We start from the raw sequence: 72,089 nt of genomic DNA, 5'->3' as shown, positions 1-72,089 counted from the left end.
AGGAGCCTGGAGACCAATAACCAGAGGCTGGAGAGCAAAATCTGTGAGCAATTGGAGTAGAAGGGACCCCAGGTCAGAGACTGGGGGCATTACTTCAAGACCACAGAGGACCTGAGGGCTCAGATCTTTGCAAATACTGTGGACAATGCCCACATCGTTCTGCAGATTGACAATGCCCATCTTGCTGCTGATGACTTTAGAGTCAAGTATGAGACAGAGCTGGCCATGCTCCAATCTGTAGAGAGCGACCTCCATGGGCTCTGCAAGGTCATTGATGACACGAATGTCACTCGGCTGCAGCTGGAGACAGATCAAGGCTCTCAAGGAGGAGCTGCTCTTCATGAAGAAGAACCACAAAGAGGAAATAAAAGGCCTACAAGCCCAGATTACCAGCTCTGGGTTGACCATGGAGGTAGATGCCCCCAAATCTCAGGACCTCAACTAGATCATGGCAGACATCCAGGCCCAATATGACGAGCTGGCTCAGAAGAACCGAGATGAGCTGGACAAGTACTGGTCTCAGCAGATTAAGGAGAGCACCACAGTGGTCACCACACAGTCCACCGAGGTTGGAGCTGCTGAGATGATGCTCACAGAGCTGAGACATACAGTCCAGTCATTGGAGATCAACCTGGATTCCATAAGAAATCTGAAGGCTAGCTTGGAGAACAGCCTGAGGGAGATGGAGGCCCCCTACACCCTTTAGATGGAGCAGCTCAATGGGATCCTGCTGCACCTGAAGTCGGAGCTGGTACAGACCCAGGCAGAGGGACAGCGCCAGGCCCAGGAGTAGGAGGCCCTGCTGAACATCAAGGTCAAGCTGGAGGCTGAGATCTCCACCTACTGCCGCCTGCTGGAAGATGGCTAGGACTTCAATATTGGTGATGCCCTGGACAGCAGCAGCTTCATGTAAACCATCCAAAAGACCACCACCCACCAAATAGTGGATGGCAAAGTGGTGTCTGAGACCAATGACACCAAGTTCTGAGACATAAAGACAGCAGAAGCAGGGGACTTTTGGGGAGAAGGAGGCCAATAAAAAGTTCAGAGATCAAAAAAAAACTAACTTAGAATCAATTAGTTTATGTAACAAAAATAACTTGCTGGGATTTTGATTGGGATTGCACTGAATCTACCAGTCAAGTGGTAAAGAACTGACATTTTGAAAATATTGAGTTGTCCTGTCTATAAACATTGAATAACTTTTTATTTTTCTAGTCTTTTGATTCCTTTTTATCAAAGTTTTGTCATTTTCCTCATATAAACCTTCTACATACTTTGTTAGATCTGTATCTAAATATTTCAATTTGGGGCTGCTAATGCAAATGGTAATGTGTTTTCGTTTTAAATTCCACTCATTCATAGGTTGCTGGCATATATGAAAGTGATTGACTTTTGTATACTAACCTTGTATCCTGCATGCTTGCTATAAAATTATTATAAAGTTTCAGTTATTCTGTTGATTCTTTCATATTTTCTATATAGGCAATTATATCATCTGCAGAAAAAGACAGTTTTATTTCTTCCATCCTAATCTATATACCTTTTATTTCCAAACTGCTATTTTTAAGGTTTATTACAACACCAACGTGTTATGAATACATCCTAATAAAGGATTACTTGTAGTTCACAAATAAAACCAAAAAAGTCTGTAAAATACTGAAATTTTACATAAGTCAAAAATAATAGGTGAAGATAAATATTGTATGATTCCATGTATATGAGATACTGAGGGTAGTCAACTTCATAGAGACAGAAAGTAGAACGGTGGATTCCAGGAACTGAAGGAAGGGAGAATGGGGAGTTGTTTAATAGGTACAGAGTACTCTGTCTTAGAAGATGAGAAAGTTCCGGAGATGGATCGTGGTGATGGTTACACAACATTGTAAATGTACCTAATGTCACTGAACCGTACACTTAAAAATAGTTAAATGACAAATTTTACATTATTTCTATTTTGCAATAATTTTTAAAAAAAGATTGGTAATTGATTTTGTTGCTGGCAGGATTTAAAGCCCTTGCTCCACCCTACAGACAAAACAAGATTGCAGGATTGTGTTGCTGGTATTTTGTGTTTGTTTGTTTTTTCCCTATAGAATTCACCTGTTCTCAACATGTTCAGCATTCACTCAAAAATCCCAATGGTTTCTAATAAAGATTCAGCTACTAAAAGATATAAAGTTTAATGATACAAAACAGCAGCAACACAAATTGACGATTAACCCAGATCCCATCCATGCAGAGTCGCTCCAAACTATCTGTTCTCTTTTCCTTTCTTTCTTCCTGTTGGGTAACTGCTGTTGTGAAGTTGCCACCCATACGTGATGTTTTCATACTTTCAGAGGAACCCAGAACATGTGTATAAATAGTCACGCATAATATTAACAGAAGGTGTATAGGCTTTTTTGTGTGTTTCCCTTTTTCTCTGTTTCTTTTTCTTTTTTCAAACGCTTAACCCAGTGCCCAGAGGACTGGCCATTTGTTGTCTAGATACCCTACTCTACCACAGTTTTCCCAGTGTGATGCCATCTTCCTCCTCCACCTTGAGGCTTGCTCTCATCATCACTCCCCTCTCATCCATCATCTCTCTCGTTAATTCCTCTCTGCCTTTGCCTGCTTACGGAATCCACAAGCACAAGTCTCCCACTGGCACTCTGAGATACAAAATTCCACAAACCGTATTTCCACGTGAAATCCAACACTCTAGAACTATGAATTTCTGCCCTTGTACCATGCATTACACACATGTACTCAGTATCATTTAGTTGTATTTTATCAAGTGTTGGAGAGCTTGAAACTCCCCAACACTTGATAGGCAATCTTGGGTAAGAAACTTGATGTCTCAGATTTGGTTTCCCACCTCCCCTAGGTAAGGATTAAGTACAAGTCGTTCTTTGAGAAGTGATCCTAAGAAAACTCAGTGGAGTGGGGAGTTGGGGAGAGACGGGAAAGGGTAGAAAGTTAAGATGGGAGGTATCATTGAGCTCTTTACCACTGGGAGCAATCAGGACTCAACTCACAGGGAAATTCTGGAAACAACTGCAGACTACACCCCAGAGAGATTCTCTTCACAGCAGCTAGGAAACTAGGACATTTATCTACCAGCTCCCAGCTGCCGTTGGTTGAAGGCTGCTTCCTGGACACTGCGTTTCCAGCACCTCTGGCCTGCCCTGAACTCAGGTCCACCATCATCCTGCAGCCAGAACAGTAATGCCCTCAGGCAGAGGTGTTCTCCCTAAGCAGCTATTGATTAGCCTGTGGAACTGATAATGGAGGGGATTTAGCCCCGCCACTGACAGTGTCTGCTGCACTTACCCTTTCTGAGCTCCCACATCTTCATTGGCAGAGTGCATGTGAGCGTTTATGGGGTTTTCACTTCACTGGGTTTGTTGCATGAATTAAATTGAATAATGTATGTAAACATGTAAACACAGTATCTCCATCAGAATTTCCAGAAGCAGACAACAAAAATCCACTCTAGCTAATGAAAACAGATGGGGATTCGGTAAAGGGTAAGGCAGACCTTAAGGAAGCCCAGGAAGGAGCAGACAAACAGTAATAAATGTTATATGACTGGAGGGACTCCCCAGGCTCCCTCCCTTTGCCCATGTATCTGTTCCTCCACTGAAGGCTGCAGCTCCCATCAGAAAGTCCCTCTTCCTAACACTGGTTTCTCTCTCAGAGATTGGGAGTCCCCCTGTTCTGCTGCGGGCAGTAGCAGCTCCCCACTGCTGCTGGCCACTAGGGTACTGCACCTCAGTGACTTCCCCACACCCCGCCCATCTCAATACCTCTTCATTAGAGTCTCCTCCATGACTCCCCACACCCCGCCCACAACTCTCTATATCTCTTCAGTAGACCCTCCTCCATGACTTTCCACACCCTGCCCACAGCTCTCTATGCCTCTTAATTACACTCTCCTCCATGAATCCCCACACCCCGCCCACAGCTCTCTACACCTCCTCATTACACTCTTCTCTATGACTTCCTGCACCCTGCCCACAGCTCTCTATACCTCCTCATTACACTCCCCTCCTTGACTTCCTGCACCCTGCCCACAGCTCTCTATACCTCTTCATTACACTCTTCTCCATGACTCCCCACACCCCACCCACAGCTCTCCATACCCCTTCATTAAACCCTCCTTCATGACTTGCTTCCCTGTAGTGTCTGTTTCCAGGCCAGAAATTATGGCTAATACTGCCACACCAGGCCACGCTCTTTAATTATGATCTACTCTGGCTGTGTTTCTCGCAAAGAAAATGTGGAATGGGTCTCAGGACAAGTTAAATTTTGGCATATGGGAGATGGGGGTGGAAGAAGAACCTGAGCCCCTTTTCTGGTTGAAAGGATGCTGAGAATCAAGGAAGTTCCTGCTTGCCTCAGGGTTAATGTGAGGGGACTTCCCAGGCATGGGACAGCCCTGAGAGGAGCAGACGACTGAGCAGCAGGAAGTGCCCATGGACCACACACCCTGACCTTTGACTCTTCCTGTGACTAAGGCTGCTGTGGCTTCTGGCAGCAGGAGACTATAGGGAACTTCAGAGTGTCTCCAGCACCTCCCTGTCACCCTCCTTGTTGCATTACAGAGGATACAGCTGAAAAGGCAGGCCACCTGCATCTTCTTTTCTGTAGAAATTGATGTGATGAGAATCACATGTCCTATAAACCTAGCATGAGCCATGCACTCATTAAAGAGCAAATGCACAGCTACAACTTTGTGGCTATGCAGGAGAATTCCGGTGCACATCGGCTCTGCTAAGAACCAACTGCATGACTGTGGAGCCACCTGCCATCCCGGTGGCTGCCCTGTGAGGGAACTAATACCCACCTCACCACCACCAGGCAACCCTTGGCCCATGGCCAAGGGACCAGTGGATGAATAGTCTCCTCCTGCCTGTCTCCAGTGGGAGGTTCTCTCCAGTTTTTGGTGGGTCCCTGGGGATCTGAGCCCAGCTTCCTACAGTGTGTGAGATCATAAGGCTTCCTTACATGGGCTCCTGGCCTCTTCCCCTCCTCTTTCCAGTCCTCCATCTCTCCAGAGCCCTAGCATCACTTTCCAGAATACTCCCAGGGTCTGCTTCAAGGGGACTGGAGCTAAGATGGTGCCCATTAGAAGTGTACTGAGTTTAACTGGGAGATTTGGGAGTCTAGAGGTAAGTGAGTGCCAGCTCCCTGCTCTGAGGATGCGCACAATTTGGACAGATGGGGCCTGGAGACAGCCATCAACTTCCTCATCTGCTGAGCACTGAGCACAAACCCAGAGCAAACTAAGAGATCACCACCCATGAAGCCTCCCTTGCCTTGGCATTGCATCCTTTTGTTTCTCCCCAAGGTGTGGCTGGCAGGAAGTAAGTCTGTGGGAGCATCGTCTCACACTCAGCCTGGAGATGCCCCACAGCCTTTTCACTCTCACAGCAGCTTCATGGCAGGAGAATCAGGAACTTGCTGTGATGGCCAGGGCTTGAGGCTGTGCTGTGGGTACAAGAACAGTTTCTACTGTAAATGTGAGCAGCCTGGCTTCTGCATCTCAGACTTCAATTGAGTTGAGAGAAAAGATCAAGCCACACCTTGAGCTTTACAACCACAGACCAGCTGAATCCTCCCAGAACTGGGAGGTTAGAAGTAGTATTCTGGTACAAGTGTTGATGTTGCCCTGGGAATATTTTGGGGAATGAATTTCTCTCCAGGAACAAAGGATGGACAAGGGGACAGGAAACAAAGGCCTGCTTACCGTGAAGGTGGAGAGTAGAAAGGTGATTCGTTAAATGGACTGACATGGCTAGGATTTACCCCAGTGGCTACAGTCTTGGCCTTGTATTGATTCAGATCTAAAATGTTCTGGGTTTTCACATTTGCCCAACTACATGGCCTCTCCAAAGACTCCCTGAGCTGGTTTTAAGCTGGTTGGCCAGTACATCTGAGGCCTTCTTAGATAATCATCATGCCTCTCCCTAGAAGTGGTGCCACTGAGCCTTGTTCCTGGAGCCACATACTCTCAGCCCCCTGCTGCCAGAGTGCACAATTATGTTTGGACTTGGACTCACTTCATGCTGACAGTGTCTCAATGCGCCAGGCTCTGTGCACAGGTGAGCTCAAAATTGTGACAAACTTATCCTAAGGTAACTCTCAATTGCTTGGGGCCAGGAGTTAGTAGGTAAATGCTCCTGCCTCCCATCAGATTCTGGCGACTTTCTGCATTACTCTTGGGAGATCCCAGTGAAATCAAGCCCCAGTGGCTCACAGTGGTGATCATGAAAAGACATTCTCCCTCCACCCCTGCTTCCTGGAATCACGCTCTATATAAACCTCTGCACACAGCTCCATGCTCCCATCAGCTTCTGGGAAACTTCAATCTAAGGCACTGAGTTAATGCTACTGCATGCCCTAATCAATGGTTCTTGGTGAAATCAGGGGGTGAAAACGCCTCTCCAGGGGGTGTTTTGGAAATTTCTAGATGTGTTTTTGGTTGTAAAGTGATTGGGGTGATACTGGCTTTAGAGAGTGAATCACACGGAATGTCACATGCACTTCAATGCACAAGGTGCTCCCATGTCAACAAACATGCCCGCCTGCTCCACACACTTTTGAGGTGCCCACTGCATGTTTTTGTAGGTAAAAAATTAATGATAATTATTTCACCTAAGAATCTAAATCTGACTCCCTAAGAAAAACAAAGTGTTTGTCATGGTTTTGATTGGCACTGAATTTTCTAGGATATCCAGTTTTGTGCAGTGAGAGGAGAAGGTATTGTTTCCTTTCAGGGAATGAACAACAGGTTTTCAGTGTTTTGGAAAAAGCACACCATATTGTGTATGTGTTCATTCTGGTAGTATCAGTAAGAAGGTTGTCTTCTAACTATCAGGAAACCCAGACTCAGGATTCAGTCAGCGCCCAATGACATCTGCCTTCTATGTATGTGTATAACATATATACACATACACACACACACACACACACATACAGGTATAACATAGATATAATTTTAATATAGTTTTATTTTGATGGTACATTATGAAGTTCTATATGTATATGATTTTGTAAGCAACTTCAAATATTTTGCAGAAGGGAGATTGATAAAACTGAATGAATGAATGAATGAGTGTGTGAATGGGAAGTTACAAAACAACCAAGAAATCACATAAAATCTTCAAAATCTGTACAATTTCCTTATTCAGTTAGTGACGCTGATGTTCTTAAAATAGTCTGTCTCTTTAATTCCTTTTTGTTTTCCCAAAATGGAAATATATAATTAAAATTTATTTTTAGTTACATAAATAATACAAGCATGAGGCCGGGCACAGTGGCTCACGCCTATAATCCCAGTGCTTTGGGAGGCCGAGGCTGGTGGATCACCTAAGGTCAAAACGTTGTGACCAGCCTGGCCAATATGGTGAAACCCCATCTCTACTAAAAAAAACAAAAATTAGTCGGCCGTGGTGGCACATGGCTGTAATCCTGGCTACTCAGGAGTCTGAGGCAGGAGAACCGCTTGAACCCAAGAGACGGAGGTTGCAGTGAGCCGAGATTGTGCCAGTGCACTCCAGTCTGGGGGACAAGAGTGAAATTCCATCTCAAAATAATAATAATAATAATAATAATAATAATAATAATAATAATACAAGCATGCATTCTCCCTGCAAATATTTAAACATTTGCCACAGCTAAATTCCCCACTGAAAACAAACCTAATCCCAATCCTCTTCCTTTAACCCAAACAAGCCTTCCCTTCCAGAACTTTTCTCTGTGCTTACCTACACCTATACCTGCATCTGTATCTATTTCTACATAAAAAGTGTTTCCAAACAATATATACAGCATTAAAAATAAACATTTTTGCAAGATGCTTATATACATTGCTATGTTTGAATGTTTGCCTTCTCCAAAACTCATGTTGAAATTAAATTGCTGTTATCATAGTATTAGAGATGTGACCTTTAAGAGATGATTAGGTCATGAAGGCACTGCCCTTATCGATGGGATTAATGCTATTATTAAAGGGCAAGTTTTGACTCCTTTTGCCATTTGCCAAGTGAAGACAAAGACTTCCTCCCCACTGCAGAACTCAGCGTTCAAGGTGCCATCTTGGAATCCAAATGGCCAAACCAACCAGCACCTTTATGTTGGACTGCCCAGCCTCCAGAACTGTGAGCCAATAAATTTCTGGGTATAAGTTACCTAGTTGGTGGTATTCTGTTATAGCAGCACAAACAAAGACATACATGTGAAATGCACATACACACACATGAACAGGATATATTCTTACTGAAGAATATATTATGCTGTGTGTCTCAGTCTTCCTCTGTCACTATATCTAAATCCTCTCCACTCATTTTAACTGCTTCTTAGTAGGGTAGAGTATAACTAGCCCACAACTGATTCAGCTCTTCTATAGTTGAGCATTGAGTGTTCCTAGCTTCACTGTAACTGCTGCAGGGAATGCCCTAGAGCACACCCCAATCCTAATACGATGCTTGGTTTGATGATCTCCTTCACATGAACACAGGCTCCTTGATTTTAGGGACCTGCATGTTGTGAGTCCACAGTTCTAAGCCCAGCACATGGGCCGTGGGAGTATTCGGTAAAGATTGTGGGATAAAACAATGAAGAGCAATGAAATAAAGGAATGGTCATTAAACTAATTCAGGTAAGCAATAAAAAGGTGTGAATGCTGTTTTCTTATTTACATAGTCCCTGGAACAGGAAAAAGAGTAAGATAAAAGATACAAGAAAAGATGGTAAACTTATGAGTATAGCTCTAACACATCATAGAGGAAAAATTACCAAATAGCCCCACCAGCTGGATTGCCAAATGAATTTAGTGATGACACAGATGTTTTAAAAATCAAATTTAAAATGACCCGGTGCAATGACTCATGACTGTAATCCCAGGATTTTGGAAGGCTGAGGCGGGCGGATCACCTGAGGTCAGGAATTCAAGACCAGCCTGGCCAACATGGTGAAACCCCATCTCTACTAAAAATACAAAAATTAGCTGGGTGTGGTGGTTGGCACCTGTAATCCCAGCTACTACGGAGGCTGAGACAGGAGAATCGCTTGAACCCAGGAGGCAGAGGTTGCAGTTAGCAGAGATCGAGCCACTGCACTCCAGCTTGGGCAACAAAGAGTGAAACTCCATCTCAAAAAATAATCATATTTTAAAAAAGATAGTGGCTCATCCATTTTATCCAGTATTGTTTACCCACTTATCTTTGTTGATGTGAAGTCCCAGGCAGGTATCACTGTCTTTCGAGAGGCCAATACTGGTTCCAGATCTACTGGGACTGACCCTCACCTCCTGCCCTGATATGTCTCTGGGAGGGGCCGCCAGGCTGACTGGACAGAGGTGTGGGCTCTGAGAACTGGACTTGACCTCTGCCACAGGGAAGTCAGGCAGGTGAGAGGGGCTTCTCCAAAACAAAATCCTCCATAAAGAAGGCATCTGCATCATTTTAGCTGCTGCCCAACCTACATACTGAGCACTCAATGGAGTCTCCTATTCACCAAGCATCTTTTTTTATTTTATTTCATTTTTTATTTTGAGACAGAGTCTCTCTATGTTGCCCAGGCTGGAGTGCAGTGGCATGATCTTGCCTTACTGCAACCTCCACCTCCCAGGTTCAAGTGATTTTTCCTGCCTCAGCCTCCCAAGTAGCTGGGATTACAGGCATTCACCACCACCCCCAGCTAATTTTTGTATTTTTAGTAGAGACGGGGTTTCACCATGTTGGCCAGGATGGTCTCAATCTCCTGACCTCATGATCCACCCACCTCAGCCTCCCAAAGTGCTGGGATTACAGGCTTGAGCCACCGCACCTGGTCTGAGCACCTTCTTTGAGGCAAACATTTATAGCTGGGCAGCTGGGATTCAGCCTGCAATGATTCAGCTCATGAGCACAGCACAAACGGAAGCTGATCTGCAGACACATTAAACATCTTGCCTTCATTACTCTAAGTGAAGTAACTCTGGAATGGAAAATCAAATACCACATGTTCTCACCACAAGTGGGAGCTAAGCTTTGAGTACACAGAAGTATACAGTGGTGTAACGGACTTTGAAGACTCAGAAGAGAAAAGGTGGGAGGGAGTGAGGGATAAATACTATATATTGGGTACAATATATACTACTCGGGTGATGGGTGCCTCATCACCCTCAGACTTCCTCACTATACAATTCATCCATGTAAGCAAAAACCACTTGTACCCCCAAAGCTATTGAAATAAAGAAAGATTTAAACAAAAAAATCCTGCCATGGCCCAGTAAAGAGCCTATCTGATCCCAAAGCCCATGCTCTGCTGGCATCTGTGTTCTGCTTCAGCAGATCTCAGCAAGGCAGCCCTGGACCCAGCACACCAGCCATGACCCCAAAGGAAAGGCTGCTTCCTCATGGTCCAAGGATTGTTGGATGGGACACATTGCTGTGGAGTCTCTTTGTGTTCACATGACTTTTCTTTCGGGTCCTGAACACTTTCTCCTTTCTTATCTCACTTCTGTTCTTTCCATACCCTTCAATCTGCTCTGAAAGCTCTGAAGCACCCACCCCAGCGTGGGGGACTGGAGCAGGCTGGCTGAGCAGGTGCTCTGTAAGCTCCATGGCCAAGCCCCTGGCAGCCCTTCTCTGCTGGTGGGCCACCAATTGGTGACGTCTGTACTCAGCTGCTGGGGGGACTGAGTTTTGCAACTGGCACTGCCCTGGGATGGCTGTGGCTGCAATGGCATGGTGGCTGGACTGTCCCCATCAGAAGCCATCCCAGCAGTGCCTCACCCCCTGCATGGATGTCCCTGGGAGTGGGCCTCTCTACTAGCTCTGAGCTCCTCTTCCTTCCCCTTGGGACAGCCTCACTTTTCCTTCAGGAAAGGCAAGGCCCTTGGGCAGGAAGTCCCACACCCAGTGGAACAAGCCCTTCAGGGAGCCCTTGACCCTGCTGTCAGCCTCAAAAGGAGACAGGGATGGATTGCAGCAGGAACATGTGGTAATGGGCCATGTCAGCCCAAGAAGACATAAGCTTAAGGAAATGATCACTTGACATTTTATATGCAAAAATGTCATTATTAAAGAGAATCATGAGGACTTCCATAAATATTTAAAACCCACTGGATAAAATATGACTATTTTTATGTCATGTATTTTTGTGAGCCTTATCATAGTGTAGAAAGAATAGAATATTCTATGAAGAGTTTTACATAGAACTCATAACCTTCTTTCTCCAAAATTTTACTCTTTTTATTTGCTTTCTATTATTATACATTAGTATAATGTCTTTCCAATAATCATCGTTTTCCATCATTCATATAAGTCACAAAGTCATTTGTGTTTCATTACTTTTATGCTCATCTTGTTCCCAAGAAATGGATTTCTTTTGGAAGATAACAAAAGATCCATTGCATAATCCCATTCTTTCTAAATCCTTGAAAGAGACCAACACTTTTATCATTTTCATTGTGCTTAGGCTCTATTCTTTCATCTTTAAACTGTCCACGTCTAATCTATTCTATTCTAAACCTCTGTGGATAATTTGTTCTTCACATGCCATTTTAGGAGGGAAAAAAAACTGTTATATAAAAACACTTAAGAAACAGATGACTTAAAAAAAATGAGCAAAGGAAACTGAATAGATACTTCACAGAGGAAGATACCCAAATACATGTGAAAAGATGTTCCACCTCATCAGCCATCAGGAAAATGGAAAGTGAAGCCATGATGAGCTATTGTTACTGTCAAAGATAAACAGCCCGACACTAGGTAAAGGGGTAAGGACCGATTTTAGTAATAGCTAGTGAAATAGGGAAAAGAGTCCTGCATGAAGGGAACTCAACTTCCATTTGTACGCAGGTAAACTGGCATTTTAAAGGGAGAATGAAGAAGTAGGAAGTGGGCAGGCCGTACAGAAAAGTTAAAATTCACGAAACGTCAGCCTGTGTAAACGAGACCAGGCTGACAATCCTCATTGTTAGGGTCTCATCCTCCTGAGACTGGGGCTGGAAGACAGAAGCCCTATCCTCAGGTATTGGCTGAAACAAACTGTAAATTATTTTAACAGCCTTAAGTTTTCCCAGGCAGGCAATTTAAATGAGGGCTAGCATCCTCTTGGGGATGTGGTCTTGTGCTGTTAGAAACTCTGTTTGTGCTTGTTCAAGGATTTATTGACCAAAATTGAGGTCTATTAAAAGGAGAACTCCCATTCTGTAGGTTGCCTGTTCACTCTGATGGTAGTTTCTTTTGCTGCGCAGAAGCTCTTTAGTTTAATTAGATCCCATTTGTCAATTTTGGCTTTTGTTGCCATTGCTTCATGTCTTAGACATGAAGTCCTTGCCCATGCCTATGTCCTGAATGGTATTGCCTAGGTTTTCTTCTAGGGTTTTTATGGTTTTAGGTTTAACATTTAAGTCTTTAATCCATCTTGAATTAACTTTTGTATAAGGCATAAGGAAGGGATCCAGTTTCAGCTTTCTACATATGGCTAGCCAGTTTCCCCAATATCATTAGGAGATATACCTAATGTAAATGACGAGTTAATGGGTGCAGCACACCAACATGGCACATGTATACATATGTAACAAACCTGCACGTTGTGCACATGTACCCTAGAACTTAAAATATAATTAAAAATTTTAAAAAAAGGAGAACTCAGAGGAGCCTACCTTAAATTTAATCAAGGGGATAATCTTTTTACTCTATATCAAAATGGGCTTAAAAAAAAAGATAACATAGTGTTCATAAGGATGTGTGATGAGTGGAATTCATACACTTTGGAAAATTACTTGGGGACATTTCCAAAAGCTAAAGTGTACCTACCCTGAGGTCGAAACATTTCATAGGGGAGTGCTATGTTACCAGAAAACGTGGGCAGAAATGTTCATAACAGCATTATTAGTACTAGCCAAAGCATAGAAGAAATCCATATCAATACAGACAGCAAAATAAATCCACATTCACCAATGAAGTACTACAAAAAAAAAAAAATGACAACTGCAACATTTGCAAAATCATGGCAGAGTCTACAGGCAGGAATCTGAGCAAAAGAAATCAGACAGGAAAGATCACACACTGTATGTAAGATTCTATGAATTTTAAGAACAGGCTAGAGGTGGACTACTTCACAGCCAGAAAAAAAGAACAAGATCATGATCTTTGCAGCAACAAGAATGGAGCTGGAGGTCATTATCCTAAGTGAACTAACACAGGAAGAGAAAACCAAATACCACATGTTGTCACTTATAAGTGGGAGCTAAACATTGAGTACACATGGACACAAAGAAGGAAACGATAGACACCTGGGACCCCTTGAGGGTGGAGGGTGGGAGGAGAGTGAGGATTGAAAAACTACCTGCTGAGTACCATGCTTATCTGCCGGGTGACAACATAAGCTGTACACCAAAACCCCAAGACATGTAATTTACCTATACGACAAACCTGCACATGTACCCCTGAAACTAACATTAAAGTTTTTTTTTTTTTTTTTTTTTTGTTGTTGTTTTTTTAAAAAAGAACAGGCTAAAGGGTTTGTGTTGGGGGAAGCCAGAACACAGATTCCCTCTAGGGGGTGGGTGATGACTGGAAGGAGCCAGAGGAGTGGGGAGTTGGGAATGTCCACATCTTGATCTGAGCAGTGCAACGTGACTCTAGATAGGAGTATTAAACATTCATGAAGCTACACAATTAAATCATTGGACAGTATGACAGGCATTTTAAGCCTCAGTTGTTGTTGTTGTTGTTGTTATTTTTTTAAAAAGGAGAGAGAGAGAAACTTAGGGCATATCAGTTAAATATAACATGCAGAACTTGTTTGGATTCTGTTTGTACAAAATCCCGTTAAAAAGCATTCATGAAACAATGAGGAAATGGCAAGTCTCAATTGAAACTTACTATATAACATGAAGTGATGATATTTTTGTATGCTCATGGTATCACAGTATGCATTTATATTCCCTGATCTGTTAGAATACATGCTGAAGGATGCAATTATATGATACTTGGCTTTGCCTCAAAATAGTCCAGTGGGGCCTTGCAGGAGGGCTGGATGTTACAGAGGACACGGGTCAGGAGTACCTTAGCAACGAGTGCATGGAAGTTGATGCATGCATTTGCAGGAAATTTTCCATAATAAAATAATTTCTTTTAAATCTGTCTTTGGGGAAGGCCATAAGAGAAAAAATTATCTAAAATAAAAATTTTATTTTAAAACAAAGTCTGGTTTTGCTTTATCATGTAGTGAGGTGTACTGCAGGAGATCTGAAACAATGTCAGGGCGCCCCACCCCACCCTGCTTTTCCCTCCTTCCCAGCACGTGGGATCACCCCACAGGGCCAGACATAGCAGAGTCTGAGGCCTCTTCCTGGCAGGAGGACTCCCTGAGGCAGGCAGGAAGCGTCTCTACCCAAGGCTCCGGGGAGCTAAGCCTTCCTCTGAGGGACCGCCCTGGGATTGTTTTACATTTACCTTAGCTCAGCCCAGTCTCCACCCTGGCTTCCCTTGTCCTTGAAAAGGCGACAGAGGAATATTCTTAGCTCACTAGCCCTGTGCATATCCCAGGCTTCCGGAGCATCTCTGCAACTGGGGCCTCTGTGCTATGCTTTTTCCAGATGAATATGTTTGCAAGGCTTCTGCTTGAACCAGGAAGCTGCAGGCCCTAGTGGGAGCTGTGCCCATAGACCACACTTCCCCCACTGCAACTCTGCTCCAAGAGCAAGTTTGAGAAACAAGATTCCCCATGCATGTAACCATATTGAGAGCTCTGAGAAGACCTAGAGTAAAGCAGAATAAAACAAAGAAAGCATTGACAGAGGAGCACCAGGGAGCATCCCTCAAGTCCTCCTCCAAATGTACTCTTGGGGAAACCTGCCCAGAAGTGTGGCCCTTGGAGCAGTTGTTCTGAACCAGGATCCACTCTGGGTTCTGGAAATCATGAGCTTTCTAAAGTCACATTTCGTGCCTTCTTTATGAAGCAAGGGTCCTTGCATCATGAGGCTCACAAAGGGATCCCGGACCCTGAAAGAAGCCAAAACAACTGCACTTGGTGGGTTTTTCTAAGGGACAGTCTAATGTGTTCTTGATGAGTGTTAAATTTGAATGCATAATATCATCTCTTCATACATTTATCTTTCAGTGTTGTCTCTCACTTTAAAGATCTTACCTCACAAATTATAAGACAGACAAAATTCCCATTTTAAATCCAGGCACAAAGGAATCTTGAAAAGCAAGTGGCTAAATCGAGAACACATAGAGAGAGAGAGGGTGGTCTACCCTTCACGCGCATGTGGCCAACCTGGAGGAGCTTGCAATTTTAAAGATTCACATTCAGCAGATCATTCCACTTGGCTCTCTCATCTACTCAGGATTCTGCAGAAGGTTGAACGAACTGTCCTTGTTCCACTGTGCATCTCAGGGGAAGGTCAGCTAGCAACTCCAGATTACACGGGTGCAGTGTCTACTGCGTAACCCAAGCAAGCATGTCATCATTGAAACGAAGAACCAAGTCTTAAAAATTAATGCCCCGAGGTTCAGACTGAGGGCTCTATTCTGGTCTGATCTGAGACCAAAGGGAAGGCCTTGGTATCTTATAAAAAGAAGCTTAGTCTTTATATACATACATTGTTTTTCATCGTGGCCTCACATTTGTATTATTTTATTTTATATATTTGATTTTATTCATTTATATTATTTACAGCTCATTTACAACTCATTTTATTGGTATTTTTCTTTCTGTTTAGCACACTTTCTAGTACACAAAATTGTAGCATGCATAATAATAAAATATTTGGTTTTCTTATTAAATAATAACGCATGCCATGGTAAAACACTGGAAACTAAGAATCACCATCATTCCAACATCTCAGAGGTAACTATGGTTTACACAGACAGAGCTTTGAAGAAGCAGCTCTTCTGCCCTTTCTGGAGTCTTAAGTCCTGTGTCGCTTCTTCCCCATATTAGAGAGAGAGATCTACACTATACATCTCAACTTGTCTGAAGTGCCTGTGAGTTTAATACATAGCTGTAGAGCGTAAATGTTCAGTTCTCCAGACTTGAGCAAAATATACTGGGAAATTGTCCTTTTACAATACATTACCAGGAAATATCCCTATAACAGCTGCGGAAGGGTGTGTAACCATGGCTATTCTACACTTCAGCGCTGCATCCACCCAGTTCTGAGTCACTGAATTCCCTCCTTATCAGCCTCCTGACCTTCAGAATTCTGCTCCTGACCCCATCTGCACCCTCCCCTCCTCAACCAATGCTGACTTCACCCAGTCCTGTAAATCCGCCAGCTTCTGACCGAATTGCATTTGAGGACAAGGAAAAGGGACAGAGTCTGGATTTCAAATGTAGATAATGAAACTTTAGCTGAACTGATCAAGGAAAAAGGAGACAACTCTTATTTCTAATATCAGGAGTGGAAAAGGAAGAAACAGTGTAGATTTTGGAGACATCAAAAGAATGGTCAGAGTACATTATGGTCAGCTTGATGCCAATAAATTGCACAGCTTAGATGATATGGACAAATTCCTTGAAAAAATATAACTTAAGAAATGTATAAAAAAGGAAAAAATACTTGGAATATGAATCATCCCACTCAAGGTTCCAGAGCTTAGAAATAAGTCCAACAGCTTCAGGGGAAAATATGAGGAGAGTGAAGAGTGGCTCTAGATGGAAAGGAGCAAGTGTCTCAAAACTGTGTTTGGTGTAGTTTCCAGAATCAACAAAGCAGAGGCCGTTGAGTGTGTTACATATTTTAGATTTGGGGAGGGTATGTCTTCGATTAGATCAAATTGGGGAATGTAATGTTTGACCTTCATGACTCCCACCTGTGAAGACTGAACATCGTCTGTTTTGTTAAGTGAAACTCAGCTGGAGGAGAGTGCAGAATGAGGAAGAGAAGCAAGCAGTCAGAGGCCACAGTGATGATGTGGTGGGGTGGAAGCCAGGAACCACACAGTGCCCGCTGAAGGACCCACCTGCACATGGCCTCCAGCCAAGGCAAGTGGAGTAGTCACAGCCTTCCTTCCTTCCACAGAGCAAAAACTACAAAAGCTACTTATATCTTCTAAGTTCCGCATAATCATTTGCCTAAAGTATTTGCAGTTATTCAGGTATTGAATAGTTTCTACAGGAGTTTCTTATAAACTCCAACTTCTACTTATTCCCTTTTATTCCTCTCATTTCTTCAGTCTGTTTCTGTGTATCTGGATTCTGGTGTTACTACCATTGGAGATCATCTTTATTTCAAGGATCTTCATACTTTCATTGCCTTTCCTCTTCTCTTACCCAGGCCCTGTGAACCTTGGGGAGTGTACGATACCTGCTTTTGTGGTAACAACCTTGACAACCTATGTAAAGAAAGAGTTTGGGCTACGATCATTGACATATAGTTTGGTAGAATGTACAAATGCCTTTTTGTTTCTATTTTATAGACTAAATATGGAAATAAGTGAGGCTAATTTAATTTGTAAAGGCCTCATAGTGGATCAAGAGTTTCACTTTTGGACTGAAATGACATTTTAAGAATTTGCTGGGTAATGAAATATCTTTCAACTTCTCCTTCATATACATTTAGTTTCCAAACCTGGGATTTATTTTCGTTCTTCTAATTCCTTTGCATAGGAGAGTTTAATAAGATTTGACATTCCAAAGTTCTGCCACAGAACTTTGTTTTGTCCTCCACATTGCTTTGCACAAGATTTTTCTCTAGAGAAAAGGACATAACTATGAGAATGAATTAGTATTTTGGGCAGTAATAAGTATGGAGAGAGAATTTTTAGGGGAGCCTCTATATCCACAAGTGAGGTAATCATATAACTTATTACTCTAATTGTGGTATTTTAAAATTATATTTTGAAGCAACTTTAAACTTGCAGAAAAGCTGTAAGTACTTCTACAAGTTATAAAAATTTACAAGTACAGAACTTTTTTTTTCCTTGAAGCCATTTAAGAGTAAGTTGCTAAGGCAATGTCCCATCACTTCTGATTATGATAATATATATTTCCTACAAACAAGGTCATTCTCCTACATAACCAAAATAGAACCATCATAATCAGGAAATTAACACTGATGCATTACCCCATCTAGTCCTGAGATTTCATTCAGGTTTTATCAATTACTTCAGTAATTTTTTTGTAGAAGAATGATGCAGCTCAGAATCACAGGTTGCATTTATTCAACATGTGTTTTTAATTGCCTACAATCTGGAAGAGTCCCTTGGTCTCCCCTTGACTTTCATGGCTCCAACATTTTGAAGAGTACAGACTATAGCATGTCCCTTAATTTTATTAGTCTAATGTTCTCTCATGATTAAATGCAGGATATGCATCTCCAGCAGGAATATCACATACACGATGCTGTGTTCTTCTTATTCCATCCTATCAAGTTGTACATGCTTTCGACTTGTCCTGTGGCTGGTGAGTTAGGTTTTGTCGTCAAATTCAGGTGATGTCTGAATTGTAAAGCTGATGTCTCCACTGTAAAGCTACCTTTTTCCCCTTTGTAATAAATATGTATACTAAGGGGTGTATTTTTTGACTATGTAAATATTCTTTATTTTTTCAAGCGTGTTTGGCCCCACCTTATAGCTTATAGTTTTAATTGTGTAGAAATTAGAGGGAAAGGAAGAAAAGAGAAACACGGAAAGAAGAAACCTAACCGGGACAAATATTTAAAGGCATAGATTGAGACTGTGTTGGGAAAATAAACAAATGGTCATTGTGGCAGGTAGCCTCTAAAATGGCACTTGCTGATGTCTGCCTCCTGATATTCTCATCCCTAGGTAATTTCCTTCCCGTGAGTGGGTGTTGGATCTAGTCACTTCCTTTGAATGAACAGAATATGGCAGAAGTGGTAGGGCATCACTTTCTAGTGTAGGTTGTAAAAAGGCTGTGGCTTTCATTCCTCTTGAAAACTGGCACAAGACAAGGATGCCCTCTCTCAACACTCCTATTCAACATAGTATTGGAAGTTCTGGTTAGGGCAATCAGGCAACAGAAAGAAATAAAGTGTATTCAAATAGGAAGAGATGAAGCCAAATTGTGTTTGTTTGCAAATGACATCATCCAATATCTAGAAAACCCCATTGTCTCAGCCCAAAAGCTTCTTAAGTTGATAAGCAACGTCAGCAAACTCTAAGGATACAAAATCAATGTGCAAAAGTCACAAGCATGCCTATACACCAACAACACGCAAGCAGACAGCCACATCATGAATGAACTCCCATTCACAATTGCTACCAAGAGAATAAAATGCCTAGGAATACAGCTAACAAGGGAAGTGAAGGACTTCTTCAAGGAGAACCAAATCATTGCTCACAGAAATCAGAGAAAATATGAAAGAATAGAAAAATATTCCATGCTCATGGATAGGAAGAATCAATATCATAAAAATGGCCATACTCCCCAAGGAAATGTATAAATTCAATGCTATTCCCATCAAACTACCATTAACATTCTTCACAGAATTAGAAGAAACTATTTTAAAATTCCTATGGAATCAAAGAAGAGCTTGTATAGACAAGACAATCCTAAGCAAAAAGAACAAAGCTGGAGGCATCACACTACCAGATTTCAAACTATACTACAAAGCTACAGTAACCAAAACAACATTGTACTGGTACAAAAACTGACACATAAACCAATGGAGCAGAATAGAAAACTCATAAATAAAACTACACATCTACAACAATCTGATCTTTGACAGACCTGACAAAAATAAGCAATGGAGAAAGAATTCCCTATTTAATAAATGGTGCTGGGAAAACTGGCTAAACATATGCAGAAAATTGAACTTGGACCTTTTCATTACACCTTATACAAAAATTAACTCAAGATGAAATAACAACCTAAATGTAAAACCCAAAACTGTAAAAACCCTAGAAGAAAACTTAGGCAATACCATTCAGAACATAGGCACGGGCAAAGATTTCATGACAAAATTGCCAAACACAATCGCAACAAAAGCAAAAATTGACAAATGGAACTAATCAAGCTAAAGAGCCTCTGCAAGCAAAAGAAACTATCATCAGAGTGAACAGGCAATCTACAGAGTGGGAGAAAGTTTTGCAATCTATCCATCTGACAAAGGTCTAATATTCAGAATCTACAAGGAGCTTAAACAAGTTTACAAGAAAAAAACAGACCAGTCCATCAAAAGGTGGGCAAAGGTTATGAACAGACACTTCTCAAAAGAAGACATTCATGCAACCAACAAACGTATTTTAAAAAAGCTCAATATCATTGCTCATTAAAGAAATGCAAATCAAAACCACAGTAAGATACCATCTCATGCCAGTCAGAATGGCAATTGTTAAAAAGTCAAGAAACAACAGATGGCAGCAAAGTTGTGTAGAAATAGGAACACTTTTACACTGTTGGTGGGCATGTAAATTAGTTCAACCATTGTGAAAAAACGGTCTGGTGATTCCTCAAAGATCTAGAACCAGAAACACCAATTGCTCCAAGAATCCTATTTCCGAATATATACCCAAAGGAATATAAATCATTCTGTTACAAAGATACATGCACACGTATGTTCATTGCAGCACTATTCACAATAACAAAACATGGAATCAACCCAAATTCCCAGTCAATTATAGACTGAATAAAGTCAATGATAGACTGGAATCAACCCAAATACTCAGTCAATGATAGACTGGATACAGAAAATGTAATACATATACACCATGGAATACTACGCAGCCATAAAAAGGAACAAGATCATGTCTTTTGCTGAGACATGAATGGAGCTGGAAGACATTATCCTCAGCAAGCTAATACAGGAAGAGTAAACCATACACCACATATTCTCACTTTTAAGTGGGAGCTGAACAACAAGAACCCATGGACACAGGGAGGGGAACAACACACACTGGAGCCTGTAGTGGGGTGGGGTTGGGGGAGAGAGAGCATTAGGAAAAGTGGCTAATGAATACTAGGCTTAATACCTAGGTGATGGGTTGATAGGTGCAGTAAACCACCATAATACACATTTACCTATGTAACAAACCTGCACATCCTCCACATGCACCCGGGAACTTAAAGATAATTTTTTTAAAAAATGACTGTGGCTTCTGTCTTGATTGATCTCTCTCTCTCTCTCTCTCCCTCCCCCCGCCCCCTCTCCTCCCTCTCTTGGATTGCTCACCCCAGGGCAGCAGGTAGTAAGTCAGCCCTTTACAGGGAGCCTACATGGCAAGGAGCCGAGCCTGCCAACAGCCACATGAGTGAGCTTCACCCACTCCCAACTCATCAGACCTTCAGATGACACTGCAGCCCTGGCCCACAATTTGAAGCTTCATGAGAGCCCTTGAATCAGACACACCCAGCTAAGCCACAAATGGATTCCTGGCCCACAAAGATAATAAATATTTGTTGTATTAATCACCTAAATTTTGGAGTAATTTGTTATACAACATAGATAGCAAATATAGTCATCTTATCTAGAAGTCACTTCTCATTATTATTCAAAGAAGTGAGGGTCAGGGTTAGTGGGCTTCATTTCTTGCCTACAGCATTTCCACCAGACCCTGCCCCAAATACCATGAATGGGCCCTGGGGGTCAGAGATCTAAAGAACACCTCCTACAAGCTGTGTGACCACATTTAACCTTGTTCAACCTCTAAACCTGTTTTTCATCTTTAAAGTGGTATCTGGTCCATTGATCTAAACCTTTTTCCTCACCTTTGAAATAGGATCTAGCCCATTAATCCCTGAGGATGATTAAAGGAGATAGAGTGCATGAAAGTCCTAACAGTCTCTGGCACATGGTGGACATTCAGTAAACATTCCCTCTCATCCCCATATCAAGCACAATAACAGCCACTCGCAGAGCAAATTAGCTTCCAACAAATGGCTGATCACAGTTCAAAGTGCATTGCAACCATTTTGGAAAAGATGCAATCCTATATTCTGTTTCTTTGTGCTATCTCTGAGGAACAACTAGAGAGAAGGCATGGAGTCTACTCATACCCTAATGTCTAAAGACCTGCTTCACAGAGGTATCTCTGTTGCTAATCAGGTGGCCATAGGCAAGCCAGCCTCTCTGCGCTGTGACTTTCTCCACTTAAAACAATGCTGACTCCCACTTCCCAGTCCAGCATGTAAGGAGCTTGGAAGCTGTCGCTCTGTCCTCACAACAAGTGAGAAGCTGAACAAACTACAAAATCAATAACTTTTTATAGACTCTTCAGAAAAGTAAGGTCACAAGGTAAACCGCTGCCTTTAAAAGTGTAAAGATGGTGGTACAGCGAATCACAACTTAGCATGGAAGAAACCCAAAGCAGACACCTCTGTGGGAACCCATGCTGTGGTAGGAAGACCTGACCCATAACTGACAAATTGCTGGAGGTTCAGCGTGGCCAAGCCAGCAAGATGAAAACAGGCTGGGAGAGTGCAGTTACAGGGAAACCTCAACACTTTTGTGAGTTTTACCTCCAGGAGCCCAGCATGCTTCACAACAAAGATGGGAGAAAAATTTCTTCATGCTTCTGGCAGGAGGAGGGAAATAGAAACCATTATGAAATATGCCAGAGCACTCTGCTCTTTTTAACAAGATCTGCCCTCAGGAGAAACTATTTAGCGAGAACCTAACCTAAGGTTAAGTTTTACCAGACTCTACCCTGCCCGGGAGTAGCAAAATTCCCAACTCCAGCAGCTCTACCCTTCCACATAGAAGAGAAGTACACAATTCCTGACTTGTCTATCCATCCTGTCCCACCTAAGAAGTGGGGAGACGGAAAAGCACTTACAAAGTTTACAACCCAGAGTCACAGACTCTCTGAAAGACTGAAAACTAATCACAGGACTATAAAACATTTCCCCTTCCCCCACACCTTACCACCACATCATTAAAGGCCTGTTTAAAGGCATCCCTTTTACCCAATACATCATATTCAAGTATCTAGAAGAAAATACAAGGAATATTAAAAGGCAAAAAACAAACAGAGTTTGAAGGCACTGAGTAAACATCAAAACCAGAGTCAGATATGGCAGAAATGTTGAAATTGTAAGACCAGCGATTTTCCTAAAACTATGATTAGTATGCTAAGGGCCCTAAATGACAAAATAAGCAATATACAAGAGCAGAGGATAATGTGAGTAGAGATGGAAATTCTGAGAAAGAATCGAGAAGAAACTATAAATACCAAAAACACTGTAACAGAAATAACAAATGCCTTTGATAAGCTCATTAGTAGACTGGGCATGGCTGAGGAAAGAAACTCTAAGCTTGAGAATATGTCTATAAAAACTTCCAATACTGAAAAGCAAAGAGAAAAAGACTGAAAAAATAAAACAGAATATCCAAGAACTATGGAACAGCTACAAAAGAGGTTATATATGGGTAATGCGAATACCAGAAGGAGAAGAAGAAGAAGGAGCAGCTGTGGTTTGAGTGTGTCTCCCTAATTTCAGATGTTGAAAATTCAATCACCAAATTCACATGTTGATTAGAGGTGGGACATTTGGGAGGATTAGATTAGGTCATCAGGTCCCCATGACAGGAGTGGTGGTTTTATAGGAAGAGAAGAAAGACCTAGGCTTACACACATGCTTTTGCCCTTTCACCATAAAATGATCTTCACCATGTTATGACTCAGCAAGGAGGCCCTCCTCAGATGCTGACACCTTCATGTCGGACTTCCCAGGCTCCAGAACTGTAAGAAATACATTTCTTTTCTTTATAAATAGCCCAATCTGTGGCGTTTTGTTATAGCAACAACAACAAAAAAAATTAAGGCTGGACGTGGTGGCTCACGCCTATAATCCCAGCACTTTGGGAGGCCAAGGCGGGCAGATCACAAGATCAGGAGATTGAGACCATCCTGGCTAACACAGTGAAACCCAGTCTCTACTAAAAATACAAAAAAAAAAAATTAGCTGGGCCTGGTGGCAAGTGCCTGTAGTCCCAGCTAATCAGGAGGCTGAGGCAGGAGAATGGAGTGAACCCAGGAAGCAGAGCTTGCAGTGAGCCAAGATTGCGCCACTGCACTCCAGCCTGCGTGACAGAGCGAGACTCTGCCTCAAAAAAAAAAAAAAATAGACAAAAACAGAAGATACATTTGAAGCAATAATAACAGAATTTCATCAATTTTTTGTCAGACAACAAACCACAGATCCACAAAGCTCAAAGAATACCAACCAGCATAAATGCCAGAAAAATGACTCCTGGGCATATCATATTCAAAGTGCAGAAAATAAAAAATAAAGAAAAACATCTCAAAAGAAGTCAGAGGAAAAAAACACCTGATCTACAGAGGAGCAAAAATAATCACATCTGACTTCTCAAACCATCCAAGCAAGAAGAAAATAGAATGAAATGTTTAAAATATTGAGGAACAATAACCCCCACCAATCTAAATTTCCTGTAGTCTGTGAAACTATTATCCAATATTTAAGGTGAAATAAAGGTGTTCTTGGACAAACAAAAAATGAGATAATTTGTTGCCAGTAGAATTGCTTTGCAAAAAATATTTACAGAAGTTCTTCAGAGAAGGAAAATGATACTGGCCAGAAACCAGAATCTAGCTCTTGATGAGGTTATAGATGATTCAAACTACTCAAATTCCAGCTGTGTCCCCAGGGGTTCTGATCAACCATTGTGGGGAACACCTGGAAAGATGCCCTGGGTCCAGAAACATGGTCCAGGGAAAATCAGGAGGAGGCCAGCAACCCACTGCTGACAATTGTGCTGGTTACCAGGCATTAGCTAGTGGCCATTTTTATTGGACACTGGGATGGTTAAGGTGAGACGATGTTGGGAAGGTAAGGGGAACAGGTTCTGGAGCACAGTCCGACCCTCTTCCAGTGGCAGCCTTGGCCTGAGGCAGCTCCAGCCATCTATATCCATTAACCCTATGGCAAGTGGGACAGACTGCAATCTCCCTCTTCCCTCCTTTGCCCTCCTACTCCATAGCCCGGAAAACTCCATTCTGGCTGGGTGGACCCTATTATTCTTTTATCAGTATTCTTTCTTTCTGACTTTTGCAAATATATACTCTTCTGCCTGGGTTTTAAAAATGTAAAGTGTATCATAACTTCACCCTGGACCCCAATATATTTCTATCAGTAAACTTCTGCCTCGCACCCACATCCTTGGCCTAAGGAAGTTCCATGGGCCACTCCTAGCAGTCATGCTCCCAGACAAGCCATGATGCCATGAGATTGTATCCTGGGCCTAAGAAACAGCCATATAGGCCGCTTTCTGCAGACATGTCCCCAGGCCAACTGTGCCATTGTGCAGTCGTGTTTCAGGCCTGAAAAACAGCCCTGTGGGCCCCCAGGCCAGACAAGCTGCTTTGCAACCATATACTGGAGCTGAGAAAAAGCCCCACAGGCCACCACTAGCAGAAACATACTCAGGTCAGCCAAGAAGCCATGAGATTGTTTCCTGGACCTGAGAAACATCCCTGTGGGCTGCCTCTGGAAAACAGACCCCAGGTCAGCTGAGTAACCACATGGCCATGGTCCCAGCCAGAGTAACAGCTCCATGTCCCAACCCTAGTGAGCCAGACCCCAAGTTGGCTGACCCAATGTGTGCACGCACATGCTTCACCTGAGAAATAGCCCTGCAAGTCCACTCCTGGCAAAGCTGTGCTTCCACCACCACAAACTGTCTCAGCCTGGGCCACTAAGAAACTTCAAACATCACTAGTGTGGATTACAGCTAAAGAAACTACCTGGAGACTACACCACTGCATCCACCTAGAGCCAAAGCCGACATGTCCACCAAACTGACAATCCAAGACCCACTCATATGAATAAATTTTTCCCTAAGAAATCTACTCCATAAAATTAGAAGAAGCAACTTTTCCATCTGTTATATATAAATCAATGTAGGAACACATCAACCATGAAAAAGCAAGGAAACATAACATTTCCAAAGGAAAACAATAATTCTCAAGTAACAGACCTGAATCATAAAGAAAAAGAATTCAAAATAATAATGTTTTTAAAACTCAGTGAGGTACAAGGAAATACAGACAGAAAATTTAACTATATCAGGAAAACAAGTCATGATTTGAAAGAGAATTTCAACAAAAAGATATATATTATTTTTTAAAAAAAGAACTAAATGGAAATCCTACAGCTACAGAGTTCAATGAATGAAAAGGAGATACAATTGAGAGGTGAAACAACAAACTAAACCAAGCAGAAGAAATAATTTCTGAACTTGAAGACAGATCTTTTGAAATAACACAGGCAAAGAAAAATAAAAGATTAAAAAGTATGAAGAAAGTCTACAATGTTTCTAGGACCCATTAAGTAAACAAATATTTGTATTATGGATACTCCAGAAGGAAAAGAGAAGGGAAAAGGTATAGAAAACATATTTAATAAAATAATAGCTGAAAACTTCCCAAGTCATGGACTAGAGATGAACATGCATGTTTGGGAAGCTCAAAGAACCTCAAATAGATTCAACTTACACAGGTCATCTCTGAAGCATAGTATAATCAAATTATCAAGATTCAAAGACAAAGAAAGAATTCTAGAAGTAGTAAGAGAAAAGCATCAGGTCACATATAAAGAAATTTCACAGTAGACTAACAGCAAATGTATTGGCAGAAATCATACAAACAAGAGAGGAATGGGATAATGTATTCCAAGTACTAAAAAATAAAATAAAATAAAAAGCTGACAGTAAAAAAAAAATTATACTAAACAAAGCTACCCTTCAGAAATGGAGAAATTAAATATTTCACAGACAAGCAAAAACAAAGGGAATTCAACACCACTAGACTGGCCTTACAAGAAATGCTCAAGAGAGTCTTACATGTGGAAGTGAAGAGACAATAACCACCATCAGAAAACACAGAAAACTATAAAACTCACTGGTAGAGCTGATACACAAAGAAGGAAGAGAAGGAAATCAAACCTTATCACTATGGAGAACCACCCAACTACAAAAATAAACAATAAGAGTGAAAGTAAGGAACAAAGGATATACAAAACAAGCAGAAAACAATCAATAAAATGACAGGAGTAAGTCCTCACTTATCAATAATAACCTTGAATGTGAACAGGATAAATTCGCCCATATAAAAGATGTAGACAAACTGAATGAATAAAAAACCAAGACCCAATATGCTACCTACAAGAAACTCATCTTATCTGTAAAGATACATGTAGCCTGAAAGTAAAGGGATAAAAATGTATCTAAGAAATATATCCCTTTTGGTTTTTTGGACAAAACCAAAAGCAAGGAGTAGCTATGCTTGTATCAGATAAAACAGACTTCAAGTCACAAGCTGTCAAAAAAGACAAAGAAAGACATTATGTAATAACAAAGGGATCAATTCATCCAGAGACTATAACAATTATAAATATGTATATAAATATACATGCACCTAATATGCACCTAATAATACCCAGATATATAAAGCAAATATTATTAGATCTAAAGGAGAAGCTACCATAATTGTTGGGGACTTGAACACCCCAATCTCAGCATTGTGCAGACCTTCTAGACAGTAAATTAACAATGACAATTAAAACAACAACAACAACATTGGATTTAAACTGCACTATAGACCAAGTGGACCTAACAGATATTTATAGAACATTTCACCCAACAGCTGGAGAATACACATTCTTTTCATCAGTGCATGGAAAATTCTTTAGGATTGACCACATGTTAGAATACAAAACAAGTTTGAAAAAAAATTTATAAATCAAAATTATATCAAGTACCTTATTGACTACAATGAAATAAAATAAAACTAGACATCAATAGCAAGAATATTCAAAATAATGTAAATATATGGAAATTAAACAGCATTCTCCTAAAAGGCCAATGGGTGAAGGAAGAAATCAATAATGATAGTTAAAAATTCCTTGAAACAAACGAAAATAGAAGCACAACATAGCAAAACCTATAGGTCATGGCAAAAGCAGTATTAAGTGGCAAGTTTATAGCAATAAATGCCTACATCAAAAAATTAGAAAGATTTCACATAAACAGCCTCATGATGCGCCTCATGAAATCAGAAAAGCAAGAACAAACCAAACACCAAATTAATAGGAGAGAAATAATAAAGATCAAGGCCAGGCATGGTGGCTCATGCCAGTAATCCCAGCATTTTGGGAGGCCAGGAAGGGAGGATCATTTGGGGTCAGGAGTTCAATGTCAGCCTTGTCAACATAGTGAGACCATGTCTCTACAAAAAACTTAAAATAAAATTAGCCAGGAGTGGTGATTCATGCCTCTAGTCTTAGCTACTTGGGAGGCTGAGGTGGGAGGATGTTTTGAGCCTAAGTTCAAGACTGCAGTGAACTATGATAGTACAACTGTACTCCAGCCTGTGACAGAGTGAAGCTCTGTCAAAAAAAAAAAAAGCAAAAATAAATGAAATTAAAACAAAAAAATGCAAAAGATAAATGAAACAAAAAATAGATTTTTCTGAAATGATAAAATTGGCAAACCATTAGCTAGACTAAGAAAAAAAAGGGAACATACTCAAATACATGAAATCAAAAATGGAAAAGGATACATCATAAAGGATACCACAGAAATAAAAAGGAGCCTTAAAAACTACTATAAACAACTATATGCCAATACATTCAAAAACTTAGAGGAAATGGATAAGTTTCTGGACACATACATCCTATCAAAATTGAACCAAGAAGAAATAGAAAACCTGAATAGACCAATATTGCGTGAAAATATTAAATAGGTAATAAAAAGTCTCCCAATAAAGTTAAGTCTAGGACCAGATGACTCCACTGCTGAATTCCATCAAATCTTTAAAGAAAAATGCATACCAATTCTTCTCAAACTATTCAAAAAAACTGAAGAGGAGTGAGTTCTTCCTAACTCATTTTACAAAGCCAGCATAACCCTGAGACCAAAACCAGAAAATGACACAACAAAAAAAGAAAATAAAGTATCAAAATAGTTAAGATATTTTTGACAAAACGACAAAAATAGAAAAAAAATCTAAACTACATAAAAGACTATAAATACCCAAAGCAATCTTGAGCAGAAAGAACAAAACTGGAGGCAATTACATTACCAGACTACAAGATATACCACAAAGCTATAGTAACCAAAACAGTGTGGTACTGGCATAAAAACAGACACAAATACCAATTGTACAGTACAGTGGACCCAGAAGTTAATCCACATATCTATAGCCAACTGATTTTTAACAGAGTTGCCTATGTCGCTCACTGAGGGAGAGGACTGTCTCTTCAATAAGTGGTCTTTAGAAAACTGAATATTCATATGCAGATGAATAAAACTCTCACTCTACAAAAAATAAACTTAAAATGGATCCCAGACCTAATTGTAAGACCTGAAACTATAAAATTACTAGAAGAAAACAGGGAAAATGCTTCATTACTTTGATCTGGGAAAATATTTTATGAATAAGACCTCAAAAGCACAGGTAACGAAAGCAAAAATAAACAAATGGGATTACATCAAACTAAAGAGCTTCTGCACAGCAAAGGAAGCCATTAGCTGAGTAAAACAACAGCCTGCAGAACGGGAAAACATATTTGCAAACTATTCATCCCAAAGGGGATTAATATGCAAGAAACTCAAACATTTCAACAGCAATATATATATAGAGAGAGAGATATATAGATATATATATATATATCTCCAATTGCAAAATGGGCAAATGATCTAAAAACAGACACTCTCAAAAGAAGACATACAAATAGCCAGCAAATATATGAAAAATGCTGAATATCACTAATCAACAGGGAAATGCAATTCAAACCACAATGAGTATCATCTCACCCTGACCCCAGTTGGTATGGCTATTTTCAATAAGACAAAAAATAACAAACACTGACAAAAAAAGATATATGGATGACAAGTAAAGCATATGAAAATATGTGTGACATCATATGTTTTAAAAGAAATGCAAATTAAAATGAGATACCACCACACACCTATTAAAATGTCCAAAATCCAAAACACTGACAACACCAAATGCTTACAAGGATGTGGAGCAACAGGAGCTCATTCATTGCTGGTAGGAATGCAAAATGTTAAAGCTGTCTTGGAAGAGAGTTTCACTGTTTCTTACCAAACTAAACATACTCTTATCATACAATTTAACAAATGTGTTTGTTGATATTTACCCAAGTGAGTTGAAAACTTTTGTCAACACTAAAACCTGCATATAAATGTTTATAGCAGGTTTCTTTATAATTGCCAAAACTTGGAAGCAACCAAGATGTCCTTCAGTAGGTGAATGGGTGAATAACTGTGATACAGCTAGACAATGGAATATTCTTCAGTGCTGAAGATGAGTTATTCAGCCATGACAAGACATGGAGGAACCTTAAATACATACTACTAAATTTTAAAAATCCAATCTAAAAAGGCTACACATTGTATGAGTCCCACTGTTTGACATTTTGGAAAAGACAAGACTATGGAGTCAGTAAAAAAAGTAAAAAGTGCTTTCCTGTGGGTTGGGGGAGGAGGGATGAATGGTGGAGTATGGAGAATTTTTAGGGCAGTGAGACTATTTTGTAAGATACTATAATAGACACCATTACATGTTTGTCAAAACCCACACAATGTACAGCCCTAAGAGTGAGCCCTAATGTAAATTATGGACTTAGAGTAATAATGAGGTGTCAGTGTAGATTCATTGATTGCGACAATGAACCATTCAGTTGTGGCAATGTTGACAGTGGGGGAGGCTTGCATGTGCGAGGCCAGGGGATAGATGGAAACTGTATTTTTAGCTAAATTTTGCTGTGAGCCCGAAGCTGCTCAGGAACTAAAGTCTGGCCAGGCACAGTGGCCCACGCCTGTAATCCCAGTACTTCGAGATGCTGAGGCAGGGGCCTCACTTAAGGCCTGAAGTCTGAGAACAGCTTAAGCAACATAGTGAGACTCTGTCACTACAAAAAAATTTTTTTAATTAGCTAGGAATGATGGCGTATATCTGTAGTCCCAGCTGCTTGGGAGGCTGAGGATGAATTAAGCCTAGGAGTTCAAGGCTGCAGTGAACTATGATCACACCAGAGCACTCCAACATGGGTGACAGGGTGAGACCCTGTCTCTAAAAAATATAAATGAATACACAAAAACAAAGTCAATTTTTTTAAGTTAAAAAATGTCAGTGCTTGTGGACAAAGTAATCATCAGGACCCGGCCATCCCTGAGGGCTACAATGGTTCCACAAGAACAGCTTTAACAGTCTGAGATGTGATACTTCTGAGAAATAGAGGAAAGAAGCAACTAAGTTTCAAGGGGAGACTCACTCTGTCAGTGTGAGGGGCGGCTGCCATGCAGGTCACGGACTGGGAGCTGGATTTAGAAGGAATTCCACTCAATGTGACCAACACCTTCTATGCATGGAGTAAGTGAAAATCCTTCTGTTAGAGGTGTGATGTTTAAGGGGAGAGTCAAGGAGTCCCAAAGTAATGAGAACAAGCAGGTTTCAAGGTGGGATTGACGCTGGGGTGAGAGGCAGAGAGCTGAGATAACAACCTCGAGGAGCAAGACTCTTAAATGGCATTAATATGTGTACACGTTCCAGAGTGTCCACAGTTATGAATAAAGCAGAGAAGACAAGGAGCATGAGGAGGAGAATAAGCCAGGGGAGTTGGCAACAAGGAGGCCATAAATGACTGCAAGATTCTTTAAGGCAGAAAGTCGACCTGATGCTGCTCATGCCACGGCAGGCAGTCTTTCTCACAGCATCCACTGATTCATGTGAGAGCTATTGATTAAGAAATGTACTGCATGCCAGGTCCAGGATATTCAACAAGGAGCAGGAAAGGCAGGTTCTTGCCTTTGGCATGAACAGTGTAGCAGAGAAGAGATAAGAGTCCACTTGGCCATGTGAGCAGGACATGATGGCACAGCATGGTGAATGCTGTGATAGAGGAAGTTTAGGGCAATGTGGAGAACCCACTGTGAAGCAGCACCCCATCTAGGTTTGAAGTCAGGAAGGTAGAGCTTCCTGGAGAAAGTTATGCCCAAGTTGGGACCAATGCCAGACATACATTAGTCAGAGCAAGTAACACCAGCTGCTGTAACAAATGAGCTCCAAATTATAGACACTGTTACAGGCTGAACTGTGTTCCCAAAAAGAAAAGATATGCTCTTAATTCCTGGTACCTGTGAATGTGACTTTATTTGGAAACAGGGTCCTTGAAGATATAATCAACTTAGGAAGGAGTCATGCTGGCTTAAGGTGGGCCCTGAGCCATGTCTGGTGTCCTTATAAGAAAGGAAAATGTGGACACGTGCAGACACAGAAGGACAGCATCACGTGTGGACAGAGGCTGTGACTGGGGTGGAGCCTCTATGGGCCAAGGGGTGCCAACGATTCCCAGCAACCACAGAGACAAGAAAGAGGAAGGAAGGATCCTTCCCTGGAGCCTTGACAGAGAACATGGCCCAGGGCAAGCTCCAGGAATGTGAGACAATACCTTTCTCTTGTCTTAAGGCACCCAGCCTGTGGTACTTTGTTACGGAGGCTTAGCACACTTGGGAGGTTATTCCTTATTTGCCCTGACTTTGGCTCAGAGGAGTAGCTGGGGTAGGGGTGGGAGTGGCTGTGTTCCACAGAGTCACTAAGGGACCCAGGATCCTTCTCTCTTGTTGCTCCACCTTCCTTTAGGACCTCCACAAGAGAAGCAGTGATGGAATAGAGAGAACACAGAGACCCCATGGGAGGCTTCAGGATCAAGCTACCTCACTGCACCCACATCCTATTACCAGAACAAAGTCAGATTCCCTACCCTTAACCAAAAGGGAGATAGAAATATCCTCTTTCTGTATATCTAGGGGGAAAATAAAGCGTTTTTGATGAAAACATAGCATTTCACTGTTTCTTCCCCAAAATGCAAGCTGTTTTTTGAACTATAAGTACAGAGCTCCTTCGAAGCTTCCTGAGATGATTCCTAATGCCATTATTCTGGGCTGTAGGAATAACCATTTTCATTGTCTATATCATCTACAATTCCAGTGTAACTCAAGATCCATTTGTGCAGACCAAAGTGTCCAACTCTTTCCAGTCTGCTATCGGGAGTGCCTCTCCATTATCCCTGCTGTGGACAAGCTCTTCCCTTCCTGGGCCTCCTAACTCAGCTGCATTCGTTTCTGGGTAAAGCAAACAGACCTCTTAGAGTTCCTCTGATAGGGTGCTCTTGTTTTCAGGTGGGAAGCTGTTTTGCTTTGCCCTATGGTGCCCTTATTGATGAAGCTGAGTAGAGCTACAGTAGAGCTCTGCTGCAAACTGTTGAGGCCTTTGGAGAGTGTTTTTCTGGGAAAGATGCCTGAGTTCCTTCAACCCCCTGGGGAACTAAATGCCAGCAAAGCATGACTGGCTCTGGGCCCAGCTATGAATACAAGGAGCAAGATAGACAGATCTGGGTGCATTTCTTTTCCATTATCATCCCATTGTATCTGGAGCCCAGGAGAGGAGATGAAAGTGCTAGCAATTAATCTGGGGCCAGATGGCTCGGCCAATCTCATCCCACTCTCTGTGCTGTGGGGTCATTTCCATTTGCCTTTTATTTTGACAAGCATATTAATCAGCAAAGGTGAGTGGCATTATTAAAGCAGCTGCTGGTGCCAGCACTCTCTCCCCCAACCCTGCCACACTCCGTTTCAAGTCGTTCTCTCCAGTAAAGAGGGAGGCTTCTGTCCAGCTCATCGGGAGTAATTACTGCTTTACTCTTTACAGGTAGCTCAGCACACACATGTGCGTACATGCGCGCACACATGCATGTACATGCACATGCATGACACGCATGCACACAAACACTACTGTGCCTATCAGAGGATGCCTGCATGAGTGAAGAGTTGGACTTTCCCACTGCACACTGAACAGAGACAGGGCAGGTCTTACTGCCATTTCTTTCTCTGTACTTGTCCAGACACATTGGGGTCCAGTCTTGAACACAGAGAGAGAATATTTAAAATACCATTGACTTCCAAGCCTCCCACAGCCAACCTGCCCATAGATACATTACATAGCTATTTAAGTTTGACAGTGTTCTGAATTCCTCTGGCAAGGGGAGAATAGATTGAACCTCCTAAGTCATAAGATAGGAAGAGAGAATTACGGCAAGGAGGAGAGGAGTTGTTATGGCAAAGACTTTGAGCACAATTTCAGGGCATTGTTTTCATAATTGTGTGTATTTACATTAAACCACTGAAGATGCTGTGGCTGCGGAATTGGCCACCACCAGTTCATTCTGCAATGTTCCTCACTGGTGCTGGATGTCAGGGATGCACTGGGTTTAGGGGCTACAAACTTGCAGCAGAGAATCTTGTTGCAATGTCGCCCACAGCCTCACAGGGCAGGCCCACGTGCAATAGTTGCATCCACGGATAATGGGGTGGAGCAGAGGAGGTGAAAGCTTTGGATTCCTAGGTCTCACCTGTGAGGCACAGAGGGGAGCCATTTGATACTGCACTTGCACTCAGCAAATGACAATGGAAACACCAAGTGTGTGGCTCAGATCTAGAAACACAACTCATTTCCATTAACCATCAAGTGAAGCTGAGCAGAGAGTTGGGAGACTGAACTTAATTGCAAGCATAGAGGTCATCAGATTGTATGCTCAGTTGGCACGACTCTGTCTCAGAGCCCTAACTGGGAAAGAGGCTGTCCGCTCTCACTCCATGGCCTGAAGGGAAGACAGCAGGTGAAAAATCAGTGCACAGTTACCACCACTGCAGGAGGACAGCAGAGACTCTTGTCATCACAATGGACGGGGGCACTTGTGACATCTTTGTCCAAAGAAGGAGCACATTGTCCTGCCTGGTCTTAAACCCAGCCTCTTTGGCATAAAATTTTTAAGGTAAAATAGGTTCATGGTCCAAAGCTATTGAAACAGCTTTCTCTGCCTCCTCACTTTGATATTTTTATCCAGGTCAGATCAGATTAAAATGAACAGCAGGAAATTCCATGACAGATGAAAAAAGCACACAAACTTAGACAAGAGAATTGTGAAAGTCAATTTCTATTTAACAGATATTTATTAAGGATTCACGTGTGCTGACACTGTTCTGGGTACTTGAAAACATCAATGAACAAAACAATGCTGGCCCTCCTTGAACTTGGTTTCATCCTAGCAGTTGGAAACAGGTAAAACAGAGTAATAAGTGAGTAAATTATCTAGGAAATGGTAAAGAGTACAGCAGAATTGAGTCAGAGCAGAGAGGGTGGGGCAGTTACAGAATTAAACGAAGTGGTCGGGGAGGCCTCATTGGAAAGGTGGCATTTGGGAAAGACTCGGAGGAAGTGCAGGAGTGAGTCAAACTGATATATGGAGGAAGAGTGTTCACATTTCAGAGATTACAGTGGCCAGCGTGGCTGCAACAAAATGAGCAAAAGGAAATATCCCAGGAGCTGATGTCAGGAAGCAGCAGGACCCACATCTGTGGGACTTCCAGGCCATGGCAAGGAGTTTGTCTTTTATTCTGAATAAAACGGAGGCCCTGAAGGTTATTAGCACAGCACTGATATCAGGTTACTCAAGTATTCTAAGGATTACTTAAACCTGGCTGCCATGCTGGGAATAGATTACAAGGAAACAGGGACAGAAACAAGAAAACAAAAATTAGATGATGGTGTTTAGACCAGGGTAGTAGCAGAAAAGATAGTGAAAATTGGTCAGGTTCTCAGAGTATTCTGAAGATAGAGCCAATGGGTTTTATAACAGGTTTGATGTATAGATAAGTGAAAAAGTGAGGTTGAGAATGCCACCAAGATGTTCCCTGGGCTGTTGGGATGGTGGAGTTTCTATTAACTGGCATGGAAAGGTGGCAGTGGAACAGGTTCAGGCTAAAACCCAAGAGTTCTGTGTTAGCTATGATCACCTTGAGATGTGCTTAGACATCCAAGTGGAAAGGTTGAGTAGGCAGTTGGGTATATAAATCTGGAATTTAGGAAAAGATTTAGGTTAAAGATATAAACTTATAGCATACCAATGGTATTTAAAGCTATGAGACAAAATGGGGTCATCAAAGGGGAGTGTCTTTATAAAGAAGACAAAGAGCTGACATTATGAGGTCATAGACAAAGGAGAAACTGGCAAAGGTGACAGAGAAAACAAAGCAGTGTGTGGTGTCCTAGAAGCCAAATGCAGAAAATGTTTCAAGGAGATGGAAGCACTCAATAAATCTTTTCCAATGCTGCTGAAGGGTCAAATCGGATGAGGACTGAGAATGGACCTTTGGCTTCAGCAACATGGAGGTCATGGTGATCTTGACAAGAGCAGTTAGTTGAGTTGAGGGATTCAAGTCTGATGAGAGTGGAATCAAAAGAAAGTGGGAAGTAATGAATTAATGACAGCAAGTGACATCTTTCAGAGTTTTGTCTCAAATGGAAAGCAAACAAATGTACATAAGCTGGAGGAAGAAGGGTCATGAGAATGATCTTCAGATGAGAGAAATGATATAAGCTTGTTGAGTGATGGGAATGATCCAATACAAAGCCAACAGCTGGCAACGTAGGAGAGAGAGGGTAGAATCCCTAACAAAGCTGAGACCTCGTGCACTAGAGAGAAAGGTGGTGTTACTTTGTGAAAGAGGCAAGAAGGCAGAAGTGAAGGTGCAAAGAAAGGTGGATGAGTAAAGGTGGCAGTGACTGTCTTTGGAACTTATCTGGTTACTTACATTTTTCCAGTAAAGGTAGAAGCTGAGAGAGAGAATGGGGTAACAGATATGGGGAATTGAGAAGAGAAGAGAAGAGAAAAGAAGAGAAGAGAAGAGAAGGTGTGACATGGCCATTTAGAGAACATGAGAGAGGAGGGACATGCAACGGCACTGCCAGGCAGCATGAAGGGCCTCAGGTTTTCACAGCCATGAAGTTGAAGCCAGACATGCGGCCATGGTGTGTGCTTCCCTGCAGGCATGTTCAGCTGCACCAAACTAGGCAAGGAGTAGGCAGATTTGATTTCACCAGGGTTGTGGGTTGCCAAGCTAGGAGGAGAGAGGACCAAGGTGGTGTTGATAGTGACTGACCACGAGATTGGAGCTGGGAAAGTGGGGGTGAGGAATAGTAGAAAGGAGGATTTCTGCTTCCAACAAAGATGGAGTAACAGGAATCAGAGCTACCCTCCCATCTTAAACAACTAAAAAGCTGGTTCTCTGTGTGTGTGTGTGTGTGTGTGTGTGTGTGTACACATACGTACAGGACCCAGTGATCTCCCTGAGTTTAGAAGATGGAGCTGGGAATCTGGGGAGGCTACAGCGGAAGAATCCCAGAGAGGTCCACTGCACAGATAGAGAACTCTAGAAGACCGAAAGAGGCACAGAGAGCTAGAGGGCCACAGAGAGACATAGAGGGCCACAGAGAGTCACAGAGGGTTACAGAGGACTGCAGAGGGCCACAGAGGGCCTCGTGGAGCTGCAGAGGGCTGGAGAGGGCTGCAGAGATCCACAGACGGCCACAGAGGGCCCAGAGTCCTCTATAGGTCTTCAGCAGAGCATACTTGAGTGTGAGGCAAGTGGGCAAGGCTGAAGAAGAACCATCAGAAAGGAGAGGAGGGGACAGCCTGCAGCACTCATGCAGGTAAAACAGCGAGTGTTTTACCACTGCTCTTCTGCAAAGCCTCCTAACACACAGGCATCAGCAGAGTACTCAGAAGGTTATTATCTCAACAGGGGGGCAAAATCGGGCTACTCTGGCCTTATTGAGCAAAACTTAAAAGCAAGATCCTAAAAGATCAAAAATTGTTTTCTTATTTTTTTTTTTTAAGACAGGGTCTCACTTTGTTGCTTAGGCTGGATTTGAACTCCTGGGCTTAAGCAATCCACCTGTCTCGGCCTTACAAGTAGCTGGGACTACAGGCTCTCATCACAGCACCCAGCCTCTGTCCCCTTACCTACATCCCAGAACAAAGCTTTAATTTTTTTGTGTTAAAATAATACAAAAGTATTCAGGACCAACAAGGTGAAATGTGGTAGGATCAATGGGATGAATATCCTAGTAGGCTTGCAGGATTGCTGGCCTTAGAATTCTAGAGAAAGTAAGCTAGAAATATGGTCAGAAAGGGAAGTCCTTAAAAGTAAGATAGTAGCAGAGCTGTAGTTATTGCTAATCACATCTCAAATCAATGATAAAAGTGAGTGGACGATAGGATGGGTGAATGATCAGGGTTCAATAACTGAGAAGCCAGGTTGTACAAAGAATAATGTGTGCACACACTGAAACTATTAAGAATGAAGATAGATGCAATATTGGAGAGAATGACAGCAAGCCAGGATCATTAATCATCTAGAACAGCATCATCCATTACAACAGTCATTAGCTGTGCATGGCTATTTCCATTTTAATTTTTAAACTTTAACTGCTGTTAAATAAAGTTTAAAAAAAATGCGTCCTTAGTTGCAGCAGCTAGATTTCAAGTGCTCAGTAGCCACACGAGGCAGGTGGCTATCATTTTGCACAAGCAATTATGGAATCTTTCTATCATGGCACGAAGTTCTATTGAACAGCGCTGGCCTACGTTTGGGGAAATAAGTTGGAAGAGGACAGAAAGGCAGCAGCAACTAAGGAGACCCTCTTTGGGATCAGTGTGGGCCAGAGGCTTGGGCCTAAAAACTGACAAATCCTCTCCTTTTCTTCTCCTGTTGCCTATCTAGTCCCCACAGCAGCAAGAAATGAAGCTGGAGGTCAGATGTGGTCAATCTAGAAATAGCTCCCTTCTTGAATATGTTGGTGGGATTATCCCAGCCTGAACCTTTCATTTATTTTGAGCTTGAGCTGCCTTAGACTGTGCCATTTTTAATGGAATATTTCTTGGGCTTCATATCTTTAAGCATCTCAATTGCTCTATATTTCTGGTGCACTTTCAAACCAGATTCGCTCTCTCCCAGTTTAGGAAGGAGTGAGTGTTAAACAGTCCTGGCTTTATTGGCAGGGCTAAGGCACCCTGCACTCTGCACCGTGGGCATTATGATGACATAAAGACTATGAAGTTAAAACCCAGAGTGGCTTCCATCCAAGATCCTTGTGAAACGATGATGCTATGAGGGAACCAAAGACTGAGCAATTTGAACAATTGAAATTAGACTGAACAATTTAACGCAGGAGTTTATTTTCTTAAATGGAAGAAGAGAGGATAAATTTGGAATTGTTTTGCAAAGAAAAGACAGGCCATGGTTACTGTCAGAGAGAGGAATCCAACATGGAACCTCACTCCTTGGAGCTGAGACTGGCTGAGCAGAAGGACCAGAACCCCTAGCCTCTGCTTACGGCTCCCCTAGCATCCTTCCCTCGGGTTCTGTGGACCACCCCCAAATATGACCTCTGAGGAGCAGACCTTGGCTCAAGGAATGCTTTGAGTTCCCCAAGAAATAGAAGTTTTAAAAAATATTATGTTAAATATTTTGTTTTTAAAAAAACAACATAGAAGCTGCCCCTCGTCCTCAGAGATGGCACGAACTTTAGTTCTATACATGAGAACTACAACTTGGGGAGGTGGAAGTGCTTCCTGGGTCCAGGAACCAAGAAATAGGGCACAAGCAGAATTGAGCTAGTGGGGTTAATACCCCAGGCAAGAACAGGGTTATGAGGATATCTGGGTAAAATATGGGACATCTGACCTCCAGAACACGCTGGACAACACAACCAACACTGAGGCTGACTTTACTAAGCTGGGAGCTGCTGACTGATCTTCTCGTGGCCTGGGATGGGTGCTCCCAGTGCCTGGGGAAGAGCCAGTCCTGAGTACGGCAGCTCAGCAGGTGGGTGAGGTAAGTGTGGGGACCAGTAGACCTTCCTTTCAGACAGAGAGGTAGATGGATAAACTCCAGGGAGGGGTGCCTGCCTGAATAAAAATATGAAACCTGGAATGGGTAAGAAATTAGCTTAGGTTCACATGGAATCAACCCAAATGCCCATCAATGATAGAATGGATTAAAAAAATGTGGTGCATATACACCATGGAATATTATGCAGCCATAAAGAGGAACGAGGTCATGTCCTTTGCAGGGATGTGGATGGAGCTAGAAGCCATTATCCTCAGCAAACTAACACAAGAACAGAAAACCGCACACTGCATGTTCCCACCCATAAGTGGGAGCTGCCTCTCTACCCTGAATGCAAGAGACCCTCATAGTTAGACAATATCATTGCCCCTATTCAGCCTGAAGAAGTTACAGAAGATGGATCTTTGTCCCTCTGCAACCCTTAGGATTAAGGGCTCTCTTATAAAAGGGAAGGGGGGAATGTTAGAGGCATGTGAACCAGAGCAACTTCATCTTAAACAGGAGCTGGGTAATATGAAGCTGAAACCTACAGGGCTGCATTCCCAGACGGTTAAGGAATTCTAAGTCACAGGATTAGACAGGAGGTCGGCACAAAATACAGATCATAAAGACCTTGCTTATAAAAAAAAAAAAAAGAAAGAAAAAAGAAAAAAAAATTAGCCAGCCAAAACCCAACAAAACCAACATGGCGATGAGAGTGACCTCTGGCCATCCTCACTGCTACACTCCAACCAGCGCCATGACAGTTTACAAATGCCATGGCAATGTCAGGAAGTTACCCTATATGGTCTAAAAAGGGGAGGCATAAATAATCCACCCCTTGTTTAGCAGATAATCAAGAAATAACCATAAAAATGGGGCAACCAGCAGCTCTAGGGGCTGTTCTGTTTATGGAGTAGCCATTCCTTTATTCCTTTACTTTTTTTTTTTTTTTTTTTTTTGAGTCTCACTCTGTCACCCAGGCTGGAGTGCAGTGGTATGATCTAGGCTCACTGCAACCTCGCCTCCTGGGGTCAAGCAATTCTCTGCCTCAGCCTCCCGAGTAGCTGGAATTACAGGCGACTGCCACCATGCCCAGCTAATTTTTTTTTGTTGTTGTATTTTTAGTAGAGACGGGGTTTTGTTGCCATGTTAGCCAGGCTGCTCTTAAACTCCTGACCTCGTGATCCACCCCCCTCAGCCTCCCAAAGTGCTGGGGTTACAGGCGTAAGCCACTGTGCCTGGCCTAGTTTCTTAATAAACTTGCTTTCACTTTGCAAATAACAATAATAATAATAATAAATGGGAGCTGAACAATGAGAACACATGAACACAGGGAAGGGAACAACACACACTGGGGCCTGTCGTGGGGCAGGGGTAGAGACAGCATCAGGATAACTAGCTAATGAATGCAGTGCTAAATACCTAGGTGATGGGTTGATAGGTGCAGTAAACAACCATGGCACGTTTACCTACGTAACAAACCTGCACATCCTGCACATGTATCCCGGAACTTATAATAAAATTTAAAAAAATAAAATAGCTTGGGTTCATCGGTGGTTTCTACAAGCAACCACAGTCCCACTGTCTTTGCGTGGATCACTTACTAACCTTGATACTCAGAGCTAGGGCAACAGCATCTTTAGAAACAAAAAACAAGGAAAATGGCTCAAAATGTGATTCACTTTTTTTCCCCAGGCCCTCTTTCCTCTCCAAGTGCTTGCATTTTGCCTCCATCTTTTCTCTTCCCCATTGTTGGATATTTTCACAGTGCTCATCTCAGCACTGATGGAGTGAGGAAGGAAGAAGGGCTGTCTGGTCATGCCCAGCCATCCCCACCGGGAGAGGATGCCCAAGGAGGAAGCTTCCAGGCAAGTTTTCTGGGAGCTGGAGGAGTTAGAAGATGAGGTTCTTCATCTTCATATGTTCCCTGCAGGCTCAAGGTACTGCTCGCTGCTTGCAGGAGGGACAGGGAAGCCTGAACACCACGATAACCCCAACTAGGGTTATCCAGCAGCTGCCCCACACCCTGGACGTGCCGACAAGGAAAAGAAGCACCGGGAATGTGTCTCCCCTTAGTCCTGCCTCTGACCTAACCTGCTGTTGGTCAGAGTTAGAGGCTGTGCACATAACCAGCTTCTCCATCAGGCCTGAGCTGGGGGTCGCTTGAGACTTTATCCAGCTCATTGCTCGCGCCTTGGAGGAGCTGGCCATTGTTAGCTCTGCCAGGGCCTCCAGCTGAGGCCGAGCAGGTAGGGAGCTTGTGCCTGGGCGGCCGAATGAACCCTGAAACGGCGTCCTCTGCTGCCCTCTACTGTCAAATCGGCTTAATTGCAGACGGCCTAAGCGGCTGCTTCAAAAGGGAACTAGAAGAGGGTCCTACATTCAGACATGATTTTGCTTCCACCTGCTTTTATGAATTTTGCATCATTTTATTGGCATAGATAACCTAAATGAAAACATTTTAATTAAGCAAACCTCAATGACATTCCCTAGGACCCAGGGTTTGCCTTTGACCTAGGGCAAAAAGGTCTTCCTTCTCAGTGTCTGGCAGAGGGTCTAGCAGCAGCAGGCCTGGCTGATGGTGCGCTGTGAAGCTTTCGCTGATGTGCTTAGTAAGTGCCGGGGCACACATTCTCATTTAAAGCGCCTGCAAATCTGTGCAATAGAAAAACACATCCAGTAGCCAGAAAACGTGTGAGCCCTGATCTGAACTTAGGTCTCCTTCGAGGGCTTCCAGTTTTTTTGTGCAGAGTCGCTGGACTCATCTGGAATGCTACTTGATTAAAGTTTGGGAATTTCTGATCCTCCCAGAAAGCAGGTCAACCACCAACTAAGGCTTCAGGCTCTATGGACCACAGGCACCACCGCTTCCTCCTTAACAGCTGGTGGGTGGCTAGGCAGACCCACTCCACCACACTTATGTGGGACCACCAGCCTGGCATTTGGTTGCTTGGCCCAAATATCAGCGCTTGTTCCATCCACAAAGACACACTGCAGCCCTGCTACATGCCAGGCACTTCTCTGGGAGCAGGGATGGGACAGCAGTCAGAGACGCGAACTCTACCCCCTAGGGTGCTGGCAGCTTTTTCGCCAGCTCTTCAGATGCTTCCGTATGGTGGAATCACATAGCGCTCAGATAGCTTGGCCGTCAAGTGGTTTATCTATAGCCCTAAAGAGAAAAAGACACCCATTGTCCACAGAGCTCACTACAGACAGTCCAGGAAGTGCTCCCTGGCATGCCTGCTTTCTGGGCAGTTTGCACAGTTGATCCCGTTCCCCTCAGGTGGAGAAGCTTCAGGGTCTAGGGGAATGAGGCAGAGCAACAGTGGAAGGTCAGAGGACAATGAAGTGGGGTCACTCCCAGGTGCTGAGCTCTGGCAGCCACTGGCACCAGAAGGACAGACAGTAAAATAAGTGACATTTCCCAAGCATACAGAGAGTTATTAATTAGAGTTAGCTATTTACCAGCTAAGTGCTGAAAGGGTCCATGGTAATTAAAAGAGCTAATCAGATTTTCAAAGGGCACCGACACCATGTAAACATAAGGGGATTCTACGTGCTGTTCTCGGCATGTCATTTGAAGCTGTTGGGGTGAGGCGTTGTGGCTGTTGACTCTTCTAGTAGAGAAAGCACCACCCTGTTGGCTGCTCACCCCTAGAGAAGGATGGAGGGACCTAGAATTAATGCCAGGGCCTCCCAACACGTGCTGCACACACATTTGCACTGTTGTTTGTAAGTATATACAGCTCTTCTGGCTTCTGATTTTGTTTTAGCTTTAACTATCCAAAGTGCTACTAAGTTAATATCAATGTTTTTCTATTGCCTTTTTCTCTATCAGTGGTTACAAAACATGTGTCCATCCCGTGTTGTTTGCCTTTAGATCCATTTCACAACCGCCCCCTGCAAACGCTGTTTTCCAGGCCCTCTTGCCTACTGGCTTCCATTTAGGTTCATCCAACGGGAAGTGATGTCAAGAGATGGAGGTGAGAGGAACAGGGAAGTGAGAGCATTTCTCTGCTCACCCTGACCCCTCACCTCTGATTGGAGTCCCTGGTGGGAGCGGCCCCTCCTGGACTGGCTGGGTGTCATCTCCAGCTCTAGCCAGGTGACCCTTCCTTAGACCCGGTTGCCACTGCGAGACTCAACTCCAAGTTCTATCTTGGCTTCTCCAGATTTAATCTTAAGAGCAGCTGCAGCTAATTTCTGAGGTTTGAAAATAACAGTAATTCACATAAGAAGGTTAATGAAATACAGAAAATGTATCACTTTGTAAATTCTTACAGTGTCTTATTTTGGGATCCCTGGAAGCAGAATATGAAACAAGTCTTTGTGTGAAGATTTATTAGAAAGTGTTCCCAGAACAACAACAAAAAGAGGCAAGACAGTGGAAAGGTGGGACTGGGGAGTGAAAAAAGTGAGCCAGGAACCACGTGGGTGCTTCTGGCTTCCTCCTGCTAGGGAGTTCTGAGACAGAGTCAGGGCTGGTCACACCCCAGAGAGGCCGCACTGGCGATGAAGGAGGTGGAATATTCATATTCTGCAAGTAGTAAAGGATTAACCTTGCCCAAAGAAAGGTGTGGCCCTGGCACAGCTCCTGGAAGGCAGCCTCTAAGTCCTCTAATCTCTAATGTCCTGTCTGATAAGTGTCTGTTTACCGAGGCCTTAGGCCACACCAGGTAGTTGATGCTAAGGATAGGATTCACAGTGGAGGTCTTGTATCAGCTTGATCTGCCAAGGGGCTGGAGACCAGGTCAGCCATGTAGATTGTCCATCATGTTTACGTGACCAAGCCTTCAATAAAAACCCTGGACGCCAAGGCTCAGGTCAGTGTCCCTGGTTAGCAATATTCCATGCATGCTGCCGCATGTCATTACTGGGAGAACTAAGCAGTGCTGCAGAGCCCCACTAGGAGAGGACACTGGAGTACCACAGCTAGAGCTCTCCTGGGACCAACCCTAGGTGCATCTTCCCACTGCTGACTTCGACTTGCTGTGTAGTGTTGGAACCATGTGTAGTAAGAGGTAATCGTGAATCTGGTGACCTTTCTGGTTCCTATGAGTTCTCTTGAATCATTGAACCTGAGGGATGTCTTGCGTCCCTTGCATCCACCCATCACTGGGTAAGGACTGTCTCAGGCCCCCATGCAAGCAGGGTGAGCACAAGGGCTCCAGCAGCCTTGGGACAGCTGCTCACAGAGAGAAGCTGGCACTGGCTGTGGGGGTCATAGCGGCACCCAGGAACAGCATTCACAGAAGGGGAAAGGTACCCCAGGGATGCATGGGGCACTGACAGGGCTGGAGGTCAATGTGAGGGCTTCAGTTCCCAAAGCCCCTGTTCTTCCCAGCATTTGGGTGTGGTATCAAGAATTACTTTGGCAAACTGATATGAAGATATAGGGAAACACGAGAACATCTCTCATCATTAATGAGTCATCATATGCTGCTACATAATCAGGCCCCAACCCTTCTGACCAGTGGTTAGAAGCAGAACAAGCTGTTGTGAACTATACATCTAATGCTAATTAGTATGGCTTTGGAGCAGTGCTTCTAGGGCTACAGCAAGCCCTGGAGTCCCCTGGAGGGCTGTGGGCACACAAGGGTGGAGCCCACCCTCTGAGTCTCTGATTTAGCAGGTCTGGCGAAGGACCTGAGCATTTGCACTTCCAGCTCCTGGGTGACGCTGCTGACAGCCCAGCACACACTTGGAGAAGACAACTTTAAAGGTGCAGCCATGGGGCGAGCTTGCCAGGGGCCAGTTCTCCATTCTGGTGAGGAAGATGGTGAGCAAAGGGTAACAGGGAAGGTAAATGGCCAAGAGGGCAGGAAGGGCTAGAGGTGGACATGGGTAGGGACACAAGTAGAGGACAAAATGCCCACGTCTCCAACTCCCCAGGGGAACAATTCCCAGGTGTGGTCCACGTGGTTTCTTAGACTTTGGCAGGCCTAAGCCCCCATGCCCACACAGGCTTTTTTCACAGAAGTGGATCTTGATGTGGCACAAAGAGGAAGTGCTGCTAAGAAAAGGGAATTGAGTTCTGCTTGGTGTGGATCCTCCCAAAGTGGATCCAGAGACAAGGGCTTGGGTGCAGGCAGCTTATGTGGAAGGTGGTCCCAGGAAGCACAAATGAGTGAGTAGGGAAGTGAATGGAGGAGGCAAGGAAGAAGATAATGGAGGCATCAAGGGCAGGTTACCCGTGTGAGCATCCACACTCAATTCTCTGGGCTGGGGGTCTTGCCTGTGCTCCCCTTTCTAGGTAAGTACATTCTCAGTGAAGCAGGCTCCTGTGATGGGGAAGCCCTCAGGCAGAGACAAGGGCTTGAATGGGAAGTTGTCAATTTATAGCAATCTGCCCCTCATGGCTGAAGATGAACACAGGTAGGCTGAGGGGATACAGGATGGGGCACCAACAATTTATCTTAGGGGTTTGATCAACATGTCATAAAGTGATAAGAATCATGTCTGTTTTGCAATGAGATGCTTGTCACCCTTGAAGCACTGACAGAAGAGGGTGCCCACTGCCACCCAGACAGTGACTGCCCAGGATTCTGATGCAGAGAAAATCACATGCTTAACAGCAGAGAAATGCCACCTACCATTTAAAACAGGCCCTGACCTCATTCAGGAGGATGAGTAACAGTGAGCGAGGGCACATCCACTGCAAGAAGATGAATTCACAAACTCTAACACCCATGTCCCCTTGCCCAAAATTTAGCTCCAAAAATTATAAAGAAACACATTATTTTAAAACCACCTTAAGTTTGACCTTGTCGTGAGTTCAAACTATGCAAACAAGTAAAGGAAATCATTGCAGATTGGGATACACGATGTGAAACAAATAAACAGGACAACATGATAGAAAGTCAAGTAAATTGCAGTGAGGATGGGGTGAGTGGGTGCATTAGCTATGATTTTCAATGAGAGCCTCTGATAAAGTAACATTTGCTTTTTGTTCCCATGTTACCTGAGAGGGCAACAGAAAGTTTGAGGGATGAGAAAGTGGCAGCCACATGGAGCTCCAGGGAAGGAATATTTAATGCAGAAGGAAAGCAAGTGCCAAGGCCCTGGGGTAAGAAAGAGGTGGGAGTCTTAGAACATGAAGGACGTGTGGCCGAGCGTGGTGGCTCACACCTGTAATCCCAGCACTTTGGGAGGCCGAGGCAGGTGGATCACGAGGTTAGGAGATCAAGACCACAGTGAAACCCCGTCTCTACTAAAAATACAAAAAATTAGCCAGGCACAGTGGTGGGCGCCTGTAGTCCCACCTACTCAAGAGGCTGAGGCAGGAGAATGACGTGAACCTGGCAGGTGGAGCTTGCAGTGAACCGAGATGGCACCACTGCACTCCAGCCTGGGCGACAGAGTGAGATTCTGTCTCAAAAAAAAAAAAAAAAAAAAAAAAAAGAACATCAAGGATGCCAGGGAGTGGGACGCCTCATGCAGCAGGGAAAGGGATATGAAATATGTTTGAAGGAGTAGGCAAGATGTCCAAAATCCCAGAAACTACACTAGGTATTTCAAGCAGACAGAATTTAATATGGGGGTTTGTGGCACAGGTGAATGAAGAGTTGAGGAGTCAAACAAGAAGTAGAGACAAAATCTAGATATGAGCAACACCAGGAAACTGATCTCACCCCTAGGCCAGGGGGGCAAAAGGAGAATGCATGTGGGGCTCTCTGAGCCCACGGTCTCTGTGCCCTCCCAGCCAGGCACAAAGGCACAATGGGAGCACAGAGAGAGACTGCCTTGTGCTGGAGCTAAAATCATGGATGAAGCCATGAGAAACAGGAAGAAGTGGCAGGCACATCCAGGCTTCTCTCCTCCTCCCAGCAGCCAATCTCCGGCCAGTGCCTCCCATTGGCTGAATCTACCAGGAAGCGAGATCGCAAGGCCTCCCGGGAAATGTAGTTCCCTTCCCTGCAGCGCATGGGCACAGCTGGGGAGTGGTACCCTATGTGCCATTTAGATGTCATTTCTGCTGTATTCCCCGCAGTTAGCCCTCTGTGCAATGGTCAGATTAGGTGCTTAAGAAACCTTTGCTGAATTATCAACTACTCACGAAACGAGAAAAATCCAAACAAGTGATGCTAAGGACTTTAGTCCTATCACCCCAAATCCATATAAAGTTCTTCATCCTCAGCAAGACTACCTGATTGTATGCAGTTCACCTGATTAATCAAAGTGTGCTTATATCGCTGATGATGGAGAGCTGTAAGCTTCTCCACAGCATTTTCTCAGCCACTTACGTATAGATGGTATTCACATTTAGTCTTGCATGTCTAAAAGCTGGACGAAGTCCCCCACAGCAATAGGACAAGGTATGCCACAGGTGCCCTCCAGTCCAGCTGGTGAAGTCAAAACTAACTTCCTGCAAAAGAGAATCAGTCCACACTGCGATGATAAGCTGGTCCAGGACCGGCTGGTTATCACACGGAGTTTGGAATCCATTAGTACTGAATGTTCTTATATTCCCTCTTCCCGTCCTTCCTCCAGGCATTGCCCTCCATCTCTCTGATGGTTCATATGTGGTAGCCAGCGTGTACAGGATATGGCTTCATTTTCCTGCTGTGATCTCCTCTGCGATTTCAAAAAGGTTAATTCATTACTTGGTAGAAAATGTGAAATTCAACAAAAATATTGCCTTTCTTACTAAGCAAACTAAGCCTGGTCTAGCTGGGGATGTGAGGTCTGCCCTCAAACCGTCAGGTTTCCATAGCCCTAACAATGTGGCCGTGGATCATGGGGAGCTAGCATTGCCTCCAGGTTGATGTCACAGTTCCCAAATCCTTGCACTAGGTGGGGCCAGCCTCCTGTTGTGTAGACTCATCAACTATACCAGTCCTCTGTTCCTGGTCTCTGGAGCTTCAATTTGGGAAAGTGACCCATTAGCTTCTGAGGACCAGGGTGAGAGAGGGCAAACTTGAATGCCCTTCACAATGGAGAGATGTGTGCAGACCGGACAGACATCAGTTCCTTTATCAGTGCACAGGTAGCTGCAATGTAAGCGGCTAGTGTGCAGGAACAGCCAGGGAGCTGGAGGATAAACACTTTGGCTTCATTCTCCTGGAGGGGAGAGTTCTGAGTCCTCATGCCCCCGCCCCCCTCCCTCAGAGACCACACCTCGGCTGCTCGCAGCCATGGCTGCCCATCAACTCACCCTTCAATGCTTCCACCCCCACACTTCCGGTCCCTCTTCCTCACTCCCTTACAGATGCTTCCTGGAATCCTCTCTCAAATAAACTGCTTGCCTCCAAATCCTTGTCTCAGGCCTGCATGTGGAGAGATAAAACCCAGACAAAGAGGCAGACATGAGCAGATGAGCTCCCCCGAACAGGAGACAAGTGGGCTGAGAGGTGAAGGAAAAGGATGAGGTAAGAGAGTGGGGATGGGGAGAGCGGTCTAAGCAGGAATGCACATGCAAGGGTTCTGAGCACGCACAGCCTCGTGGAATCCCCAGGCCTGCCCGGTTCCATTTGGAAGGAGGGTACCTCAGGGTTTCCAGTGCTGTGTGGCGCTGTTGGCATTCGAGGCTCACTCTTTGCCGTGGGGGGGCTGCCCTGTCACTGTAGAGTGGTAAGAAGCATTCCTGGCCTCTATCCACTAGGCACCAGAAAGATCCCCCAGTTGTGACAACCAGAAATGTCCCCAGACACTGTTAAATGTCCTCTGAGGGGCAATGTTGCTTCCTGTGGAACTGGGGTACAGGGCTCCGAAAAGATGAGGAGAGAGAGTTGGCCACTGCCAGTGTCCCCCTTCCTTTGCACATCCATGGACACGTCCCTTGCCAGGTCCTCCTTAAGGCCGACGTCTGGCCAGGCTGCCTGTCCCTTGGCCTGCTGAGATTGGCCAAGAGATGGGAGGGCTTGATGGCTCAGTTGCTTTTCAGAGGCCTGACCGGTGGACATTCTTGCCTTTGACCACTAGATGGACCCATTGCAATGCTGTACCCAGGAGAAGAGGGGTAGCCAGAAAGGTTCCAGTTTTACCCAGATGGAGAATTTGGTGTTTGAGGCATTTTCTAGTTGAATTCCCCTGACCCCTTCTATCCCTGGAACCCAAAATGTTGTATTGCTCCCAAGTGTGTTCATGGGTGCAGCTGCGTGGAGAGGCAGCCAGTGCTTGGCCGTGAGCTCCTGCAAGCTCACCTTGGGCAGATGTGAGTTCCAGCACCATCGCTTCTTCCCTGTCTGTAAAGTCGGGGTAAACAAAATGCTTATTTCACAGGGCAGCCACAAACGCTCAATGAGACATGACAAGTCAAGTGTGGAGCCCAGAGGAGCTCAAAAAATATTAGCAGCCATTACCACTGGAGCCTCTGCCTCCTAGACCTGCCTCAATATCTATGGAGGGTGGGAGCAGAGTCACTTTTCCTCACTGGACCACAATTTACTCCTCAGAAAGACAGCAGTGATGATGCCCTCTCAAGATACCCTCTAACTCCAGAATCCCTGTCTCTATTGATCGTGTAGGATGAGGCAGTCCAAGTTAAAACAAACACTTTGTTCTTAGTATCTCATTTCATTTTCATAAAAGCCTTAGAGGACACACGCTTTTCTTATCCTCATCTTACATAAAGGTAAACCAAGGCACAGAGGACTCAAAGGGTGAGGAGAGATTCAAACCTGGCTGTCTAGACCCGTTGCCCACATGGCTAACCACCCCATAACATGCAAGGAAAAATGGTCGTTGTCATTCCTTCTGCAAAAGAAGGATGGCTGCTTGGTTCACAAAGGTTAAAGTTATTTAGCAAGGGGAGCTCAAAGGGTTTTGACTGCATTGCAGCCTGGGAGTCAGAGCAGGAATGGAAAACAACCATGAGCCGGCATTGTGTCCGGACCCTTCCAGGGGTTCCTTGAAAGGGGCTATTTTCCTTTTATTCCTATGCAGGGGTTGGCAAACTTTTTCTGTAAAAGGCCAGAGAATAAATAGTTTAGGCTCTGCAGGCCATATGGTCTCTGTCGCAACTACTCAACTCTGTCATTGCAGCACAAAAGCAGTAATGGACAAAATGAAAACAAATGGGAGTGGCTGTGTACCAATAAAACTTTATTTATTAAAGGCAGGCAGTGGCCTAGATTTGGCCTCCTGGCCACAGTTTGCCAGTCCCTGAGTTAATGCAGCACTTTACCCCAAACTTTTACTGAAGTTTTAGTTGCGCCTCATCTGGCCAAAAGCATTGCCCACTAAACGTGGACCGTGTCCCCAGTGTGGGATTCCTAAGTGGCCAAAGACAAAAAGCATTTGGTTTTTATTGATAAGGTGTTTCTAAGTGGAATATGTCAGAATGGGTCAGGCTCTAATGAGTGTCTGGGAAACAGAGCCTAGGCAGGCACACGGGGAATGTGCTGGCTTATTATCTCTGGGTCTGTCCCAGAGAGCCTGCAGGCAGTCCACACAGGGGACACGGTTTCTCTGCCCAACTCTGAAAGTACACGACATGAAACATGTGAATGATACTTTCTCACATCACACTAAGTCAACCTGCAGAAGCTTGCACTGCATGTGCTGGTGCATGCCCGGGGAGGCAGCTGCTGGCTGGGACCGACTTTGGCTTGTGCAGAGATGGGAAGGTCTGTCTAGAGTGCCTGCATAGCTGCTTCTGGTGCCCCACACGGTCCCTGTCTATTTACTGCTAGGGAAGAATCCTGGTTCTGCTTCTGTGACAAGTTGTATGAATTGCCCCGATCCAGCCAATTGCAGTGTTAAGACTCAGCAGTGGGTAGCCAGAGGTGGATTCTGACTTGTAATTCTACATGGGTCCTCACCAAACCTGAGAAAGTACCAACTGCTTGTAAGGAAAAAGACATCAGGGAATTATCAACATATCTCATAAACCTGTACAACTCCAGGAAGAAACACCTAGTGAATGTAGCTCTTAACCAAGAGCAACATGCAACTTTGCACACTTATTAAACCCTATAAAACCAACAAATTCAAATTATCAGCATTAGTTTAACATGATAAATGGTGTTTTGGGTGAAACTAAATTGTCCATGTTGAATAGTAGAAAGATGTCTTGGCTGCATGCTTTCCTGATGGACCAGCTTTGGTGACATCATCATCATCATTTTCAGTAATTTTCCTGAAAATAGTGAACTCATTTTAACTACAGTTTCATTATGTTGATGGAGAAATCACTTCTAATTGTGCATTACAGAACAGAGTACTCCAGAAAGCAAAAGACTACCAGAGAATGATAAAATTTTTCTTTCATATTCTCTGTGTTGCAAGAGGCCAGTTGCAAGGTGGCACACATACAGCCTGAGAAAGCTATTGGCTCAGAAAAAGGGTAGTATCTTAGCTGCTGCCAGCCACTTGGGAATTGATGAGCCAGTGAGATTCAGTTCTTGCTGCTTCCCTCTTGTTGATGCATTATAAGACTTCCCACATAGGCGGCTCCTGGCCAACTTGGTGACAAAGACATAAAGGCCTTTGCAGCTGGGCAGCTCTGCTGTTGGGCAGCCTTGCTAGCCAGCGTGTGCCATGTCTTCAGGAAAATGGAAATGGAAATTGTTGAGATTCTCATTTGAACTTGGGGATCCCCAAGAGTACAACACATTTTGTCCTATAAGTACAGAGGAATGTGGCTTTTCCATGCAACAGGTTTCTTATTTAAGCAGTAACTGTTTTTTCTTAAATGCTTAGGTTGCCACTTGTAAAAATTTTACTTCACGTTCATAGTTCGAGGAATGTTGACTAGTTTGCATTCTGATTTTCTACCGTTGTTTCATGTTAGTTTTTTTCCTAAAAATGATTTTATAACATCGACAGAGCCAATTGTTTACCAAAGAAACAGTTTGCTGACTTTGTTATGTGAGTGGGAAATAATATTTAGTGTGTAGAAATTAGGTTATTAATTTGTCCAGAAAGTATATTATTTTTTAAAATTCACCTATATCTGTAATTTTTGGGTTTTTTTGTGTGTTTGTGTTCGTCTTTGGGGTCATGGAAGCAAGCAATTCTATGGGTAAAACCATACGGAATTGTTTCTGTAGGTCAAACATAGTGGCAAATGTATTAACATATGATTCAGTCTGATAGAATACACTTATATCATCAGCTTTACTGATATGATGCACAGGCATGCTCATTAAAAAAAAAAAAAAATCCCCAAACCAGATTTCAAATCTAAAAGCTAAATGTGAAGCTTCTTATTCAGAAAACAAAATTGCAAAGCTGGCAGTGTCATGGGCCACGGGGAGAGACAGAGCTGGCAGTGTGACCGATAATTAGAGGCAGCTCAGGGTCCCCGAGCAGGAGCCTCTTCCCCAGTGGATGATGAACGATGCCGGGAACAACACCTTTGGTGACTCCTGTCCTTATCACCATGTTTTTGGAAGATGTAGCCGAGAAAATTTGCCAGCATGATTTGGTTCTCTCACTTCCTAGCTTTAAGTTTGAGCCTCTGCTGGAGCTTTGGTGGGAAGAGGTGAAGAGGCCTCTGGGTCAAGATTTCCTCTGCTTTGCAATTTCCCTCAAGTGTGAACCTCTGAGCAGGTCGACGGTCCGTTATGGACGATGGCCGTACGCAGAGCTGACAGCAAGGAGAAAATGACCCAGCACGGAAAGAATTAAAAGAATGTCACCTTTGTTTGCTCTGGCTCACTTTTTTAATACACCAGTCACCTTGACATTTCTAAAGGAATTTTTCAAGAGCCTGCATTTAAAAAGTATGCAACTTGTCCAAATAAAATGTTCAGAATCACCAGGTGGGCCCCCTAGATTTTGGCTGTGCTATTCCTCTCACAAAGGTGTGACTTGAATCTCGTTTAACCAAAAGTTATCTATACTTTTGCTGGTGAGAAAGTATTTTCCATTTCAGGTGACCGAGTCTGGGATACCCAGCCTTTGCCGAATGTCAACACTGTTTGGGGCTTCTGATGGTTGCTCAGTGACCCTAGATAAGCACATTCATGCTTAGCAATTCCAAGGTTTTTACTTCCAAGCTTGGGACAATACAAATCATTAACATGTTGTGTTCTCAAGAAAAGGACTTCTTCGTTTAACAAATAACATCAGATGTGAAAAGCAATGGAATCCCTCTTGGTCTTTCAGTATTGTGTTTGTGTGTGTAGAGGTGGGTTTATTACACATGCCTGTTGTGAAGTTCTATTAGACCGAACTCCATTAAAATATCCAACAGTGGCAGAACACAGCAAAGATTTGTATCCACAATCTCATTAATCGAGTGTGCAGGCATAGTATAATTCAGACAGAGTATCCCTTATCTGAAATACTTGGCAACAGAGGTGTTTCTGATTTCACATTTTGGAATATACTTACTGGTTGTGTGTTGCAAATCCCAAAATCCAAACTCCAAAATCCCAAATCCAGTGAGCACTTTCTTTAGGCATCATGTTGGCCTTCAGTAAGGAGTATTTCAGAGATCAAATTTTTAGATCTGCAAATTCAACCTGTACTAAATTGAGAAATGGCTCATGAGGAAGCCAACATTTGAGGGAGACTTTGAAGGAGAGGTAAGATTTTGACATGAATTGGAGTTTGGAGTCAAACTGCAGCTTCCAAATTCTGGGCTCAGATCCACAAAGACAAATCTTCAGCTCAGTTCAAGATTCTGTCATTAAAAACTGTGCGATCTTAGGGGATGTGAGGAACCATTAGAAGCCTCAGGTCATCTCCTACAGGGCAACAGTGAGAATCAACACTGCTGATAATCCTGTAATTTGGGGCTAACACATGGTAAGTACTTTACAGCATGTGTGATTGTCTCTGCTACTACTGTGCTATTTGCTATTGTCATCATCCTCACCACTTGCGGTAGGAGGCATTATTTGCCATAAATCTTCATCTCTCCTGCATCCACACCCTCGCCAAGGTAAGGTGGGTGTGAGCTATTTTCTTGCCCCTTTACTTTGGGCTGGAGCATTCAACTTTGTTTCACCAATAGCCTGTAGAAGAAGGGATTGTTTTCAGGTTTTGAGTCTAGGAATCAAGAAGCCTTGTGTGTTTCCGCGTTCCCTCTTATTTTTCTGCCAATGACATGAGGAGAAGTCCCCCTGGGTCAGTACTGTGCCTGCAGCCTTGGCTCAAAACAAGCACTGGTGGAGCCAAGCCCCCCTTGCCTACCCACAGACAAGCACTGAGAACAAAACTACATGGGCCAAGGCAGCCTGGAGCAGAACTGCCTGGCAAAGCCCAGCCCTGATCAGCTGAACCCAGAGAACACACAGACACATGAGCAAGAGCAAATGACTGCTGGATTATGCCATTGATATAAGGATGTTTTGTTATGCAGCTATAGCTAACTGATACATTATTCCTGATAATTTCAATACAGGAGGCTGTTGAATAAGCAAAAGCCTGATGGAGGAGCTATATAGGGTGGAAACTGGAAACAGTGGGAAAACAGGATATGGAAAACAGAACAGTGGGAACTAAGGATTAAAGGGCATGGAGATTATGGAGGTCCCTGAGGATAAAGCTAAGGAGCCCAGGCTTTACCCATTTTACAGAGGTAGCCACTGGAGGCTTTAAGGAGGTTGAGGTGAGCAAGAAGAACTTTAGGAGAGGTGATAGGACAGCAGCTCCTTCTCATGCAGGCCATGCAGGACGGGGCTGGCCACTTGGCACCACAGCTCCCTACACCTTCCTCCCATCAGGCCTGGAGAGGCTGTTCAGTTGGTGATCTCCCTTCCTTTCCCTGTCCAGAGTAGCCTTGATCATCTTTTCTCCTGATATTAGCATTGATAAATACACCATGGGGCAGTGAGGTGGCAGCCTGGACCCTCTCTCCTTCTCTGACAAATCCACTGTCTTGGACATTGTCTAGACATGGGACTGTGGCTAAAGAAGAGTAACAGACACTAAACCAATGATCTGCACTTTGTCCCTATATTGTCAGCAGCTCCAGCAGCCTAAGGGCTATCCTCTGAAGCAGAGTCACAGAGCCGAGTGTAGCAAGAAAAGGCTCGATGATGCTGGGGAGGCAGCGCCGGCAGTCAGAAGAATCCAAAGGAGCCTTGGCAGCATCACTGCAGACAAACCTGTCTCCACTGACTGCCCTACTCAGACTCTGCCTGTCTGTGGTGGCCCACTCTCCTTGGGGTGGATCAGCCTGAGAGTTTCATTAAAGTGAAGGGGACAGGGGGATTGCGGGCAGTGTTGGGACCCAGTAAAGCCCTGGGCTTAATGGATCAGAACCAAAACCCCAGCTCCACGTGGGCAGCCCTCAGTTTTCATGGGCCAACCCTTTCTGAGAAACCCAGCCAGGGAGGAGCACAGGACCAGCAACAGGGGATGCTTCTAAACCCATATCTCACTTGATAAGCTCATCACCTTCCAAGCCTCTGAAGAACGTTTACGTTCCTATAAGTTTCTGAAGCCACATTCAAATCGTAACTCTACCACCAATGAGCTGCATGCTGGAGGGGAAGTGAATTCACCCCAGACCTGAGTTCCACACCCCTAAACTGGGTGAGAGGGCCTCCGCCCAGGCTCTCCATGAGGATGACCTGCACCATGTACCTTTAATGCATTTAGAGTAGCAGATGCCTCAGTAAACCCTCACTGCCATTCTGCGATCATTATTGCATTCACTTCCTGGGGCTGCTGCAACAAAGTACCACAACCTGGTGGCGAAAACAGCAGACCCTGACTGTGCCATGGTTCTGGATGCTGGAAGTCTGAGATCAAGGTGTGGGCAGGGCTGGTTCCTTCCCAGGACTGTAAGGAAGACTGTTCCACGCCTCTCTGCAGCTCCGGGTGGTTTGCAGGCAACCTTTCTATTGCTGGCTTTGCAGACACATCACCCAGTCTCTGCCTTCATGTTCACATGGCCCTCTCCCTGTGTGTGTGTGTGTCTGCGTCCCAGCCTCCCCTGTTTATAAGGACATAGTCGCATTACATGACTACTATTACTCTAATAGGGCCTCATCTTAACTAACTACATCTGCAAATAGCCCATTGCCACATAAGGTAGCATTCTGAAGTACTAGGGGCTAGGACATCAACATAGGAATTTGGGGAGCACATAATTCAACCCATGATAATGATCATCATGATTATTATTAAAAATATATAACCACTGTAGGATGAAAGCAAATACCGTAAAATCCTACTCATAGGTTTGCAGGGATTAAATGGCATCACTGGAAAATTGTCTGACACAAAGAAGGGGTTCAAGAAATGTTGTTTTACTTCCTCACTGTCAGCCTAAATATAGAAAGTATTTGCTCATTGGCCCGACAGACAAGTTTTGACTTCTAGTTTTATACCAGCTTTATGTATACATGCTTATATGTCGTATGTGACATTTTGTACATATAAACAGTAGTTCTGCCTTCTAATGCTATTTTGAAATCACCTTTCCCTTGTTAAAGTGTTCTTTTGAAATTATATAAAATAGCTGAATAATATTTTAAAGCCAAAATGCTACAATTTACTTGCCATGTTTTATAATTTGCTTACATTCAGATGGTGTACCATCTTGTGTTCTGTTATGAAATAGCACAACCATGCATAAATGACCCTGCCATCCTACCCCTAGAACTTTATTTACCATGAAATGCCTCCACGTACTTTCATTTGCATGTCTTGAGAACTGAACCGTAGACCCCTCTTCCCTGTCAGTGTTGACCATCAATATTTCCTCCCACATGTGGCTTCTGTTTCTGTCTCTGGGCAGATTTATTCTAACCTGCCCTCAAATCTGTAAGAAGATTGTTCATTCTCTAGGGCTAGTCCAAGTCTCCTGGCCTGGTGCTTACTTCAAATTCACTTAAATCTGGCATAAAAGCTTTCATGACAAGGTGGATCAAACTGCGCCCTTGTGTGAGTACTCCCTGGACAGAATGTCTGGTTATCTTCGGTGTAAATTATTTCCCATGACTCAGAAATAGAAATCAGGAGAGGAGGGAGGTAGGAGGTGCAAGCCTCTGCAGCTGTCTGGAGAGTCAGCAAAAGGGAGACAGAATCTTTAGTTACTTCACATGTGTAACAACACGCCTATGTTTTGTTTTATGTTGTTTATTTCTTATGTAACATTGTTGAGTTATCAAATGAAGTGGTGTATAAAAATGTCAAATAAGCAGGTTCTCTCCCTTTCTTCCTGACCACATAACTCTAAGAAGTGTGGCCAGACCCGCCAGGCGCGGTGGCTCACGCCTGTAATCCCAGCACTTTGGGAGGCCGAGGAGGGCAGATCACGAGGTTAGCAGATCAAGACTATCCTGGCTAACACGGTGAAACCCCGTCTCTACTAAAAACACAAAAAATTAGCCGGGCATGGTGGCGGGCGCCGGTAGTCCCAGCTACTCGGGAGGCTGAGGCAGGAGAATGGCGTGAACCCGGGAGGCGGAGCATGCAGTGAGCCCAGATCAGGCCACTGCACTCCAGCCTGGGCTACAGAGTGAGACTCCATCTCAAAAAAAAAAAAAAAGAAAAAAACCTGACCAGACCTATGGCTCAGTGGCGTCTATACACGGCCACATCTGAGAAAGCCAGGGATGGGTGGCCTCATCGTACCCCAAGCACAAGGCGTCATCCACGCAGCCCTGCTGGTTTGATAGCAGCAGCCCGGGCGAGCTCTAGGGATTTTTATTTGGTGGGCTTGTCTATTCTCTAGCTCACCCTCAAAAGGGGAAGTGCCCAGAAAGTCACCAGCTGAAGCAGGCACAGAAGACCGGGGCCCATTTGCTCATTTGTTCCTTGCACAGAGTTTAGGAAGGTACCCATCCTGCAGGAAACACAACCTGGCTTCTCGAATAAATGCGTTGCAAAGAATGGAGACGGAGAGATAGGGAGAAAAGGAGGTCAGGGCAGTGGAGTGTGAGGCAAAGAGAAAGAAAGGGAGAGAGTCGGGGAGGACACCTGCCAGTTAAAGGAGATTGAAAACAACTCACTGCAATAGGTAATTTAGCTCCTAATTTAAAGAAACCGCTAAAAAAAAGATTATGATATTTATGAGACAATTGGAAATATAAACATAAACTGGATATTTGATGATACTGAGGAAATTGTTGCTCATTATTTTACATACAGTAATAGTATTAAGATTGTATTTTTTTCAAGTTTTATTTTACATTCGGGGGTACATGTGCAGATTTGTTACCTGGGTATATTGCGTGATGCTGAGGTTGGGGTACAAATAATCCCATTTCCTGGATATTGAGCGTGGTATCTAATAGTTGCTTTTTCAATTTTGACCCCCTGCCTACCCCTCACCTGTAGCAGTGCCCAGTGTCTATTGTTGCTTCTTTATGTCCATGAGTACCCAATGTTTAGTTTCCACTTATAAATGAGAACTACTGGCTTTCTGTTCCTGCCTTAATTTACTTAGGATAAGGGCCTCCAGCTGCATCCAAATTGCTGCAGAGGACATGATTTTGTTCTTCTTTTATGGCTGCATGGTATTCCATGGTGTATTTGTACCACATTTTCTTTATCCAGTCGATATGATTATATTTTTTAAGATGACTTCTTATATTTTAGTGGTACACAGCAAAACATTTACTGGATGAAATGATATGATGGTGACAGCATAAAGAAACCAGTTGGCTATAAGTTTGTACTTATTTAAGCAGTGACCTAGAGTTTTCATTAGGGAACTCACTCCATAAATGTCAAGATAAGGAGACCTTTTCTCTGAACTCTAAAGAGAAAAGTTTCTCTAAGCTTTTATCAACAGTGGGATGAGGAGCAGGCCACCTGCACTGTGGGTGATGCAGAATTGATAGGGGCTGGTGTCTGCACCTCACCCTTCAGCTTCAGGATGTCATACAAACTTTATTTGGTGAAGCCCTGGGTCCCACCCTGCCCTCTGCTGCACCTGGAGTAGCTAAGTCGGGAGTCTCTTGTTTCCATTTCTCCCAGTAATGTGGTCTGCATGGGGAAGGCAGGCCCATGCCTGCATGGGGAAGACATGGTCTGATCGTTGATGATGCTGAGGTTTGAGGCACAAATGATCCCATTGCCTGGATACTGAGCATAGTGTCCAACAGTTAGTTTTTCAACCCTTGCCCTCCTGCCTCCCTCCCTAATAGTGTCACCCTTTCCTTTCCAGCACCCCCCAACCAAGCCTTGTGTATGTGCTAATTCCTCACTCTGCTCTGGGTTGAGTAATCCTTCCTGTACACAGGAAAAGAACAGGTGAGAATGGCGGCTCAGTTCTAGGTAGGATGCAGGCAACCTGCAGCGCTCCCCCTGAAGGCTTGGCTCAATTACACATTCTCATCTGCCCATTTGTCAACAAATAGGGACCTGCTCTGCCCACAGCGCTGGTGGATGCAGTAAACCAGGTCCCCGCTGTCCGTGAGTTTTGCCCTGGTTAGTGCGAAGGTATCAAATGACTGAAGACAATTAGCATCCAACAATGAGCATAAAATTGAATACATCGATATGGATTACAGTCAACCTAAGCTGGTAGTCTATTTATGTAAAGTTTGGACAAAACTAACCTAGCCTGATAAAAGTCAAGTCAGAGGTTGCCCTGGTAGGGTCAAGGAAGGCAGTTAGCTGGGCACACATGTAAGGGACTTTCTGCAGCAGTGGAATGTTCTAGATTTTGATTTGGGGAAACCGTTACATCTTCTGTCAAACCTCGCTGACCTAGAGGAAGTGACACTTCTCTGAGAGTACCTGGTATATGATTATGATTTCTGAGATCGTGTCAATGTTTTATGTATTTGAGAAACAAAACTAAACCAAAAGGGCAGGGAAAATCCTCCTGCCAATGGCAGCATGGAAAAACTCACTCTATCACATATACGTGAAGTTGATGAGTGGTAACAATTTGATGTCTAAACCAGGGGTTCTTGTCCTGGTCTAAGGATGTATTATGACAGAAGCCCCAAAACCCCCTAAAATAAGATGCAAAATGCCATTCATATATTGATTTTTCTAGGAGGGGAAACCACTGTTCCATCAGATTCTCAAAATGGTTCCTGACTCAGTGGACTTAGAAACCCCTCTTCTAAAAAAAAACAAATAATCTCATGAGTTAATGCTGGAGTATGCAGGAAGCATAGAGCCCAGTGCCTCTGTCCTTGGGGAATCACATTTTTCCTGAAAGCTTCCAGAAAGTTGAAAGGCTGGCATTTGCTTCTCTTGCTCTGCCGCTGCCTGCAGAGTGAATGAAGAAATATGGAGGCCACCATCTACCAGGGCTTTGAGGGTGGGTTATATAGTAAAAGATAAGGAGATTCCTTAAAAAAAATTGAAAATAGAACTACTAATATTATGGCTGCACTAATTTGCATTCCCACCAGCAACATAAAAGGGTTATCCCTTTCTCCACATCCTCACGAGCAGTTATATCTATTGTCTTTTTGATAGTGGCTATTCTAACTGGGGTGAGATGATATCTGATTGTGCTTTCAATTTACATTTTCCCTATGATTAGTGATGCTGAGCATTTTTTGATATACCAGTTGGTCATGTGTATGTCTCCTTTGAGAAATGCTTATTCAGGTATTTCGCTCTACTTTAAATTGGGTTATTTAGGTTTTTTAATTTGTTTTGTTTTCTTTTTGCTATTGAGTTGTTTGAGTTTCTTATATAGTTTAGATATTGTCCTCTTGTCAGATATAGAGTTTGCCAGTATTTTCTCCCATTCTGTAGGTTGTACCTTCACTCTGTTGATTGTTTCCTTTGCTGTGCAGAAGCTTTTTAGTTTGATGTGATCTCATTTGTCTACATTTGCTTTTATTGTCTGTGTTGGTCTTCTCCCAAAAAATCTTTGCTCAGATCAGTGTCATAAAGTATTTCCTCTATGTTTTCTTCTAGGAATTTTATAGTTCTAGGTCTTACATTTAAGTTTTTATTTGTTTGTTTGTTTGTTTTCAGATGGAGTCTTGCTCTGTCACCAGGCTGGAGTGCAGTGGCACAATCTCAGCTCACTGCAACCTCTGCCTCCTGGGTTTAAGTGATTCTCCTGCCTCAGTCTCTTGAGTAGCTGGTACTACAGGTGCACACCACCACACTCAGCTAATTTTTGTATTTTTAGCAAAGATGGGGTTTCATCAGGTTGGCCAGGATGGTCTCGATCTCTTGACCTCATGATCTGCCTGCCTTGGCCTCTCAAAGTGCTGGGATTACAGGCTTGAGCCACCACTCCAGCCTACATTTAAGTTTTTAATCCATCTTGAGTTAATTTCTGTTGGTTTTATATATGATGACAGATACAAATCTAGTTTCATTCTTCTGCTTTGGACACCCAGTTTTACCAACACTATTTATTGAACAGACTGTCTTTTTCCCATTGTGTGTTCTTGGGCATCTTTGTCTAAAATTAGTTGGCTGTAAGTGTATAGATTTATTGCTGTGTTCTCTTTTGTGTTCCATTAGTCCATCTGTCTGATTTTGTGCCAGTACCATGCTGATTTGGTTATTACAGCTTTATAGTGTACTTTGAAGTTAGGTAGTGTGATGCCTTACAGTTTTGTTCTTTTTGCTTAAGATTGCTTTGGCTATTGGGGGTCTTTTGTGATTTCATATTAATTTTATAATTGTTTTTTGTATTTCTGTGAAGAATATCATTGATACTTTGATACAGATGGCATTAAATCTATAAATATGTTTAGTAGTATAGACATTTCAACAATATTAATTCTTCTAATCCATGAACATGGAACCTCCTTTTCATTTATTTATGTCTTCTTAAATTTGTTTCACCAACGTTTAATAGTTTTTATTGCAGAGACATTTCACCTCTTTCTTAAATTTATTCCTAGGTGTTTTTGTAGCTACTGTAAATGGAATTGTTTTCTATATTTCTTTTTCAGATAGTTTGTTATTAGCATACAGAAATGCTACTAAATTTTGTACATTGATTTTTGGAATCTGCAAATTTACTGAATTGGTTTACTAGTTCTGATAGCTATTTAGTGAGGTGCTTAGGATTTTCTATCTATTATCTCATGTCATCAATAAGCAGGTACAATTTAACTTTATTCTTTTTAACTTGGATACTTCCTATTTATTTCTCTTGCCTATTTGCTCTGTCTAGTACTTTCAGTACTTTGTTGAATAAAAGTGGAAAAAGTGGGCATCCTTGTCTTGTTCCTGATCTCAGAGAAACAGCTTTCAACATTTTTCCTTCCAGAATGATGTTAGCTGTGCGTTTTTCATATATAGCAAAGCCTTTATTGTGTTGAGGTACATTCCTTCTGCACCTAATTTCTTTTTGTTTTTTATCATGAAGGGGATGTTGATTTTTGTCAAATGCTTTTTCTGCATTTATTGAAATAATCATAGGGTTTTTATCCTTCATTCTGTTAATGTGATATATTATGTTTATTGATTTGAGTATGTTGAACTATCCTTGCATTCCTAGGATGAATCCCACTTGATCCTGCTGAATGATCTTTGTGTCATACTATTGAATTTGGTTTTCTAGTATTTTGTTGAGGATTTTTACATCTATTTTCCTCAGGGATATTGGCTCATAATTTATTCTGTTGTTGTTGTATCCTTGTCTTGTTTTGCTATCAGGATAATGCTTGCCTTACAAAATTGGTTTGAAATAATTTCCTTTTGTTCAAGTTTTTGGCCTAGTTTTTACAAGTTGATATTAATTCTTCTTTAAATGTTTGGTGGAATTCAACAGTGAAGCCATCAGGTCCTGGGCTTTTCCTTGATGGAAGATGTTTTATTATCGATTCAGTCCCTTTTGTTATTATCGGTCTATTTAGTCTATCGATCTATTTCTTCATAGTTCAACCTTGTTAGATTGTATGCATCCTGGAAAAAATCTTTTTTTACACACTTTGTATATCAAACAGAATGCAGATTGACACATGGCATTTGTTGTACATGCCTATGCTGATGTTGAAATTTCATTGAGGTAGTTTATTTTCTATTTTCCCATCTTTCTGCTTTGCTTCTCTGGGTTCTTGATACCATCCTTTCACTCTAATGACACTGTAGTTATTCCTTTACCAGGCTCAAAATTTTCTCTTCTCCAGAGCATTCCTCTCACGCTGCCTCTGCTTTGGCTGCCTTTCACTTCAACCCATCCTTCTTTGTTGAAATCTCACCACCATTCAAAGCAGTGCTCATGTTCCTTGCTGACCTGCCTTGACTCCCTAGTTCTTCCTTGAGACCCTGGCACATCTGATAAATGGTTTGCAAAAGTGGCCCCAAAGCTCCTCCCAAGCGTATATTCACACCTGTTTGCAATCTGACTCAAATTCCATCAAGAGATGGAGTCTATTTGATGCCTCTTAAATCCAGATTGGACAAATATTTTGGCTAAGGAGACATTAGAAAATATGGCACAGTGAAGATTTGAAAAGTGCTTGTTCATTGGATCTTGGCCTCTTTTGTTGCTCAGGATACTTCTGCCTCCAAGAAAATGAGACTGGGTTGTCCTGCTGAAGGAAAAGAGTCACATGACTATTGCTCAGATAACATCAATCTGACCACCAGGCATGTGAGTGAGACTGTCTAAGATAACCCAGTTTCAGCTGAGCTGATCCAGAGCAGAAAAGCTGTCCAGGAACCAAGGGAACCTGACAGATAAGTAATGTTTCTTACTTTAAATCTCTATATTTGAATTGATCTCTTATCCAGCAAAAACTGCCTGATATGACACCTTCACAACTCCTTTATATATTCCAAATTAATTGTAGCCTCCTTGAGCACAAAACTACTTTGACTGACATCTTCTAAAGCTCCTTCAGGACTCAGATTCTGCCTCACTCATTTAAGGAGCAGAGGACATGTTTGTTGATTGACAATCTTGTCCGAAGTTTCTGCTATGCTTCAAGGATCAGTTAGTAATTTAATTCCTTTAGAGGCTGGTTTAGGTCCCCAAGCACCAGCTAAAAACAAACCTGCAACATCGAATCTTGAAAAAAAGCCAACAGATCATAAGCTTTGAAATCAACTGTAGGATCTATGGAGGAACATTTTGCTAGGGCTTCAAAGACCATAGGCATTAATATAACCTCACTCTCAGACTCAGATCCTCTCTCTGATTTCTCCTTCAGTTCCTGCAGAGAATTTGAGTCAAAGGGAATGGAAGAGTCTGCTAGTTCAAATGAATTGAGGTGGGGATGATTAGAAATTGAAACTCAGCAGACAAAATTGGGAAGTAAAGTTTCTCTGAAAGTATTATTTTCATAATTATAAGGAATTTGCATATATATAAAAATGACTTTCTGTCATTTAAAAATGCTTCCACAAAAATATACATAAGAGTTTCACCTCAAGGTTGAAAATGAGAAAGTTGGAGTATATGATGAGTAAGAGTTTATAAATATATAATCCTGTATAGAGTTCTGACATCCTAGATGCTGTCCACCTGTCCCTAACAAAAGCCATGGATTTCTACAGGGTCATGTAAAGTAAAAGGTTATTTTGAACATTCTGAATTAGTTTCTGGGAAAGGAGGGCAGGATTTCTCTCTTGTGCCCTTTGGGTCTCCACAGTGTATTTATTAAGACAAGTACTAGACACCGTGATGAAGTTTATTTCTCACTCATGTAAAGTCCAAAATGAGCCATCAAGATAGGTGGTGGAGGGTGGGGTTGGGTACAGAAAGTACACTCCACACAGTGGCATAGTCATCTTCAGCATGTAAATTCTATGGCCACACTGAGTGCCAATCCAATCAACAGAGGAAGACAGAAAGGGTGATGCATCAGAGAGTTTTATGCAGCGGGCCTAGAAAGTAGTGTACATCCCTGTGCCCACATTTAATGGGTGGAACTCAGTCACATTATCACTTCTAACTGCAAGGGAGGCTAAAAATGTGGTCAGCCTCCCACAGATTGTCACCAATAAATGATTTCCCCCCATAATAAGAGCATCACATGGATCATATCACATCCAGACTTGGGGATTCAGTGACATCCAGCTAATACAGAGTTTTGGTAGGAGGTGTGATTGCATGCCAAAGTCATTCCCCATGTAAAACCAATAAACAAATTCATTCAAAAACACTAGTTTATAATATATTATACTCCTGGGACAATGCTAAGATCTACAAGTTATAAAAGAAAAATACACCATAATGTCTCCCCATTGGGAGCTTATAGTTAAATTGAACACATTTGACATATTCAATGAAAGATTTGTAAATAATGCAGCATTGATTTCTAAGTATGTTTCCTTGTCATAGATAAGTGCATATTTATACATTTTTCTAACATATTTTTCCAGAACATAAGACAGTACAAAGAGTTTAGAGATAGAACAGATCCTGCTATTGTTTGAATGTCCCTTCCAAAACTCACATTGAGATTTTATTGCCATTGCGACCATATTAAGAAGTGGGACCTTTAAAGGGTGATTAATACTGTTATTATGGGAGTGAGTTAGTTATCGTGGGAGTGGACTCCTGATAAGAGGATACATTTGGCCCCCATTTTCTCTCTGTCTTGCACACTTCCTTGCCATGCACAGCCTTCTGCAGTGGCAAGACCCTGGCCAGATGCTGATGCCATGCTCTTGGACTTTCCAGCCTCCAGAAACATGAGCCAAATAAACTCCTGTTTTTTGTAAGTTAGTCTGTGGTATTCTGTTATAGTAGCAGAAAATAGATGAAGAAATCAAATGGTATGAAGAAGTGGGGTTTTTGTTATAACAAATACCTGAAAATGTGGAAGCAGCTTTGAAACTGAGTAATGGACAGAGGCTGAAAATACCTGTGAAAGGTATGGACAGAACAGATTTTGAAGTAGCTGGTTAGGAAAAGCCTAGATTACTGCAAATAACATGTTAAGAGCAATTCTTTTCCCCCAGGCTGGAGTGCAGTGGCACAATCTCAGCTCACTGCAAGCTCCGCCTCCCAGGGTCATGCCATTCTCCTGCCTCAGCCTCCTGAGTAGCTGGGACTACAGGCGCCCGCCACCATGCCCAGCTAATTTTTTGTATTTTTAGTAGAGACGGGGTTTCACCATGATAGCCAGGATGGTCTTGATCTCCTGACCTCGTGATCTGCCCACCTCAGCCTCCCAAAGTGCTGGGATTACAGGCGTAAGCCACCTCACCCGGCCATGTTAACGGCAATTCTAATGAAGGCTCAGAAGAAAAGGATAGCTGTAGGGGAAGTCTGGAACTTCTTAGAGATTACTTACGTGTTTGTGACCAGAACATTGGTCAAAATATGGACGGTAAAGGCCATTCTGATGAGGACTCAGATGGAACTGAGGAACAAAGTATTGGAAACTGAAGTAAAAGAAAATCCTTGTTGCAAAGTAGCAAAAGCCCTGGCTGAATTGTATATACTGGCCCGAGGGTTTTGTGCAATGCAAAACTTAAGAGTACTAAACTAGGATATCTGGCAAAAAAAAAAAAAAAAATCTAAGAAGTAAAGCATTCAAGCAGCTGTGTGGCTACTTTTAACTGCATATGGTAAGAGGGAAGTGAAGAAAACTTATTTAAAAACAGAATTTATAATTAAAAGGCAAGTAAAATGAGAAATATAGAAAATTTTCAGCCATGTAAATAGTGTAAAGGTATCTTCAGGAGAACAAACCGAGGGTGTGGTCAATGATTGTTTGCTAAAGAGATTATCATGGATATAATGGAGGGAAGTGCTATTCATCAACACAATAGGAGAAAGACCCCAAAGGCATTTCAGACATCTTTGAGGCTTGCCCTCCCATCACAGGCCCAGAGCTCTAGGCAGGCAGAGTGGTTTCAGGAGATGAACCTGGGGCACCTTTCTGGGCCTCACTGCCCATGGTCACCTGGAGACTCTGCTCCTCACATTCCAGCACAGCACTCCTTGACATCTCAAGCCATGGTTCAAGTGGTCCCAGGTGTGACTCGACTAGATGCTCCAAAAGATACCAGTAGTAAACTCTGGCAGCATCCATGTGGCATTAATTCTGCAGGCTCATAGAACGCAGGAGCTATGGAACCACAGCTTCCTCCACCTACATTTTAAAGAATGCCATGGGCTGCTTGGGGACCCAGGCAGAGACCTGCTGCAGAGGCAGAGCCATCCACTAGGGTAATGCCAAGTGGAGCCATGGAAGTGGGGCTACCTGAAAAACCCCAGAAGCGTAGGGCCACCAGCATACAACTCTAGCTTAGAAATGCTGCAGGCATGAGATTCCAACCCAGCAAAGCCATAGAGGTCAGGCTGCCCAAGGTCTTGGGGACCTAACCCTCACCCCAGTGTACACAGAATGTAAGACATGGAATCATAGGAGATTTTTCTCAAACACTTAAAGTTGTTTTCACTGTTGGGTTTTTAATTTACTTGAGACCAGTTGCTCCTTTCTTCTTGCCATTTCTCCCTCTTGAAATGAGAGCGTCTAACCTATGCCTGTCCCATTATTGTATTTTAGAAGCAGATAACTTGTTTTAATTTTACAGGCTCATAGTTGGAGGGAAATTTGCCCAAAGACTAACCATGCCTTGAGCCTCACACATTGCTGATGTGGATGAGGCTTTGGAGTTTGGACTTTTGAGTCAATGATGGAACACTTAGGACTTTAGGGGCTATTGGGATGAAACAAATGTATTTTGTATGTAAGAAAGCCATGAGTTTTGGGGGCCAGGGATGGAATACTATGGCTGAATATCCGAAACTCATGTTGAAACGTAATTGCCATTGCAAAGGTATTAAAAACGGGAACCCTTAAAGGTGATTACCTCATGAGGGTTCTGCCTTCATTAACGAATTAATGTCATTAACTTGGGGGAGTAGGTTAGTTGTTGTGAGAGTGGGCTCCTGCTAAAAGGATAAGTTCGACTGAGCATGGTGTCTCATGCCTGTGATCCCAGCACTTTGGGAGGTAGAGGCAGGAGGATCGCTTGGGACCAGGAGTTTGAGGCTGCAGTGACTTGTGATGGTGCTACTGCACTCCAGACTGGGCAATAGAGTGAGACCTCATCTTAAAAAAAAAGTTTGGCCTCCATTTTTTCTCTTTATCTTGTGTTCTCAATTGCCACATGAAGCCTTCCACCACGGGACAACCCTCACCAGATGCCAGCACTATGCTCTTGGACTTCCCGGTCTCCAGAATTATGAACCAAATAAACTTCTACTTTTTATAAATTACCCAGTCCATGATATTCCATCAACACAGCAGAAAACAAACTGAGAAAGATGCTTAGATGCTAATTTATACCACATGGTAGCCTGTGAAAAGGTGTGTGAAAATGAAAATAATATCATGAGCTACAGTCATTAGAAAAGTGCACGGAGAAAATATGACAAGCTGGGCTTCAAAGAATGGATAATTTGTGGGTATTTTGGAGCAGAAATCAGTGATCAGGGACGTAAGGATATGTTGTGTGTTAGCCTGGCAGCACAAAGATTTCTCCTGAGACTCCTTTAAAAAATGTGTAATTCAAGTTTGATAAGCCTGCTGTGCACAGCACTGAGTTAGGCATCAGGAGCCAGCAGCAGGCAAACCAGACCTGGGTCTCCTCTCGTGGACTGCACACATACAAGCAGTGCAGGAAGACACTGACTTTGCCTAGGTCCAGACACTGGGGAGACTTTCCTGAAGATGCGACATACATGTAACCGGCAGGCTACATAGGTGTCCCTGAGGAGATCAGGTTCATTTCATTCTCGGATAATAGGGAGCTATAGCAGGTTCTTGAAAATCGAAATGGCACAATGTAGAAGAGTTTACATTCTGTTCTTAAGAAGTGTGTCTGGTGAAGGGGAGAAAAGGCAAAAGCAGGAATCTTCAAACGTATCTTAAATTGCTCACTAAGGAAATTAGGGAAGGCACCTTGAATGTTAAGAGAACCAGTCACTGCTTTAATGCAGTCGAAAAAGCCGTTAGACACTCCCCTTCCCTCCCACAAAATATGCTTCTTCTTGAAGAGACTCAGAGTTCAGAGTTCAGCCAACCTCCCTGAAAAGTCAGTGGAAGTCCTTTTTTTCTGGAAGGAGTAGGTCCCAGGTGTGACACTCTGAAAAGTCTCCAGCCAGGTCTGGCTTTGAAATCGGGCAGCTGAGAGGAAATCTGCATCTCCATGGCACACCGAGCAGCATGGAACCTGGACACTTCCTGAGGGGCTGAATACACATCCCCAGCCCGGTGTCTCTCCCTTCAGAAGGACTGTTTGCCCACCTGAGCCCAGCCAGGCCACCCATTACCCACTGCTTCACAGGAGGAACTGAGGACAGCTGTGCTCAAAGTGAAGCCAGGAAGCTCCTCTCAGTCCCTCCAGGGGGCTTTGCATCACAAGGGGGACATTATTTCCTTGACTAGGAAGGCTGTGTTTGTCTGAGACCCCAGGGAGCTGATGAGGTGATACTCTGGGGACCTCAGTGCTTCTGGGCTGTGCTGCAGGGCTGCCTGAGGATGGCCAAAGCTCAGCAAGGCAACACTAAGGGACCCGGCCTGGCCACAGGGGAATAAAGCTGCTGTTGGTAGGAAATCTGCTGTTGTAGCCTGCTGATTCCTCGTAAAAGGTACAAATTAGAGGTCTGCTCTCAACACCAAAGCCAGAGGCAGTTCATATGCTAGGAGCTGTTCCCCTAGAAAATCATGTCTTTCTTTTCCAAGGAGATGGACATGCTGCCTGTTGGAGTGCAGCAGGAATGCAGCAGCTTGGGGTGTCCTGGTGTTGGGAATAGGTCCTTTGTACACGGCTCTGTTCCTCCCTAATCAGAGGTGATGGGGAGGGAGGATTTGCCTGTTTTGAAATCAATCTAGAAATTGTCAACAAGAGAAGAAACTAGAGAAAGGACACTCGCCCAGATGACTTAAAACAAGACAAGATCACAAACACCACAGGCAGGCTGCACTTTATGCACTGAGATGGGAAAGTGACAGAAGTTGGACACAATGTGAGGGTGTCGCCAACAGTAAACATGGGAGTTTCATAGGGAGTACAACTTAATGGTGAAAGGAGGAGGCGGGTGGGGGCTGCAGGCTTGCTCTGGATGGGCAGCCACCCACTGGAGCTGAGGGGACAGCACTCTCCTGGCCCCGCTCCTGTACTAACTGGTCTAAGAAGCCTGTACTTCCGAGCCATGCTCCGCGGAGATCCTCAGATCACAATCCTGGGAGCTGCCATCTACAAGCTGACCTCGGCTCTCACTTTAAAGCGAAAATAAGCCAGGCACAAAAGGACAACTGTCACATCTTCTCACTTACACGTGAGAGCTAAAAAATTTAAACGCGTGCAAGTCGAGAGTGGAAAAACAGATAACAGACTGGGAAGGGCAAGTGCGGGGAAGGAGAGGATGCAGAGGAGAGAGATAAAGGGTCCGAACATACAGGAAGATAGGAAGAAGACACTCAATGTCTGATACCAGAGTAGGATGACTACACTTAGAAAATATATTGTGGCCAGGCACGGTGGCTCACATTTGTAATCCCAACAGTTTCGGAGGCCGACGCAGGCAGATCATTTGAGGTCAGGATTTCAAGACCAACCTGACCAACATGGTGAAACATTGTCTCTACTAAAAGTACAAAAAAATTAGCCGGGCATGGTGATGCATGCCTGTAGTCCCAGCTACTCAGGAGACTGAGGCAGGAGAATTGCTTGAACCCAGGAGGCAGAGATTGCAGTGAGCGGAGATCGCGCCATTGCACTCCAGCCTGGGTGACAAAGATACTCTGTTTCAAAAAAAAAAAAAAAAAAAAAATATATATATATATAGAGAGAGAGAGAGAGAGAGAGACCCTAAATACCCTGACTTGATCACTATGCATTACATACCTTGTAAAAAAAATTCTCATGTACTCCATAAATTTACACACAAAAAAGAAAAATAAATAAATAAATGAGCTCCACATTCCAGATGTGCAACATCTGTATCATAACATGTTCTTCTCAGACAGCATCTCAAACACCTGCACTTCTAAAAAGCAAGGCCAGCATTGATTTTGCTTTCCACACTGACTCATATACACCAGTACCCCAATAACCATTTTCTAATCAAATAAATTAATACGATTTTTATAATAAAGACCTAAATTTCAGCTTCCACAATAATAAGGGCAAGTGAAATATTAGCAAATTCTCGGAAACTTTTTCTCAATTGGTTCTAGCTTCTGGGGCTTTGGTCTCTCTCATTTGAGTCCTAGGCAGCCATGGTGCCCTTCTTACAGATTCTCTAATGGGCCAAAATGCTTGGCTGTTAGTTAGTTAGGACTAGTTGTCAGGACCAGGCATGTAGCATGTGTGATATCTGTAGCAGGCACTCAGGAAGCACCCGTTGATTGATACTAGTATTTGGCCTTCTCTTAGAGTCTGGGTATGCCAGTTGTTTCAGCAGGAACTGCTCTCCCTGAATGCTGCGGCCCAGCCTCTGAATGCTGTGGCTGAATAGAGTCATAGCTTTGCCAGGCCTGGTGGCTTTTAGCAAAAGGGATGCAAAAGTGTATTTCTGTCTAGCTTTAATAACTCTCTGGCTTCAAGAATTTCTGTTCAGGCCGGGCGTGGTGGCTCACGCCTGTAATCCCAGCACTTTGGGAGGCTGAGGCAGGTGGATCATTTGAGGTCAGGAGTTTGAGACTAGCCAGGCTGACAT

General features: G+C 43.3%; 1 long non-coding RNA gene and 1 pseudogene across 1 annotated transcript; both read left to right on the top strand.

The window, feature by feature from the left end:
- The window catches only part of LOC100978562 (keratin, type I cytoskeletal 18-like), a 568-nt pseudogene extending 123 nt beyond the window's left edge, over window positions 1-445 (top strand).
- Window positions 446-48,438: 47,993 nt separating this feature from the next.
- Window positions 48,439-66,185, top strand: LOC130541066 (uncharacterized). Its single transcript, XR_008955107.1, has 3 exons — window positions 48,439-48,667; window positions 48,879-49,038; window positions 63,957-66,185. It is a non-coding gene; the product is annotated as an uncharacterized LOC130541066 (long non-coding RNA).
- Window positions 66,186-72,089: the final 5,904 nt, after the last annotated feature.

Source organism: Pan paniscus, chromosome 21 (assembly GCF_029289425.2).
Source record: "Pan paniscus chromosome 21, NHGRI_mPanPan1-v2.0_pri, whole genome shotgun sequence".
Taxonomy (NCBI): Eukaryota; Metazoa; Chordata; class Mammalia; order Primates; family Hominidae; genus Pan; species Pan paniscus.
The sequence above is the reverse complement of the archived record's forward strand: the minus strand, read 5'-3'. Positions and strand labels throughout refer to the sequence as shown.